The sequence below is a fragment of the Macrotis lagotis genome, chromosome 2, assembly GCF_037893015.1.
Source record: "Macrotis lagotis isolate mMagLag1 chromosome 2, bilby.v1.9.chrom.fasta, whole genome shotgun sequence".
NCBI lineage: Eukaryota > Metazoa > Chordata > Mammalia > Peramelemorphia > Peramelidae > Macrotis > Macrotis lagotis.
The window spans coordinates 182,273,418-182,345,506 of NC_133659.1; positions in this window are offsets into that span (position 1 = coordinate 182,273,418).

Below are 72,089 nucleotides of genomic sequence, written 5' to 3' on the forward strand. Positions count from 1 at the left end.
GTCTCAAATGGAATGCAGGCTTTGCTACAAGGACAAGACCCCTCCAAAAATTTATTTTAGAAATCAAGGAACCCCCATGCCTTCTTCCTGGTTTGGGGGGGGGTGGGCAATGGCTATGTTTTTAGTAGATTATTAATTAGGAAGTTTTGTGGTTAATTAGTTAAGAGAAAAGGGGGAGAAGACTTTTTTTCTGGGATGGGAAATTTAGATTTTGAAGCCATGCCTATGATTTATATTTCTGTTGACTGGTCTTAATTGATTATGTGTGTATATGTGTCTTTAATCAACAATAGGACATTTTTTACATCTGTCCACTGACCTGGAGAGGTGGGAAAATGTGTCTATATTTTGAGATTTTGGTGCTGGCTAGGGTGTCCAACAATCTCACTTTGATAAGTTTGAAACACAAAAGAGTTGTTTTCTGTGTTGAGAGTGTGTTAGTGTCTAAACTCTGAAATAGTAGGTTAAAGTTAAATGTTACTCCTTTTAGTTTGAATTTTGAATTTGATTGCTTTGAACGGTTTTTTTGTTGGCAAAAGAAAAAACTTTTAATCTTTGTTTGTAAGTTGGGGATAAAATGTATTTCAAGGAATTGGGGAATATTGGTTTTGTTAAGTTGTCATTTGTGTATACTATTTTTGAACTTTTGTTTACAATTTATGTGGCATTCATTATGTAATAATTTTGTTTCAAAAACAAGAAGGGGAATATGTTGGGAACCATTGTGTAATGGAGTATTGTGAATTATCTTCACCTGGTGTCCTTGAACACCAGAATCTTACCTGACTAAGTGCCACGTGAGTGGGACTAGATTTAGAGACTGGAAAGGTATCTAGGCACTGTTGTTTTGGTGAATAAATGGTTCACTTGAAGCACTTGGAAATCTTGATGTAGTACTTGTCTCCTTTGTCATCCTTGTCTCCCACCCCTCCAGTGCTTGCCTGGGAAAGATAAGGGAGTCCAGAAGTAGGACTCCACATAAGAGTCCAGGAAAGGGACTCAACAAAGGAGAGATTAGAATATTTGGGGGTACTAGTCAGTAGATAAGGAGAAATTGAAGATAGTGAGAAAAGGGGATTATGGAAGAGGCAATCTAGTGGAGAAGATGGAATAGGATCAGATCACTTGTGAAAATAGGGTTTTATCTTGGCAAGGAAAATGACTACCTCTTAATATGAGACAGAAATAAGTAGGAGAGAATGGAAGAACACATATTAGTGATGTGAGAAAATTAGAAGTGGATCAAAAGAAGCTAACAATCAATGGCTTCCATTTTCCCAATGAAATAATAATGCAAAGTTCTCAGCTGAATAGATAAAGAGAAAGAATTAAAAGGGAATAGTGAGTCAATTAGAAAAGTGTAAAAAGATTGTCTTGCTACAGTGAGGGTCTGATTCAGATTATGGAAGATACATATTTAGGGACTCAGCACAACTTATGATTTTTTTTCCAGTTTTATTCATTAGCATGTGAGTAGGAATCAAGGAAACAGATGGTAATAATAATCTAATAATCTAAAACTGAACCTTAACAAGCCAAGTTCAATGATAAGATTACAAAGTGAGAGTATTTGATTGCAATAATTTAGTTTCTAATGAGACCTTCAGACATCCAGGATTACCTTTATGTCTTTGGAGTAGTAAAAGAGAATAAAAATATCATTAATTAATATTTTTCCTAGGACTTCAAGACTGATAAAGAAATTTAAATACAATTTTAAAAATTATCCTGAGTTAAAAAATGAAATGCAATTGTCCATGTTTTACTAAAAAATTGTTATATGCTTTACAGAAAATTGAGTCCAATTGAAATTAAATAATTTGCCCATGGTCATATGCCTAGCCAGTGGTAGAGCTTGCCTTAGAACTTGGTGTCCCTTCTCAACATTCATTCCTCGTGCTCCTAAAAATATCTCCTTCTTAACACTGTTTTGACTCTTCTTCTTCTTCTTCTTTCTTTTTGTTGCTGAGCTTGATCTTAGTATTTATCATTTCAGCCTAATATCAGTATAACATGGGATCATTCCCTCAGTTGGGCATTCTTACCCTGAATTCCAAGTGACGCAGACACAGCACATTTGTAGAAAGGACTGAGATCCTTTCCCTGTCATATTCTTTCAAGGAGAAATTTGTAAAATAATGTTTCCCAAATCTGTCCCTAAATAAAGTAATGATGAATAACCTAAATTAATCTTCATTATCTCCTTTTGACTATAGATCACTATGACCAAAAAACTAAGCTGTCAGTCTTCCATAGATATGGTCTTTCATTGTAGAAACTATTTATGGGATCTCAAGCAGTGACCAATGTTGCAGAATTATCCTTTCCTCTTCTCCCAACAAAAACTTACATGATCTGTGGACATTTCCACTATATTAATTGATTAATCTAGAAAACTGACTGTTGCTAAGATATAGATGAACTAGTAACAATCCCTCCATTCTCCCAGAGGTCAGAAGGAGGTCAGAAGTTCATTAGTGATTGGGATGGGGATATGGCTCATTGTTTTTAATGGAAACAGTGTTTTTAATAATCTTCCAAATTTAATTATACATAACTTCATACACTTCTCCTTGACAGGGCCAGAGACAACAGAGTATAATGTTAATAAGGACAGAAGGCCTTGGAGTCAAGACACCTGAATTTGAAATCTGGCCTTGATATTTATTATCTATATGAGTCACTTCACTTATGTGGGACTCTAGTCGTCTCATCTATAAAGTTTGAATAATAACTCACTTTCTGGAAAGAGTTATTGTGTAAAATTTTATTACATAAATTTGAGTTATTATTATCAGAAGAGAGTGTGTTGAATTGAGAAAGTTGAGATGCCTTAAAAGGAACATCTTGTTCACTGAAAAGGACTGAGGATTGGTTGGTTTGAAGCATAAAATAAGGAAACTTTCTGATTTCACCAAGAAACTAGGGTATTTTTTGTCATTGTAATTCTCCTCTGCACAGTTGGATTTTTTTTCTTCTTACCTGATATAGCCACTTATACAAGCATCAGAACAATCTTAAAATAGCGTCTTGCCAAATTGGGAGGTCATTAAATAAGTACATGGTATTGCACCTGATCAATAGCCTACTTTAAGATCACATGGTCAGAAAGAACAGTTTAGTTTCCAGGGGATGGAAGCTCTTAGCACTCCATCTGTATCTGCCCAATTGATTGTAAGCATTTCTGGACAATTACAACTTGCCTGAGGAAGAAGCTTCAGGATTATAGAGGTGACTGGCTGCATTTTTCTAGTAGCATGCTGGGATTGAGCTGGAAAACTTCAGGTGGCATTAATAAGATGAAAGTCCCATTGATCTATAAGTTTCCTAGCATCCCATCAAACATAAAATTCACTTTAACCAGAGGGTTTTTTTTCTGAATGGAATTTATGTATACAAAGGGTGGCATTTTAGTTCCCTGGGCAGACTTCCTTCAAAAAAAAAATCTATATGTCTTATAGCTGGATAAAATGACCACAAAGGAGACAGACTAATGCATTTGCAATAGTTGGATAGAGTACTATATTTTACTTTTTAATTGACTTTAGAGAAGGGAAGCCAATTACTCCAAAAATGTTTTAGGAATAAAATACTATGTTATTTCCCTGGCTTGATTCCTTTGTGGAAGAACAAAAGCTGAAAGCAATATTTGAATAATCTGACAGCATTGATATGTTTTATCTGTATTGAACTATTTTGAGTCATTAGAGAAATATTCCTTTATGTTAACTGTAAGGAAATTAAAAGAAGAAACCATAAGCATTTTGTGAATATGCAATAGATTAGGTATCCTCTTTTCCAAAAGATATTAGGTAAGATCTATGTAAATGATAACGTACTTGGGGATATAATGTTAGGAATTTTGGTGGAACACAATAAATCCTCAATCTGGCATTGACTATCTGGTCTCAGTTTAACAAACTAACCCCTCTCTTGCTTTACCTTATACTGTTCACTTTCCTATATTCCATGTTCCATGCCATCCATTTCCAAGATTTGCTTATTTATTATTCAAATGTTTTTGTTGCAAGGAAATGGGGTTAAGTGACTTGTCCAGGCCAGGTATTTATCAAGTATTGGAAGTCATATTTGAATTCATATCCTCATTCCAGGATTGGTGCTCTATCCATTAAGTTGCCTCTACAACACCTAATTGCCCCCCAAATTTTTGGAAGAATTCTTTATATATATATTTTTTTCTTTGGCTTTTCTCCCAATGCCTTGAATTGTATTTATGTATGTAACTCATTCAGTCAACAAGCATTTCTTAAATGCTCATTAATTATTGAGAATTGTGCTAAAAACCAAAGATAAAAAAGGCAAAATTAAATAAAACAAAGCAAAAAGAAGCAAAAAGTTCTTTTTCTTTTTTCTTTTGATAGTATTTTACCATTTGCATGAAAAGATCATTTTCAACATACTTTTTATAAAATTTTGCACTCCAAACATTTTTGCCTCCCCCCTTTCCCTTGCCTTTCCCCAAAATGATAAGCTATCTGATGAACATGCAAAATTTTGTCAAACATATTTCCATACTAGTCATGTTGTAAAAGAAGTATCAGAACAAAAGGGGGGAAAAAGGAGAAAGAAAAAATAACAGACTTCAAAAAGTAAAAAATAGTATGTTTTGCATGTACTCAGATTCCATATGTCTTTCTCTACATGTGAATGCTGTTTTCTATCACAAGCTTTTGATCACTGTATTGCTGAAAAAAAGCTAAATATAACAGAGTTGATTATCATACGTTTATGATATTGTGTACAATGTCCTCCTGGTTCTACTCATTTAACTAAGCAACAGTTCATGTAAATTGTTCTGGATACTTCTGAAATTTACCTGCTAATCAATCCTTTTTTCTTCTTAAATTATATAATATTTCATTTGTTTTCCAAATACTTACCATGGTAGTTACTGCCAAGAATGTTTGTGCAAAGTTTTGAATTTTACAAATTTTTTCGTCTCCCTCCCTTCCCTACTTCTTCTCCACCAACAGTAGGCACTCTGATATAGCATTTTCATTTGCTTCCATGATAAGCATAGATCCAAGTTGAATGTGCTGAGAGGAAAAAACAGACCCAAAAGGAAGAGAGAAAATATTAGAGATAGAAAAATTATGTAATACATATGACACCTTTTGAAAACTGAAGGTAATATATAAAACAAACCCTCATAAATCTGCAACATTTCTGAGTATAACTAGCAAGATACAGTAGAAAGAGCTAGAAAGAGAAATTCCATTCAAAGTAATCTCAGACAATATGAAATACCTGGGAGTCTATCTACCAAAGCAGACTCAAAAAATTTTTTGAAAACAATTACAAAACACTTCTCATGCAAATAAAATCAGATTTAAATAACTGTGCAAACATCAACTGCTCATAGATAGGCCAAACTAATATAATAAAAATGACAATTCTACCAAAACTAAACTACCTGCTTAGTGTCCTACCAATCAAAATTCAAAAAAAATACTTTAATGAGATAGAAAACGTTGTTAGTAAATTCATATGGAGAAATGAAATAAGTCAAGAATTTCCAAATATTCAGTGAATAAAAGTGCAAAAGAAGGTGGCTTAGCCTTGCCAGACCTAAAATTATATTATAAAGCATCAGTCATCAAAACTGTCTGGTATTGGCTAAGAAATAGAGTGACAGATCAATGGAATAGATTAGGTGCAATAGCAGGAAATGATTGTAGTAATCTGCTGTTTGATAAACCCAAAGAGACCAGCTATTGGGATAAAAACTCTCTCTTCAATAAAAACTGTTGGGAAAATTGGAAGTCAGTATGGAAGAAACTTAGATTAGGCCAACACCTCATACCTTATACCAAGATAAGATCAAAATGGAAACAGGATTTAGACATAAAAAAATTATTATCAGAAAACTTGAAGATCAAGGAGTAGTTTACCTGTCAGATCTATGGAAAGAGAATCATTTTATGACCAAGGTAGAGACAGAGAACATCATTGAAAACAAACTAGGGGCAGCTAGGTGGTGCAGTGGCTAGAGCACCAGCCCTGGAGTCAGGAATGCCTGAATTCAAATCTGGCCTCAGACATTTAATAATTACCTAACTGTGTGACCTTGGGGAAACCACTTAATCCCATTTTCCTTGGAAAAAACCTAAACAAAAAAAACAAAAAAAACAAACTAGATAATTTTTATTACATTAAATTAAAAAGCTTTTACACAGATAAAACATCAAGATCCAAAGAAATGTAATAAATTGGGAAACAATTTTTATAGCTAGTATTTCTGACCAAGGACTCATTTCTAAAATATACAGAGAACTGAGTCAAATTTTCAAAAAAAAAAAAGACCATTCCCCAATTGACAAATGGTCTAAGGATATGCAAAGGCAATTTACAGATGAAGAAATTAAAGCAATCCATAGTCATTGCTCTAAATCAATACTTATTAGAGAAATTAAAATTGAAGTATCTCTGAGATACTGCCTCACACCTCTCAGACTCGCTATTATGACCAGAAAGGACAATGATCAATGTGGGAAGGGATGTGGGAAATCTAGGACACTATTACATTGTTGGTGGAGCTGTGAACTCATCCAACCTTTCTGGGCAGCAATTTGAAATTATGCCCAGAGGGCAAGAAAAATGTGCATACTCTTTGATCCAGCAGTACCACTACTGGGTCTATACCTTGAAGAAATTATGAAAAAGGATAAAAACATTACTTGTACAAAAATATTCATAGAGGCCCTGTTTGTAGTGGCAAAGAATTGGAAATTAAGTAAATGTCCTTCAGTTGGGGAATGGCTTAACAAACTGTGGTATATGTATGTCATGGAACACTATTGTTCTATTAGAAACCAGGAGGGATGGGACTTCAGCATGAACTGATGTTGAATGAGATGAGCAAAACCAGGAAAATATTGTATACTCGAACAGCAACATGGGGGTGATGACCAACCTTGATGGACTTTCTCATTCTATCAGTGCAACAATCAAGGACAATTTGGGGGTTTCTGTGATGGAGAATACCATCTGTATCCAGAGAAAGAATCATGAAGTCTGAAAAAAAAGATTATTACCTTTAATATGGGGGGGATTCCTCATTATCTCACTATGTAATTCTACTATCAATTGTACTTTATTTTTCTACCTTAAGGATATGATTTCTCTTTCATCCCATTCACCTTAGATCAATGTATACCATGGAACTATTGTGAAGACTAACAAAAAAGCCTTCTGTGGGGGGGAAAGGGAAGAAATATTAAGGGAAAAATGCTAAAACTCAAAATAAATAAAATAAAAAATTCTAAAAAAAAAGAAAATTGAAATAAATAATCTTTTGTCTTTGTTCAAACTTCACAATTCCTTCTTCAGATAGAGATAGTTTTCTCCATCACAGATCTGCTAAAATTATCCCTAATTATTGAAAGAGCAAGTCCATCAGCGTTGAGTATCATCACATGTTATTGTTAAGGTGTATAATGTGCTTCTAGTTCTGCTCATCTCACTCAGCATCAATTCACGCAATTCTTTGCAGCCTTTTTGGAAATCCCATTCCTCATGATTTCTTACAGAACAGTAGCATTCCATCACATACATATGCCACAGTTTATTCAACCATTTGCCCAATTGCTGGACACCCCCTCATTTTTTGCCCCTATGAATATAGCTGCCTTCAATATTTTTGGGTATGTGGGACTTTTATGCCTTTCTTATGATTTCTTCAGGATATAGACCCAGTAGTGGTACTAGTGGATCAAAAGGTATACACAGTTTTATTACCCTCTGGTTGTAATTCCATATTGCTCTCCAGAAAGTTTGGATCAGTTCACAGCTCCACCAATAATGCATTAATATCCCAGATTTCCCACATCCCCTCCAATAGCGATCATTATCTTTTCTGGTCATTTTGGTCAATCTGAGAGGTGTGAGGTGATGCATTTGTCTAATCAATAATGATTTAGAGCATTTTTCATATGAATATATATAACTTTGATTTCCTCATCTGAGAATTTCCTTTGCATATCCTTTGACCATTTGTCTATTGCAGAATTACTTTTTTTTATAAATTTAACTCAGTTCTCTATATATTTAGAAATGGGTCCTTTGTCAGAAACACTAGTTGTAAATATTATTTCCCAATTTACATTCCTTTTGATCTTGGTTCAGTGACCTTGTTTGTGCAAAAACTTTTAAATTTAATGTAATCAAAAATTATCCAGTTTATTTTTATAATGTTCTCATTCTCCTCTTTGGTCATACACTGCTTCTTTTCTATAGATCTGACAGGGAAATTATTCCTTGTTCTCCTAATTTGCTTATAATATTGTCGTTTATGTCCAAATACTGCATCTATTTTGACCTTATCCTGGCATAGGGTGTGAGATAGTGGTCTAATCCTAATTTCTGCTATACTATCTTCCAGTTTTCCCAGCAGTTTTTATCAAAAACTAGTTATTATCCCAGAAACTGGAGTCTTTGCATTAATCAAACAGTAGATTACCATAATAATTTCCTGATGACTCTTTTGCACCTAATCTATTCCACTTATCCACTACTCTATTTCTTAGCCAGTATGAGCCAGGTTTGATAACTGATGATTTATAATATAATTTTAGCATTTTTTCATAAAATCCTTTGATATTCTTGCCTTTTTGTTCCTCCATATGAATTTATTTACTATTTTTCCTAGACTATTAAAGTAATTTTTTGCAAGTTTGATTGGTAGGGCACTAAATAAATAGTTTAATTTAGGTAGAATTGTCATTTTTATTATATCAACCTGGCCTATCCATGAGCAGTTGATATTTGCCCAGTTATTTAGATATGATTTTATTTATATGAAAATCATTTCATAACTGTTTTCATAGATTTTATGAGACTGCCTTGGCAAGTAGAATTCCAAGTATTTTATGTTGTCTGAAGTTGTTTTAAATAGGGCTTCTCTCTCTCTATCTCTTACTGCTGTCTTTTTAGTAATATACATATATATATATATATATATATATATATATATATGTATAAATGCTGATTTGGGGGTTATTTTATATCCTGTGACTGTGTTAAAGTTGCTAATTGTTTCCAGTACTTTTTTAGATTATTTTTTAGGGTTCTCTAGGTATACTGTCATATCATCTACAAAAGAGTGAGAGTTTTTATTCTTCTTTCCCAATTCTAATTCCTTCAAATTCTTTTTCTTCTCTGATAGCTAAAGCTAACATTTCTAATACAGCATTGAATAATAGTGGCAATAACAGGCATCCTTGTTTCACCCCTGATTTTATTGGAAAGGTTTCTAGTTAATACCTTTTACATATAATGCTTATTGATGGTTTCAGATGGATATTCCTTAACATTTTAAGAAACCATCCACTCTCTAGTGTTTTGAGTAGGAATTGGTGCTGTATTTTGTTAATAGATTTTTCAGCATCTATTGAGATAACTATATGATTTCTGAGAGGTTTGTTATTGATATAGTCAATTATGCTGATAGTTTTCCTAATATTGAACTAATCCTGCATTCCTGGAATAAATACTACTTGATCATAGTGTATTATATTGAATTGAAATGTCTGATAGAATTCTCTTGTGAATCCATCTGGTCCTGGAAATTTTTTCTTAGGGAATTTATTGATGGTTTTCTAAATTTCTTTTTCTGAGATAAGATTTTTTAAGGTATTTACTTTCATCTTTTTATTATCTTGGGCAATTTTTATTTTTTTAAATATTCATCATTTTCATTTAAGTTATCAAATTTATTGGCATATAGTTGATCAAAATACTTCCAAATTATTACTTTAATTTCCTTCTCATTAGTGGTAAAGTTAACTTTTTCATTTTTGATACAAGTAATTTGGTTTTTTCATTCCTTTTTAAAATCATATTAACCAAAGATTTATCTATTTTGTTGGTTTTATTTATTAGTTCAATAGATTTTCTTGCTTTTGATTTTATTAATTTCTCCTTCAATTTGCAGAATTTCAAAATTGGTATTTAATTGAGGACTTTTAATTTGTTCTTTAACATTTTGGCTGCATGCTCAGTTAATTGATATCTTCTTTCTCTATTTTATTCTTATAAACAGTTAGAAACATAATATATCCCCCAAAAACTGCTTTGGCTATATCCCATAAGTTTTGGTATGTTGTCTCTTTATTGCCATTGTCTTGGATGAAATCATTAATTCTTTCTATGATTTCCTGTTTGATCCACTCATCATCCACTTTAAAATTAGGTTATTTAGTTTCCAATTTGTTTTATGCCTGTCTCACATGGCCCTTTATTGTACATGATTTTTATTGTGTCATGATAAGGAAAAGATGCATTCAATATTTGTGCCTTTCTACATTTGATTATGAGGTTTTTAATGCCCTAATACATGGTCAATTTTTGTTTAGGTGCCAGAAAAAAACAGTATATTCACTTCTATACCCATTCAGTTTTCTCCAAAGGTCTATCATGTCCAAGTTTTCTAGCATTCTATTTATCTCCTTAAGTTCCTTCTTGTTTATTTATTGGTTAGATTTATCTAGTCCTGAGAGAGGAAGGTAGAAGTCTTCCACCAGTAGAGTTTTGCTGTCTGTGTTCTCCTATAATTCATTCATTCAGCTTCTCCTCTAAGAAGATGGATGCTATACCATTAGGTGCATACATATTTAGTAATGAAATTACTTCATTATCTATGGTACCTTTTACAAAGATAGATTCCTTCCTTATCTCTTTTAATGAATTCTATTTTGCAGCTTCCTTTTCTGAGATAAGCATTGCTACCCCTGCCTTTTTCACTTGAATTTAAGCATAATATATTCTGCTCCAACTTTTTACTGTCAATCTTTATGTATCTCTCTGCTTCAAATACATTTCTTGTAAGTAGCATATTGTAGGATTCTGATTTTTAAGCTCCTCTGCTGTCCATTTCTCTTTTATGGAGAGTTTATCCCATTCACATTCAAAGTTATAATTACTAACACTTTATTGCCCTCCATGGTATCTTCCCTACATTGGTTTTTCCCCCTTTTTTAAACTTTATCCCTATTTCCCAGTATTTTGCTTCTAAGTACCACCTCCTTCAGTGTGCTTGCCCCCTTCTTGCTAACCCCATTTTCTTTCCCCCTTTCCTTTTACTCCCTCTTCTTTTCCTTCCTTCTGTCAATATCTCCTTTCCTCCCCCCTCATTCCCCTCTTAATAATTGAAAGTAAGATAAGTTTCTTAAAGTAACTGAGTGTGTGTTATGTTAATCCCTCTTTGAGCCAAATCAGATGAGAGTAAGATTCAGGTCATTCTTATCTCCTCTCTTCTTGCCCTCTATTGAAAATGTTCCTTTGCACCTCTTCTTGTGTTGTAATTCACCCCATTCAATTTCCTCCTTCCTCCAATTTTTTTTTTACTATTCCCCCTTTTTAAAGAGATATTATTTTTAAATCATTCCATTAAAGTCATAGACATGTCATGGATGTCCATACCTTCTGGCTAAGTATATTCCCTCTAATAGAGGTACAATTCTCAAGAGTTATGAGAATTTTCCTTCCAGGTCGGAATATAACCATTTTAATGTGTTCGATAACAATTGCTTTTTTTTTCTTTTCCCCTATTTAACTTTTCATGAATCTCTTGAATCACCTGTTTGAAGACCAAATTTTCTGCTTAGCACTCGTCTTTTCATCAGGAAAAGTTGAAAGTCTCCTATTTAGTTAAATATCCATCTCCCCCCCCCCCGAAAGAGAAGGCTCAGTTTTGTTGGATAGTGAATTCTTGACTGTAATCCAAACTCTCTTGTTCTCCAAAATATCATTTTCCAAGCTCTTTAAATCCCTTAATGTTGACACAGCCTGATCCATGTAGTCCTGCCTGTTGCAGGATCTGAATTGTTTCTTTCTGGTCACCTGTAAGATTTTTCTCCTTGTTTTGATAGTCCTGGAGTTCAGCCACAATATTTCTTAGTGTTTTCATTTTGGGATCCTTTTCAGGAGGGGACTGATGTATTCTTTTAATGACTATTTTCTCCTCTGATTCCAGGGTATCAGGGCATTTCTCCTTCGCTGAAGTAAGGAATCCAGGTTTAGGTTTGGGTTTTTTTTGGTTTGTTTGTTTTGGTTTTTTTTTTTGCAAAACAATAGGGTTAGGTGACTTGCCTGAGGTCACAGCTGAGTAGTTATTAATTTTCTGAGACTGGATTTGAACTCAGGTACTCCTGATTCCAGGGCTCTATCTACTCTGCCACCTAGCTGCCCTGTTGTTTTCTTCAAAGTTTTCAGAAAGTCCTGTGATTCTTAAATTCCCTCTCCTGGAACTATTTTCCAGGTCAGTTTTGCCAATGAAGTATTTTACATTTTCTTCTGTTTTTTCATTTTCTTGATTTTACTTAATAGATTCTTGGTGTCTGATGAAGTCATTAGGACTTAGATTGCAATCTTTTTTTGAAGAGAAGAGTTTTCTTCATTTACCTTTTGCACTTCCTTTTCCAATTGGTAAATTCTATTTTTGTACTTGTCCAATTATATTTTCAAAGAATTTGTTTTCTTGTTGTAAGATGTTAATTTTCTCTTGCATTTGTTTCCCAATTTTTCAATTTTATTTTTAAACTTTATGATCTCTTCTAAGAAGTCTTTCTGCACTGGAGACCAATTCATGTTCTCCTCTGAAGCTCCAGTCCTCTCTGAGTAGTATCCTTGTCTCCAAGCTAATATTCAATGGACCCCACTTTATGCTCACTTTTCTTCATTTTGGACCCTTTCCCTAGGGTTTTGTGTTGGAGGAGGGGCTGTTTCACAGCCCTTCAGAGCTGAAATTTGTAGAGGCCTTGATCACTGGGCTTAGGAATTCCAGTGATTCCTCAATGGACTGGCCAGTAAAGAATACCAGAAGCTTTCTCTGAATTGACCTGGATATTGATTAGTGGACCACTCCCTAGGTCTGGGGCAGGGGGCCAGGGAGAAGGGTGGGGAGAGGGGACAGGATCTGGGTTGTCATCATACAAGATGGGCTGGAACCTCAAGTTATAAAGATGAGCAACTAAATAAACAATCAGCACTGGAGTAGAACTATCACCAATCTGGGTCTTGGGGCAAGGTATAAACATCTAAGGGCTGCTACTTGTTTATTCTGGAGAAAAGGGGCGTTCAGTTGTAGATACCAGGACTTAACTGGAAACATGGAACTTTCTACCTGGGTCTTACAGATCATCTGAGCTGAGAGGATAGATGTCTGGCCACTGAGCTGGAGCTAACCTCCATCTGCCAGCACACAGTAAACACTTCTGCTGCTGGTAGACCTCTGACCTTACTACACTGCCCCTGCACTGAGTCTCTGCTCTGTACCTCTGGATCACCCAATCTTGCTGCAGGATGTTCCCCTTGATTCTTCTCTGAGTTCTGTGAATTCAAAATCTTTTAAAAGGCTTAGTTCTGAAGGATAGTCAGGAGAGTTTAAAACTACCAGGCTTCTCTCCACTACCTTGTCTGGAAGTCCCCCACCCCATCATTTATTATAGAATAATAATATTCCAAAACATTCATGTACCACAACTTGTTAAGTCATTCCTAAATGGATGGGCATCAATTTCAAAAAATGAAACAGATAAACCTTTTATTAATTTGATTTTAAAAAAAGAAAACCAAAATACTAATATCAAAAATGAAAAGAGTGAATTCACTCTTTTAATTGAAGATGAAATTAAAGCAATAATTCAGGGATATTTTCTTCAACTGTATGCCAATAAATATGATAATTTACCATATTTCCCAGTGTATAAACACACCATAATTTGGGGACACAAAGTTTTAAAAAAATGTATGAATAAAGAAATTGAACTCAAGTTTTATTCATCATAAAATTCATACAACTCATTATTGTCAAAACTCCCATTCATTAGCTTATCCTCAATGTGTTTGATGAGGAATCACTTTCTTAGGAGAGGTTCTGACTGTTATCCTGCCTTTACAAGCACTCCCTGAGCAAGAGCAAATCTGGTGCATGGACACATGCTTAATCCATTCTGTTTCATGAACCTAAAGCACCAATTGCGTCCCCCCTTTGAAATCAGTCACTTCATTTTCATCATCAATTCTTCTGGCCTCATGCTGAACCATCTTTGTGGACACAGGAATTCCAATGGCCCTTTGCAATCAATCTCTTCAATTTCCTCTCTAAATCACTCCAATTTGTTGACTTGCCTCTCATGGACGTCTTCTACTGTGGCATTTTCCATAGGGTTTCTTCATCCTGTGGTCAGTTATAGATTGTTTTCTCAGTTGGAGGAGGAACAAACTAACATTCACCAGCACAATTTCCAATCACTTTTGCAAACTGAATCACTTTGAACTTGAATTCAACACTGGACAAAAATCTTTTTCTGAGCCATTTCTGGGCAGAACATGACAAAACATAACCTATTATACCAGTAGCAAATGCAAAACAATGAGCACAAAGACAACAAACATGGAGAAGGCAGGATATGCAAGTAAAAAAATAATCTACAATAATGAGTGCAAAACCTAATGTGGAAAAAAGCAGGAAATGCAATTAAAAAAATTTACAACCACTGTATAACATGTTCCCAGTCTCCCAAACAATCCTGGAAATATAAGTCCCTGTTTCCTCCATTCCATATATTTCTATGCGATGGGAAATGAAGATGCAATCATCTGATATAGGGCATATATTTCTACCTTTGCCCTCCTCATGCTACCCTACACTCCTGACAAATGTCACATTTGCATCCCTAGCCAATTTGATAATGTTTGTCCTTCATTCTCAAAGAATACTATCACATTAGGGAGATGGTGACATGACATACAGTTGGATAGGATTTGAGTGAGGCTGATGGGAGTGGGGAGTGGGAGGGAGGTTGCTGTACTGTCTCCAGACTCCCTTTCTCTTCCAGAACTATCCAGTGACCAGATATGAATCTGGATGACTGGCAATCTGGGTTAAGTGACTTGCTCAAGATCACAAAGATACTAAGGATTGTATCTTTGGCTAACCTAGTTAACTGTACATTGTAGATATGTAATATTTGTTGAATTCCCTTATTGTATTCAGAAAATTACATATTAATACCTTCATTACTTTAATATTTAAATGAATTTATAATCTCATTAATGTGAATAATCTCTCCTCTAATTTAGCTCATGGTATTTACTCACCTTTCCCATTGTGTACATCTTGCTTACATACTCCAAAATAAGGTCTTCCCAAAACACTGAAAGGTTAGCTATAAGTCTTTTCATATTTCATGTGTTCCTTTACAATACTCAAGCTATCTATTTTAGGACTCTATCTTCCTACAAATACCAGACAACCCACTTTGCCAATTGTATATTTTCCAAATTCTCAGTTGTCATATGCAAATTTTCATTGGCACTTGCACAGTTCCATTACCATTTTGCATCATTTACAATTTGGATTCTTAAAAGATCACAGTGATCTATGGTCAATATGATCATAACTGAAAGACATATTAGGATTGATCAGATTCAACTTCCTCACTTTACACTGAAAGAAAACTGGGGAAAAGTGAGTTTAAATGACTTGCCCAGGATCATACAGTAAGTGTGTGAGGCAAAGTTTGAATACAGGTCTTTCTGTTCCAAGTTGAGTGCCCTGTTGTGATGATATCCTGCTTCCCATAAAGAAGATTCTTTTTTATCCATAAATTGAAAAGAATAAATTATTTTGCAGAGTAGTCTGGAATTACAACCAAAACATTAAACTGCCTCTACCTTTAGCCCTGGAAATAGCACTACTATTTCTATTTATGAATATGATAAAGGAAAAAGTAAAATAATTTATATGTTCTAAATTATTTATAGCAACTCTCTTTGTGGTAGCATAAAACTAGAAATTGAGAGAATATCGATCAATCAGGGAATGGTTGAACAAGTTGGGTCGTATAATTGTGATGGAATACTATTGTGCTATAAGAAATGAGGAGTTTCTCTATCCCACAGAAAGAGCTGGTGGTTTTCAAAATACAGATTGAAGTATATTTTTCTATTTTCATTATTTTTCTTGAGGTTCCTTTTTGGGGGGGCAGGGGTGGACTCCTATTTTTCTTTCACAACATGCCTGTTAGAGAAATGTATATCAGATTTCTTGCTTTCTCACTGGAGAAGGTGGGGGGTAAGAGAGAAAATTTCATTAAAAATGAAATTTTAAAATATTTTTATATGTAACTGGGGAAGACAAAATAGCAAATAAAAGAATAAAAATAAATAAATAAATAAATGAATAAATGATAAAAATGATAAAAATGAAAAAGAAAAATAAATGATGACCTTGATGATCTTAGAAAAATTGATAATACTTCCAGGGCAGTGCCAAGATAGCAGCATGAAGCTAGCATGCTCCCAGAGCTTTTCCCTACACGATGTTAAATGAAACTTCTACATAGACAAACCTACAGATATCACCAAACAAGAAAAGAAAAAAGAAAAGATCAAAAGAAGTTTTAAACTGTAGACATCATGGAGGATCTTCAGTGAATGTCGTCTCTTTGAAGGAAAAGGGGAAGTAAAGCCAACTAGGTGAGAAAGTGAGAAAGTTGGAAAGACAACAGGAGGCTTTTTTAGCCACAGTGCAATTAGGGTCCCAGCAGCCTCACTACATCAAAGGGTCTAGCAGCTAGATGGCAAGCCAACAAGGAGGGTCCCAACTCCCAAAATGTCTGAACCCTGGGGGCACACTAGGGCAAAAATGAGGAGTGCATTGGTAACAAACCATTGCATTGGCATATGGGCACAAAGGAGGAAGCAAACCTCTGCACAGGTAACTCCTGGGCTGCATAGGCAATATCTTGACTAAAGATAAGTCAGGAATCAGACCCCAGCTCCAGCACAGAAAATGTGGGTCTATAATTTCTATACCCCAGGAGTAGAGCTCAAACAATCAAAATGAGCAAAAAATAAAGCTAAAAGGGTGCTAACCAAGGAAGGCTACTATGCAGCTAGAGATGACAAAAATGCCTGCATGTGACATCTCAAAATCTCAAAGTCTATGAATTGGACTCAAATCCAAAAACCTCAAAGAAGAGTTTAAAAAATAACTTAAAAACCAAAGAAGAGAGGAAGAAAAATGGAAAAAGGACCTGAGAAATATGTAGGAAAATTATAAAAAATTAACCAAAGAAATAAAATCCTTTAAAAGTAAAACTAATAAACTGTGGAAAAAAAGAATGTTACTTTACAAACACTAAAACTGAATAACTGGAAAAGGAATGCACCTGATCTAAAACTCAACTGGAGTTGGAAAGGAAATACAACACAGCAAAAAATCAAATTGACCAAGTGGAAAAGGAAACACGAAAGCTAACTAAGAAAGTAAAACCCTAAAATTTAGAGTTGAACGAATAGAAACTAATGAATCTATGAGACACTAAGATTCCATCAAAGTGAAAAGAATGAAAAAAAACTGAAGAAAATGTAAAATACCTTTTAGTGAAAACTAATAACATGGAAAATAGATCCAAGAGAATAATTTCCAAATTATTGGTCTACCCAAATGCCTAGATCAAATAAAATAGCCTAGAAAATATATCTCAGAAAATTATCAGGGAAAACTAAATCTGCTAGATCGAGAAGACAAAATAGTCATTAAAAGAATGTCGTTAAAAGTCATTAAAAGAAAGTCATTTAAAAAAATCTCTCTGCTCTACATGGGGCAGGACTCTGCTATTTGTCCCATTCAGATCCAGGTTGCAATTTGGGCTTCCACACTAAGGTAGCTGACCAGGGTTCCTCCTCACAACTCCACGGCATAGGGGAGTGCCTGTGGTCATCTACATATCAAAGCACAGGCAAGAAAGCATCAGACCTTAAAGGAATAAAGATTCCAGTGGGATGTCCCCAAAGCCTCCTAAAGCCTTGGAAGTGCAGCAATTTAGTCTTAGGCTGAGGAAATGAGCAAACAAAAGAAAAAGAAGAATATGACCATAGAAAAATTACTTTGTTCCATTGAAAGATTCAAAATGTTGCAAACTCAAAGCTTCTGTATCCAAAGCCTCTAAGAGGAAATAGATAGTCAGAGTGTCTAGGTGGTGCAGTGGATAGAGCACCAGCCTTGGAGTCAGGAGAACCTGAGTTCAAATCTGACCTCAGACACTTAATAATTACCTAGCTGTGTGGCTTTGGGCAAGCCACTTAACCTCACTGCCTTGAAAAATCTAAAAGAAAAGAAACAAACAAACAAACAAATAGTGTGCTCAGGCTATGGATGAGCTCAAAAAAAGGCTTTGAAAAGCAATTAAGGCAGGTGGAGGAAAAAATGGGAGGAGAAATGAGAGTGATGCATATAAATCATGAAAACCAAATCAGCAATTTGATGAAAAAAATACAAAAAATACTGAAGAAAATAATGTTAAAAACCAGTTTAGGCCAAATGGAAAAAGCAAAAAGGAAAAGGAAAAAGGCAAATGAGGAGAAGAATGCCCTAAAAAGCAGATCTGGCCAGCTGGAAAAGGAGATTAAAAAAACTCTCTGAAGAAAATAACTCCTTCAAATGCAGAATAGAACTAAAGGAAGCTGATGATTTTGCAAGAAATCAGGAAGAAATAAAACTTTTCCCAAAAAAGCCAAAAATTAGAAAAAATGTGAAATATCTCATTGGAAAAACAACCAACCTTAAAAACAGATCCAGGAGAAATAATTTTAAAATTATTAGACTATCTAATATCTGAAAGTCATAATCAGGAAAAGAGCCTAGACTTCATTTTTCAAGAAATAATACAGCAAAATTGATCCTAGAAGCAGAGGGTAAAATAGAAATTGAGGGAATTCACTGATCACTCCCTGAAAGAGATCCCCAAAGAAACACTTCCAAGAATATTATAGTTAAATTCCAAAACTCCCAAGTCAAAGAGAAAACACTAAAAGCTGACAGAAACAAACAATTCAACTACTGAGGCTCCATAGTCGGGATTACACAGGATCTGGCAGCATCTACATTAAGGGCTCATAGGGATTGGAATTATGATATTCCAGAAGGCAAACGACCTTTGTTTACAACTGAGGATCAAATACCCAGCAAAACTGTACATCCTCTTTCAGGGGAAAAGATGGACTTTCAATGAAACAGGGGACTATCAAACTTTCCTATTGAAAATCCAGAGCTTAATAGAAGGTTTGATCTTCATGTACAGGACTCTGGTGAGCCATAGAGGGGGTGGATGAGAAGAATTAACTTTGAGGAACTTAATGATATTGAACTGTTTGTATTCCTGCATAGGAAGAAGATATTGATAACTCATATGAACTTTCTAATTTATAAGATGTGTTATAAGGAGGATATGTAGATAGGACAAAGGAAGGACTGGAATATAATGGTATAGCATAGTAAAAAGATGGAGTCAATGGGTGATAAAGGAAAGTACTGGGAGGAAGAAAAAGGAGAGGAAGAAGGGGCTGAGATATTTTACATAAGAGTGAAAATAAAGCTTTTTACATGAAGTGGAATGGGGGAAAGCAAGGGGGAATGAGTAAGACTTCATACTCATCAAAAATGGATCAGAAAGGAAATAGCATACACACTTAACAGCTATAGAAATCTATCTTACCCTAGAGAAAAATGAGACGAAAGGGATGGCATAAGGGGGAATGAGGGGAAGGAAGGGGTGGATAGGTAATATAAGACAGAGGGTACCCAGATGAAAGGAGAAAGAGAGAGAATAGAATAAATGAGAGTGGTAAGGAATAGAGTGGAGGGAAATACACCTTGTAACAGCAACTGTGGGAGAAATATTGAAGCAGCTTCTCTGGTGAACTTATGATAAAGAAGGTAACTCACCCCAGAGACAGAGCCTTTGGAATCTGAACACAGATTGAAGTACATCTTTTTTCTTTCTCTCTCTCTTCTTGAGGTTTCTCATCTTCTTTGGGAGGGGGGGGCAGTGGGGTTTATGTTTACTCTTATAACTAGATTATTGTAATGATATAAAATAAAAAATAAAAATAAATATTGTAAGGTAAAAAAAATACAACCAAGAATTTACTATTCTGCAAAATTCATCATACTTTGTCAGGGGGGAAACTTAGATGTTCAATGACATAAAGAAATTTCAAAATTTCCTAATTAAAAAAACCAGAACTGTTCAGAGAATTCAGTCTTCAAATAAAAACCCATGAGATGCTAAAAAAGATAAATGGAAAGGGGGACAACAAAGCAAAACAAATGTTATTCAAGAACATTAAATTGTATACAACTCTTCAAGAGAAGATAACAACTATGGAAAATTGTGTTTCTCTTAGAATAGCTAAAAGGGTTGAATATAGCTGGAAAAAATTGAATTTAGAGGATATGGATATGGTTCGTTCTAATCCTTCTATTGAAGAAGACTAAAATGACATCACAATGTTTGAGACAAATTGTAGGACATTTGACTGTGGCTGGTGAGACCAATACAAACTCAGAATGCTCTACCACAGGTAGTGCACAAACAGTCCCAGCAAAATTCTGGAGTGTTTACTTTAAACTTCTGTATCTCATGTTCCCCTTGACCTACATTAATTCTGTCTTGCTCATAGAGCTAAGCATTTTCTCTGATGAGGGCATCCTATGCTGGGCAGTCCTGTAACAGGGTCTCCCATTCTTTACAATCAATTTTAAAGTTCTTAAGAGAGATCTTCAGATGGTTCCAGTGCTTAGAGACTCTATACTTAAATGAATCAGAAGTGACCTTACTTTACCAGATGGCACCATGGGGCAGAGGGTGGGGACATTCTTAGAAGGGTTGAACACAGAGAGATTAGGAAGTGAATTTATCTTAATCCATACTTTAGTTAACAAATGTTAAAGTAAAATGGAGCTAAGAAGGAGAGGGAATTTTGGGAGAGTCTGCTTCAGTGGGGGAGGGTACAATTGGTTCATGAAATGAGTTGACTTTGTGTGATGCTTTGGCTCATGATGATTGTGAGTCCTTGGAGGGTACTTGAAAAGGAGATATGAAATAAATTGATTATAATTTGATGTGATTCACAAATCTTGAGAAGTGTATTCCTAGTGAGATGGTAGAGGGGAGGGTACTTATCAATGCTGCTTATTAAGCAAGAAAGCAAGAAATCAAACTTTGATAAAGAGGATATAAGTACAAGACAGAATTGGAACAATGACAGCATAAAAAGAAACAGAAAGCTAGGATTTGCTGTATAAATAACATCAGGTAAAGAGGCACAAAGACCTATTATAGTAGAGGTAAAGAGAGGAGGATGAACACTGAGTAAATGCTGTTCAATAGATTTGGCCCAGAGAGGGAATTAGAAACATTTCCAATTGAGTTTAAAAACCTATCCTGCTCCACTTGTACAAAAATATTCATAGCAACCCTGTTTGTGATGGCAAAGAATTGTAAATTGAGTGAATGTGCATCAGTTGGGAAATGGCTGAACAAATTGTGGTATACGTATGTGATGGAGAACTATTGTTCTATTAGAAACCAGGAGGGATGGCAATTTTGAGAAGCCTGGAAGGATTTGCAAGAACTGATGCTGAGTGAGATGAGCAGAAACAGAAGAACACTGTACACCCTAACAGCAGCATGGGGTTGATGATCAATCTAAATGGACTTGCTCTTTTCATCAGTGCAACAATCAGGGACAATGAAGGTGAAGAATACCATGTTTATCCAAATAAAGAATTGTGGAGTTTAAACAAAGACCAAAGACTATTTCCTTTAATTTTAAAAAAGGTATGTTATTTTGTAATTTTTCTATCTCATAAATTTTATTTTTTCCTTAAGGATATGATTTCTTTGTCAACACATTCAATTTTGATCAATGTATAAGCATGGAAAAAGTGTAAAGACTATCAGACTGCCTTCTGTGGGGATGGGTGCAGGGATGTGAGATTACAGGGAAAATTGTAATATATTCAAAAAACAATTTTTAAAAAAATCTATTCTACTCCATAAGGAAGTGAGGGAAAGGGAAGGTAAAGAAAATAGAACAAGGGACTAATAAAAGGGAAAGTGAAGGTATGTGAAAATAAACTGAAATTTAAAATTTAAAAGAAAAAAAAGGGAAGAAGAACAAAATATTGGTGAGGAAGAAAAAGAGAAAACTTTAATTGAGGGAAGATGGCATAGAGGGAAATACAGAAGTAGTATTAGTATTAACTGTAAATATGAATTCAATGCATTCTCCCATAAAATGGAAGTAGATAGTAGAACAGATTAAAAATCAGAGTCCTACAATATGTTATTTACAAGAAACATATTTGAAGCAAAGAGAGATACACATGGGTTAAAGGTAAATAGGTTGGAATAAAATATAGTTTGCATCAATCAAAATAAAACAAAAACAGCAGTAGTTATCTTCATCCCAGACAAAGGAAAAGCAAAAATAGATCTTGTTAAAAGGGATAAGGAAGGAATCTACATCTTCTTAAAGGGCACCATATGCAATGAAGTTATATCATTATTAAATACACACACACACACACACACACATATATATTTATGTATGTATGTGTATGTATACATATATATGTATGTATACAGTGGTATAGCATCCAAATTCTTAGTGAAACTGGATGAATTAAAAGGAGATGTAAACAACAAAATTATATTTATGGGGGACCTCAACCTGCTTCTCTCAGAACTAGATGAATCTAACCACAAAATAAAAAAGAAGGAAGTTAAAAATGTGAATAAAAATCTCAGAAAACTGAGATATGACAGACCTCTGAAGAAAACTAAATGGGAATAGAAAAGAATAGACATTTTTCTCTGCAGTACATAGCACCTATAACAAAATGGACCATGTTTTAGGGCATAGAAACCTTACAATCAAATGCAGAAAGATAGAAATAATAAATGCATACTTTTCAGATAGTGACAAAAAAGTTACCTATAATAAAGGGTCATGGGAAGATAAACTGAAAATTAATTGGAAACTAAATAATTTAATTTTAAAGGATAAGTGAATGAAAAAAACTAAACAATCAATCATTTCATCCAAGAAAATGGTATCATAGTAAAATTTATAGGATGCAGCCAGAGCAGTTTTTAGGGGAAAATTTTTATTTTAAAATGCTTAAATGAATGAAATGGAAAAAAGAGGAAGCCAATGAATTGGGTATGCAACTAAAAAAGCTAGAAAAAAATTACAGATCCACAAATAATATCAAATTAGAAATTCTGAAAATCAATGGAGAAATTAATAAAATTGAAAGCAAGAAAACCATTTATATAATAAATAAAGGCAAGAGTTGGTTTATGAAAAACAATAAAATGCATAAATCTTGCTTTGATCTGATTAAGAAAAGAATAACAAATTGCCAGAATCAAAAATGAAAAGGATAAACTCATCAACAATGAAGAAGAAATTTAGGAGTTAATTTGAAACTCTCTTGCCTAACTGGGTATGCCAATAAATTTGATAACCTGAGTGAAATGGATAAATATTTACAAAGACAAAACACAGATTAATAAAAGAGGAAATAAAATACTTTAAATAACCTCATTTCAGAAGAAAGAAATTGAAGAAACCATCCATGAACTCCCTAGGAAAAAGTCTCTAGATGGATTTACAAGTGAATTCTACCAAACATTTAAGGAACAATTAATTCCAATTCTACATAAACTATTTTTAAAAATAAAAGGAGAAGGAGTTTTGCCAAATTTCTTTTATGATAGCAATATGATGCTGATATCTAAACCAGGAAGAACCAAAACAAATTAAATTATAGACCAATATCTCTAATGCACATTTATACAAGAATTCATCACTAAAATTTTAGCAAAGAGATTATAGGAAGTTGTTACTAGGTTAATAAACATGATCAAGAAAGATTTATACCAGGTAGACAGGGATAGTTCAATATTAGGAAAAGACTCAATATAATTGAATATATAAATGACAAAGCCATCAAAATCATATCATCTCAATAGATGCTAAAAACGCTTTTCACAAAAATACAGCATTGATTTATATTAAAAAAGCACAAGAGAGTATAGGAATAAATGGAATTTTCCTTAAAATAATGAGTATCTATCTAAAACTATCAGCAAACATTATATGTAATGGGGATAAACTAGGAGTATTTCCAATAAGATCAGGGGTGAAACAAAGATGCTCATTATCACCATTCAACATAGTATTAAAGATGTTAGTTCCACAAATAAGAGAAAAAAAGAAATTAAAGGAATTAGAATAGGCAGTGAGGAAGCAAAACTTTCACTCTTTGCAGGGGATATGATGGTATCCTTAGAGAACTGGAGAAAATCGTCTAAAAAACTATTTGGTATAATTAACAAATTCAGGAAAGTACACAGATATAACATAAACCTACATAAATCATCAGCATTTCTATATATGAACAACAAAGCCCAAGAGCAAGAGATAGAAAGAGAAATTCCATTTAACGTAACTGCAGACGCATTATTTGGGAACATACCTCCCGAAACAAACCCAGAAACATATGAATGCAATTACAAAGCATTTTTTACACAAATAAAGTCAGATATAAATAAGTAGAAAATAAAAATTGTTCATGTTTAGGTTAACTAATATAATAAAAATGAAAATTCTACCCAAATTAAATTATTTACTCAGCACCAAACCAAGCAAACTAACAAATAATTCTTTTACCAAGCTAGGAAAAAATATACAAATTCTTCTGGAGAAACAAAAGGTCAAGAAAATCAAGGGAACTGATGAAAAAAATGTAAAGGAAGGTAGTCATATTTTACCAAATCTAAAACTATACTGTATAGCAGTAGTCATTAAACTGCCTGTTACTGCTTAGAAAACTAGAGTAATGGACCAGTGGATTAAAATGGATTCCAAAAAAGTAATAATAATCAATCATTTGGCATATCCAAAGACATTAGTTTCTGAGATAAGAATTATTTGACGAAAATTGTTGGGAAAATTGGAAAATAGTATGGCAAAAACTATGTGTAGACCCACATTTCACTCTATACCAAAATAAGGTCAAAATGAGTATAGGATTTAGATGAAAAGGGAAATACCATGGATCAATAAATATATCAAGGAAAAACTCTGTCAAATCTATTGAAAGACTGAAATTTATGACAAGAAATAGAGTACACTATAAATTGCAAAATAGCTGATTTTGACTACATTAAATTAAAAAAGTTTTTGTAAATAAAACCAGCATTGGCAAGATTAGAACAAAAACAGAAAGCTGGAAAACAATTTTCACAGTTGGGGTTCTGATAAAGGTCTTATTTCTAAAATATATGGAGAATTGAACCAAATTTACAAGGTTACAGGTAATTCCCCAATTGATAAATGGTCAAAGGATATGAACAGGTAGTTTCCAAACAAAAAAGTTAAACTGTTTATTATCATATGAAAAAAATCTTCCAAATTATTACTGATTAGATAAATACAAATTCAAACAACTATGAGATACCACCTCATACCTATTAGATTGAGTAAGGTGACAAAAAGAGAAAATGATCAATGTTGGAAGGGTTGTAGGAGGATTGGAAAATTAATGCACTGTTGTGATCTAATCCAACCATCATGGAGAGCAATACTGAAGCATGCCCAATGACCAATAAAACTGATCATACCCTTTGACCCAGACATATCAATCCTAGACCTATATGCAGAAGAAATCATTAAAAACATGAAAAGTCCTACATGTTCCAAAATATTCATAGCAGCTCTTTTTTGTTGTGGAAAAGAATAGGAAACTAAGGGGATGCCAATAAATTGCAAAATGACTGAATATGTTGTTGTATATGAATGTTATGGAGTACTATTATTCTATAAGAAATCATGAATGGTCAAACTCTAGAGAAGCATGGAACAAATTACAGGAACTGATGCTGAGCAAAAGGAGCAGAACCAAGAAGACATTGTACAAATTAACATCAACATTATGATTTGATTAACCATGATGGATGCAGCTCCTCTCAGTAATTTAGAGATCCAGGACAACCCTGGGAGACCTGTAATGGTTAATGTTATCCATAAAACTAGACTAATCAAAATAGAAATAAAAACCTACAGCATCTAAATGAACACTACATTCTCTTCTTAAAATTTCTGTTATATTTTTCTTTCCTATTTCATGATTTTCTTTCTTTTTCCTTAGTCCTAGTTCCTCAAACAGAAAATTACTCATCTGTCAATCATCATTTTAAACACAAATGTATATGTGCAATATTCACCAGATTATTCACCCCAAGGGGAGGGGGGAATGGAGGGTGGAAGGAAATTATGTAATTTATAAATATGCATATGCTTGTGGATGAATGTTGAAAACATTTTATAACATGTAATTGTAAAATAAAATATCAAAAAATAAATAAAAATAAAAAACAGATTTGTATGAAATAATGAAGAGTAAAATAAACAAAACCAAGAAACTTATAAATTTGACTTTTGACTTGTATAAATAAATTAATTAATTGAAAAGGCAATATGATGGAAGAATACTACCTGCATCCAGAGAAAGAACTGATGAATACATGTATGGAATAATGATATATCTTCATAGATATGCATATTATATATATATATGTATATATATATATATAAAATATTCAAATATTTGTATTCAATGATAGCCATCTATAAGGCTGGAGAGCAGGGTGAAATTTCTTTTATAACTTTATTGTATATTAAAAAAGAATATTGTTGTACACAATAGATTTACTATTTATGGAAATTCTTGTTTTATTCCATAAATTTAGAATAAAATACAAATTAAAAGGTGATTTATGCATAATAGGTGTATGGTGATTTGTAAAATGAGAAAAAGTGAGAAAGAGAGGAAGGAAGGAGGGAAGGAAGGAAGAGAGGAAGGAAGGAGGGAAGGAAGGAAGGAAGGAAGGAAGGAAGGAAGGAAGGAAGGAAGGAAGGAAGGAAGGAAGGAAGGAAGGAAGGAAGGAAGGAAGGAAGAGTTCCCATCTACAATGCAGAAGGGAGTGTTTTCCTTGCTAATTGCCAACATCAGTGAAGGAAATTCCAAACAATACAAATGGAGATGTTTTGCAATTTATAGTTCTAGATCATTGCCTTCAGTAACAAGGAAATTAGATTACCTGCCCACCTTCACATAAGCAATACACAAGAATGTAACTCTTTGAGTAAAGGAACTGTTTTTACTTCCCTCTTGGTTCTCCTACTTTTTTAACCACTCCTCAGTGTCTTTTGTTGTCTCATATCCCCTAACAGCAATTATTCCATGAAGTTCAATGCTGGACCTATTTCCACTATACTGTTCCTCTTTTTTGTCTTCACCTTCATCTTCTTTCTCATCTTCACTCCTGTCATTATCATCAGTCATCACAATCATCATCATCTACCACTGGTTTAACTTTTCTATACAAATGGCTAGATGTCCAGCTTCCTAGTTTCTTTTCTGAGTTCCCATCCCACATCATCAACTTTGTGCCAACTTTATTACTTTTTGGACGCTTCCAACTAGATGTTCTATGGACATAGCAATTTCAATATATATCAAAAAATAGAATTCTTTCTCTTTCACTCTAAACCATTCCATCTCTCCACCTTACCTATGTCTATCAAGAGTACAACTATTCTTCCAAGTTCTCCTATTCAATTTCCCTTCCACAATATATCCAGTTTCCCTTCAAAATGTTGTTTAATCACCATTTCCTGCCTGAAGACTTTCCTGATCTCCTAATTGCCACTGCTCTCTCACCTTAATTATTCTCCTAACAGGATTGAATTTAAGTACCAAACATTTATTTTGTATTTGTACTGTATTTATTATTTAAATAACAGTATATATGCATACTGTCCTCTCCAAAAGATGTTAAGCTTCTTGAGAGTAGGGATTTTTGTTCCCCTGTGTTGCTATTTTTCCTAGTATATAGCACAGTGCCTGGAACATTGTATGCACTTAATAATCATTTATTGGTTAGTTGATAGTGAAAATTCTCTACTCTATACCTACTGTCAGAAGAATGTAGGTCTTAGGTATTTTATGTATTTTTCAATTAATAATAATCTATTTTCTCTCTTTCCCACTCCTTACACACTGAAAAGAATAAAAGAAAAACAAATTCCTGGTAACAAGTATGCATCGTCCAGGAAAACAGCTTCCCCATTTGCTCATGTTTAAGAAACTTTTGTCTCATTCTGTATCACCTCTTGTCAATACATAGATAGTATGTTTCAACAGTCCTAGAATCATTGGATAGAGTAGACTTCTTATGACTTTCAAAATTGTTTTTAATATGTTGTTGTTGATGTATAAATTTTTTTCAACTGATTCTGCTTTTTTATTTTTCAGTTTATCCCAGTTTATACCAGTCTTCATAACAGTCCATTTTATAAATATATTAAAGAATTTACCTTGGAGTTAGTAGAGAACTGGTTAGAGTCTTAATTCTAACACATATTGGGATGTCATCATGGGCAAGTCATCTAAATTTATCCTTATTTTTCCCCACAAAAAGTCCTCAGCACATTCATTTCCCGTCAGTAGTGGCCAGATAATGCCTCAGAAAATATGAAATCTGGACAAAAGTATAAACAGAATTCTTATTCTCATTAAATTTTACTCATATGGTATAGTTCTCAATGTACTTGCCTTTACAGTTTTAGCAAAGGAGATTTGTTTCAAGTGATGAGCTTGGTCATCATGGTCCCTTTTAGGACAGAGGTATTAAAAAAAAACTGCCCATGAGCCACATGTGACTCACAACACTCCATAGAATGATCTGAATAACATTAAAATTTAATTGCAAAATATCTAATTAAATAAATAAAATATAATAAAATAAAAGATTACATTACATTTTAGTCAATACATTGCTTGCAGGTATAAAAGGTCCCTATTTCCATTTGAGTTTGAATACCACTATTTTAGGGCATTGCTAAACAGCCCAGTGGGTAAGGGAATAATCCAAGCTAGGAAATAAGACAGAGCATGACAGGACAATGTGAACTTCATATATTTAAAGGTCTATTCTTTACCTAACTTTAAAGACATTCAATATTTGCTCAGGTCATTCTTGATAAATTAGGTAAAATCTCACTTTCACAGGAAGCCTGCTCTAAACTTTTTAATTATATTGCCTATGCTCTGTTCATTATTTTCTATTTCTCTGATGTTTGGCTTATTTGTTTGTGTTGATATGTATTCATACATGTATTTACATATGTATGTATGTTTACATGTCATATCCCCATTAGATTGTCAGCTCTTTGAAAGCCAAAACTGTCTTTAGCCTTTCTTTATATCTTCAGCAATGAGTCCAGTTTCCAGCACAGAATGGGTACTTAATAAATGTTTATTGACTGGATGGACCAAATTCATACATGCCTAATTTCTCCATCTACATATCTCACACAGGATCTTTCAGATCAACTAGGCATATAAAACATTGACTCTGAAACTGAAGGATCTGGGCTCAAATCTTGCCTCATACAATGACTACCTATATGAACTTGGGCAAGCTACAATTTCCTGAGATGTCATTTTTTTCATGTTTAAAATGAGAGGATGAATTATATGATCTCTGAAGCCAATCTCTGATCCTTCTATTTATCTACTCTCTAAATCAAAGACATATTCAGAGATTCATTCCAAAACATCAGAGAGGAAAGGAAGAATCATGGTGGATTAGAATCTAAAATGCTTGTTCTAATGTCCCTAGCTAGAGCAGGTTTCTTAACTTTTGGTCAATGGACTTTAAAAAATATGTGCATTTATCAATAACTATTTCAAAATAAGCTTTCTTTGGAATCCTATGTATTTAAAATCATTATCTGAGAAGAGTTCCAAAGGAGTCCAAGGGACAAAAGAAAATAAGAATCTATGTAAGAATTGGTTCTTTCTGAATACATGTACTTGTCTGTGATGTTGTAACTGGACTCCAAAATGAACTCATCATCATGCATTTCACCAGATTTCTTATGTGGTTTGTTCATATTTTTCTTTTTTAATGACATCTCATTTTAAATAGTTGCCTTTGCCAAGGCATACTGGCAAAGAATATAAAATGAAGGGATATTCGTTATTCTTCTTTAAAAGGGAAAAAAAGATATTGTACTCAAATTTGTAAATAACAGAGTCGTTGTGTTTTGCTGGAAACAAAAATATTCAAGCTTTTCTCAGTTGGAGTTTTTTAAAATACATGGGATTTGCAGTAGAGAGGACAGATGGCTATGCTAATGTTGGTAATTGTAGCCAGGAAAAGACCAGTGTTGACCTAAAAAATGCAACTGAAACCCATTAGTTCATGGCTTTTCAGTGACTGTCCAACTACACTCCTAACTATTATGAAATTAAATGATAAGAGCTTAGATTCAGAATCCTTTACTGATAATACTGCACTGCCAGCTAGGAGAAGGAAATGAAGCAACCAAAAGCAACTTTTCATCTAATATATATGTTTCTGATGAGATTATTTGTCTCACACAGGATCTTTCAGGTCAACCAGACATATAAAACCTAACAGAACCTAAAGGCTTTGGGAACCTAAGGGATATGATTGTCACATACAAAATAGGTAGCCATTGCCTTGTCCTATTTTGATAATCACTGCTAGAAGCTGAAAAATAGTTTCCTTTTCAGCCACAAAACTTCAGAGGCTTTAATATATACCTTTTACAAATAAATATGTATAAAATTATAAACATACTATTATATGTATATATTTCTATGTACACACACACACACTGATTCTATATTTATATACATATGTATGCATATATGTTTATGCATTTTGTTTACTTATAAATTCTAATTCATATTTTCTTTTTTATCTTGCTTTGCTTTTATGGTAGTCCATTTTTATGTGTTTTTGAGAATATTTCTAGGATTCAGAAATTCATTTGTATTTCAACTGAGGAGTCTTTTATTGCTTTTTATTATATGAAGCGTAAATGAACACTAAAGAATAATTACTAATCTAAAAAATCTAGTAATAGTAGTAGTAGCATTAGTTTTACTTTATTTCCTGTTACTTTGCTAAAATCATTAATTGACCCAACTTATATTAATTGACCAAAACACTTCATAGATATATAATCCTGAGTAAGTTATTTTACCTCTATTTACCTCAATTTCTTCAACTATAAAATGGAGATAATAATAGTCTCTACCTTCCAAAGATATTTGAGGATCAAATGAGATAATAGTTATAAAGTACTTATCACTTTCTCTGGCATGTTGTAAGTACTACATAATGACTATAATTAGTAATAATAAGAAAATTATTGTTATTGTTTCAATTACTTTTAGTTGAATCTCTAGAGTTCTTAAGTATAGCTAAAAAGTTATAATTTTCCTTCTTTTTTCTACATCTATTCCATTGTTTCATTTTTTTCTTATCTTATACCCATAGATGACACATCTTTACTGTTATCAAATAATTGTAGTGATATGAAGATCTTTACTTTATCCCTAATTTTTTTAGAACGATCTCTTATATTTCTTCATTCTGAATAATATTGGTTTTGGTTTTATATAGATAATATTTAACATATTAAGCAAAGTTTAATACTTATAATTTTAAATATTTTTAACATAAGGTTGTATGATCAAAAGTTTTTCATCTATTGATATAATCATGTAATTTTCAGATTTTGTTATTAATATGGCCTATTACATCTAATTTATTGCAGGTAGGGTCTGTATGAAAGACCTCAAGAGATGCCTTGAAAAAACTATGGGCTCTCTTCCCTCCCTGTTTTAACTTTGAAGAAGACAGAGAAATCATGAGATGTATCAAACAATCACACCTTGTTTTCATCCCTCAAAAAATGAAGAATAAAGTATAGTTCCATTATGATATTTTCTGGTACACATACAAACATATTTATAGTGGCTCTTTTTGTGGTAGCAAAGAATTAGAAACTGAAACCCATCAATTGGGAAATTCCTGAATAAGTTTTAGAATATGAATGCAATGGAATACTATTGTGCTATAAGAAAGGATGTGCAGAAAAACATGGAAAGAATTGCAAGAACTGATGCTGAATAAAAAAGAGCAGAAACAGAACATTGAACATAGTAACAGTAGTACAGTATGAAGATCAGCTATGAATGGCTCAGCTCTGCTCAACAATACAATGATTAAGACAATTCAAAAAGACTCATGAAGGAAAATGCTATCCACATAGAGAGGAAGAAATGAAGGAGTCTGAATGTAGATTGAAGCATACTTTTGTTTTACTTTGTTTCATTTTTCCCTTTCTTCTGCTTCTTCTTCCACACCATGACTAAGGTGAGAAGGTATTTTATGCTATTCCACATCTATAAGTTTTATAAGATTGCTAATTATCTTAGAGAAGAGTGAAAAGGGAGGAAGGGATAAAAATTTGACTTTCAAAATCTTTCAAAAAATGAAAAATTTGAAATTCAAAATCTTTCAAAACTGTCTGGTAATGGATATACAGATTAGTAAAGGTTCAAAAGAAACCACAGTAGATGCCTACAGTGATCTACCATTTGACAAAGACATCAACTTCTGGGATAAGAACTCATTATTTGACAAAAGTTGTTGGGAAAATTGGAAAGTAGTATAGCAAACGCTAGGCATAGACCCACATCTCATACCCTATACCACAATAAGATCAAAATGCATACAGGATTTAGACATAAAAGGTGACATCATAGATAAATTAATAGATCAAGAAATACTCTATCAGATCTATGGAAAGGGGGATAAATTTATGACCAAACAAGAATTAGAGTACATTATAAGCTGCAAAATGACTGATTTTGACTATATTAAATTAAAAAGGGTTTGCACTAATAAAATCAATGCTGCCAAAATTAGAAAAGAAAGAATAAAGCTGGGAAACAATCTTCACAACTAGGAGATCTGATAAAGGTCGCATTTCTAAAATATAATAAGAATTGCATCAAATTTATAAGTTTACAAGTTCCAAATGATAATTGGTCAAAAAGATATGAATAAACAGTTTTCAAATGAAGAAAGTAAAGCTGCATATAATAATGTGAAAAATGTTTCAAATCCTTATTGATTAGAGAAATTAAAATTAAAATAACTATGAGGAATAACCTCACACCTATCAGATTGGCCAAGATGAGAAAAAAGGAAAATGATCAATGTTGGAGAGATTATGGGAGGATTGGGACATGAATGTATTACTAGAGAAACTGTGAACAGATCCAGCCATTCTGAAGAGCAATATGGAACTAAGCCCAGAGAGCAATAAGAAAGTTCATTCACTTTGACCCAACAATTCCAATTCTAGGCCTATATCCATAAGAAATCATAAAAAATGAAAAAAATCTCACATGTTCCAAAATATTCATAACAGCTCTTTTTGTAGTGGTAAAGAATTGGAAATCGAGGGGATGTTCTTCAATTGGTCAGACTCTCAAGAAGCATGGAATGAGTTATATATGGGATCTGATGCTGAACAAAGGGAGTAGAACCAAGAGAACAATATACACATTAGCAACAACATTATGAGATGATCAGTCTTGACAGAAGCAGCTCCTCTAAGCAGTTCAGAGAGCTAGGGCAAACATATTAGACTGGCTATGAGCAATGTTATTCTCCTTCAGAGGAAGAAAACAAAACAAAACAAAAACCAGAAAAACCCTTCAGAATCTGATGATCTTTTTATAAAAAATATATCTTATGTAGTTCTTTTTCTTAATCCTAATTCCTCATACCAAAAGTGACTAATCTGTAAACATTTAACAAAAATATGTATGTACAATGCTAACCCGACTGTTTGCCACTGAGGGGATGTGGAGATGGGGGGGGGAAGGAAATTGTATAATTAAAAGTATGCATGTACATATGAATGGAAAAAAGATGCTACTAAAATTAATATTGAAAATTATCTTTACATGTAATTCTTAAAAAATAAAATATAATTGAAAATATTGACTGGTAAATCTTGTTACTGTAATTTCCATTCCCTCTTCATCTAGATCATAATAATGTTTCATTATTTTTAATTAAAGAGAGCTCCACAGTTATACATGCAAGTTATTTTACTATTGAACCAACACTATATTCTTAGCATAGATTCCAATGTAGTCATAATATACAATTTATTATTTTTCATAGACATTTTGCTACTATCATTTTAATATGTTTGAATTAAGATTCTTTGGAGATGTTAATTTATAAATTCTTTGTTTTATCTAGATTCAGTCTCAAAATATCCTATAAGGAATTTGTGGAATCCCTTGTTTCCCTCTTTAAAAAAGGGGGACAGATAATATTAGAAGTAATCATTCCTCGAATATTTCATAGAATTAACTTGCAAATTCAACTGATGCTGGGAATTTTTTTCCTTCCAAGAATATGTTTGCTTTTTTGACCTTCATATTCTTTAGGATTAACTTAGTCTCCACTACTTTTATCTGTTGTTCTAATATCTTTTTCCATGAAATTATTGAGTTCTATTTGTTCCATTCTAATTTTTAAGATCTCTAAGATTGATAAGATTTACCACCTTTTGTTCTAAATTGATTGTTATCCTTCTAATTCTTTCTTTCACAGCACTTTGTGATTTTATTTTTTAACATTTACTTCGTTTGGTTTTTTGCCTTTATAGATATATGTTTCTCTTCTCTTTTTAGGCTCTGTTTCTAATTATGAAACTAGAATCTTCTTTTGGGTTTACCTCTGGATAGTTTTTCTTCTTTGGTTTCACCATACTCAGCTCCCATTTAGAACTTTATATCAGAACTTGACTTATACCTTCTTTGAAGAGTGTTATCAGTCTTTATTTTATCTTGTCAAAAAACTAGGCTCTTCCCAGGCTCTTGATTCTAGCTTCCAGCTCCCCCCATGTAGTCTGCATTTAGACTACCTGAAGGTTTCAGATCCCATATCATTCTCAGTCAGAACAATGTGGACTTCTACCTTCTTCCTTTATCCCCCATAATTTTCATGAGAACACAGTTGACTTCCCAACAACCACAATAATAACTTACTAGACATTATGCTAAGCACATTATAAGTATTATCTCCTTGGATGCTCACAACAACCCTAAGTAGGTTCTATCATTATCAGCATTTTACAGATGAGGAAACTGAAGTAAACAGAGGTGAAGTGACTTGCCCAGGATAACACAGCTAGGAAGTGTCTGATCCCATATCTGAAGTCAGGTCTTCCTGACTCCAAGTTAAGGAAAAAATTTACTGTTCTACGTAACTGTCCATTTGACCACTGTGCCAAATAACTCTCTAGAGGTCTCCAATAAAATCTCTGATGTATTCCATACCTCCTAAATACTCCCACGAACTACCAATGCCCTATCAGAAATGAACAAGTTTCAGGTATTCCTGAAATGTTCTTGCCAAGAGCACCCATAAGGTTTCAGTTTAGGCTTGTATTAGCTTCACTGGCAGGATCTTTTTTACAATTTGCACAGGCATCTGGCTACCATTTTTTTGTACTCTTGGCAAGATGAAGGCACTTAATGATGTGTCTACTTGGTTTTTTTTATCATTCTTAGATCTAGTTCCATTTTTAGATATTTGCTATAAAGTATTTAAGGAAAAACAGGATTCTTCTATAACTTCTATAACATCACTTCTTCTATAACATCACTATCTTAACTGGAAGTTCCTTAGACGTGGATTTGCATTGTAGCCCCTTTGAACTGCTGACTACCAAGAAGTCATTAGGCTGCTTGAATGAAGTTTCAATCTTGCTCTCCTCAAAAGACTTGGCAGCACTATCATTAGTGGTCAGTTCTAGAAGTAAATTATCAGCAGACCTGAAACTAAGAAAGATATGTGATATTGAAGAAAAACAAGTTATATAATCAACTATCAAACATTATTTCTACTAGATTTTAGCTTTGTAGTCAAAAGTTAGAAAGAACAAGTGGGGGTTTGGTGGGGAGGATGCAGATGGAATGGAACAGAATATATAATAGCTTCTTTGGATTTTTTTTTACATGAGGATGAGAACAGACAGCTATAACAGTTCATAGTGTTTTTTTGGTCTGACCTCAATTTATAGCTGGAATTAATTTGTATATTATGGTTCAGGACATTTTATATATTCTTTTCCTATCATTTTAAATGATAAATTAATTTCAATGCCATTCAGCTCTGACTTAAAAGGAAGAGGTGTAGAGAAATTGATATGTTCAACTCCTTGATACCTTTCCATGAGATTAAAATCATAAAATGGATCAAGTAGCCTTGCATTAAAATTAGAACTAGCTAACTGCTGCAACAACAAAGTTGTCTTATAAATTGGTGACCATGCATAATCCTGTCTATCCTATGAAAGCAATATATCTTTCCCGCTCACTTAACAAAGAAGGAAAAATGTATAAGGCATAATGAGGCAGAGTAAAAACTGGGAATTTGGTGTCTGAGGACCTATGTTCAAATTCTGGCTCTGCAACCTGATTGCTGCTTAGCCCTACACAGGACATTTTAGCTCTCTAGTTTTTTTTCTATAAAACTTTATGGTCTCTAAAATCCTTTCAAACAATAAGTCTTTTGTAATCTATATATTTTTTATTTTCTGGAAAATTTTACAAGAGATATAATGAGTCAAAGGATATTTCTTAGTCCTTGGGAAAGTAGGAAAACAAGAAAGGAAGGAAGAAAGAAGGAAGGAAAATGGCAGAAAGGAAGGAAGAAAAAAGGAGAAAGGGAGGGGAAAAGGAGAGGAGGAGAGGAAAGGAGAAAAGGAGGGAGGAGAAAACAAATATTTAAGCACCTACTATGTGTCAGTGAGCCAAGCAATTGATAAATATTATCCCATTTAATGTTTATAGCAACTCTGGAGGTAAGGGCTCTTACTAGCCTCATTTTATAGTTAAGAAAATTGTTAGATAATTTGACTGTATAGTGTACCAAATTAACACAGTATACATTAGCAGGGTACACATTGAAGGATCTTCATTGGGAAGAATGAGGATTGACTCATCATCAGACACAAGCATGAAATAGGGATGAAATAAGGTATATAAAATGAGAAGTATCTCAGTTTATTTTTACTGGTGCTGCTGCTGCTGCTGTTAGTGATGAGGCAAAGTCTTCAGTTGAAGAGTGGAGAAAGGGCACTTTTTCCCAGCCAGTTATACTTCTTTGGACTAGAGTCCACCATACCTCCAAAAAGTGTCATCATCAGGAAATTAATCATACTGAGAGATTGTATCAGGTTTGTATTCAGATCGGTATCCTCAGTATCCTCTGCCTAGATGACTGAAGGTCTGGAGGGCAGATAAAGAACTCTTCCCAATAACTCCATCTATAGGGGGCTCTCAGGCCATGTATCTCTTCATTTTCCATTGACTACAATCATTTGGACTAGACATGTCCATTTCCCAGAACATGTGTATATACACAGTATGTGTAAATATATCTGCACATATATGTACATGCATGTGCATGTATTGTGTGCATGCTTGCATATTCATGTACTGTATTGTATGTGTATATTAATGAATTATATGTATAAATCTAATCCTATGCACACATGTCTATGTGTGTTTATGTATGTGTGCCAGCACACACATATAATTTGATAAGTAAATACAAATATATAATGCAAACATGTAGCATGTATCTACATGTGCTTTATATATGCATGTATCTGTGTATTCATGTATATTGTGTAAACATGTATGATAGGTAGGTATAAACATGGTAGATATGATGTATATATGCATGTAATATACATATTTTTTTCACTCCATGAGTACAGGGGTGGTCTTTATTTTTCATATTTATCTCTCTGGAACTTAGTACAGCACCAAGTACATAGGAAATAAATCAAGATTGTTTATTGCCTGAATGCTGTATAAAGCCTGAGGAGAGAAGACTTGAAAAAGCTGTTAGAGTGAGAGTGTGAGAGAACAAGATTGCTTTGATGCAGTGAGGGCTCAGTTGAGACTAGCTAAAGTAAAGTGATAATGACACTTTAGTGTGGTTTTATGATTTCCACCAACTCCATTTGATAAAGATGATAAAAAATGGGATGATTGATGTTGGAGCAGCTATGAAAAAACAGATACACTTGGAGTTATAGATTTGTCCAATAATTCTTCATAGCAAATTGGAAATATTCAAAGAAAAATTATGGTCTTTCATCCTTTTAATCCTACTTTGGTCATATAACCCAAAGAAGTCAAAGGAAGGAAAATAGATCCTATACATACATATATGTGTATATATATATATATATATATATATATATATATAGAGAGAGAGAGAGAGAGAGAGAGAGAGACAATGAAAGGATGGCAGACTCTGAGAAACTGAAAAAACAATGACGTTTCAGGTAACAAATAATGAAATAATAGTTAAGAGGTGGAGGACAAATGCGACAGAAGGTTTTATTAATTGTCAAGTGTAGTCACTGAATCAAGTGTTTTTGATTAATTTTTTCTGTAGAAAATTCAATCAGGTGAGAAGAGTCCCCCTCCACCTGAAATGAGTATGATCTAAAGATAAATGCCATTCAAAAGCATATTAAAATAAAGAATACAATAAATGGAGGCAGAATCAAGAATGCTGAAAGAAGCCAAAAACTCATCTGATCACTTGTAAGTTTCCCTCGGAAACCATGTTAATCAAACTTCTAAACAGATTCTGAAGTGACAGAATTCACAAAAAGACAGAGTGGAACATTTTCCAGCTTAATATATCATGGAAGGACTTCAGGAAAAATCTGTCATATTCAGATGCAGCATAGATAGAGGTCTCAATCTAAAGGTCTCAATCCCAACCTGGTTCACCAGTCAAGGCCCCCCAGATTCAGTAAACCAAAAGAGAGTCCTCCCAAGCCCATTATAAAAGGCAAATTGCAGGCCCCAGAACAATACCAACTTTGGCAAAGAGATGGAAGAAAGCTATCACTACAAAAAAAAAAAAAAAATATATATTATATATATATATATATATATATATATATATATATACATATATATATATATATGTATATATATATATATGTATATATATATATATATATATATATATATATATATATATATTATATATATACCAAGTGTGGAGAGATGGTGCAACATTAGGAAAAGCTATCAGAATATTTGACCATATCAATAACAAAATAATCAGAGATCATATGTTTATCTCAATAGATGATGAAAAAGCCTTTGGCAAAATACAGCACCCCTTCCTATTAAAAACACTAGAGGGCATTGGAATAAATGGAATATTCCTTAAAATGATAAGCAACATCAATCTAAAACCATCCGCAAGCATTATCTCCCATGTGGATAAACTAGAAGCATTCCAAGTAAGATCAGGAGTGAATCAAGGATGCCCATTATCCCCACTATTATTCAAAATTGTACAAGAAATGCTAGCTTTAGCAATATGGGGAAAAAAAAGAAACTGAAGGAATTAGAATAGACAATGATGAAAAAAAAACTCTCATTTTTGCAGATGATATTATGGTATACTTAGAGAATCCTAGAATCCTAGAATTAAAACACTGCTTGAAACAATTAACAACTTCAGCAAAGTTGAAAGATATAAAATAATCCTACATAAATCATCAGAATTTCTATATATTATCAGCAAACAGTGAACAGAGAAAGAGAAATTCCATTTAAAGTACCTATGAACAATATAAAATATTTAAAAAGTCTACCTGCCAAGATAAACCAGAAACTATATGAACACAATTACAAAACACTTTTCACAAACAAAGGCAGATATAAACAACTTGAAAAATATCATTTGCTCATGGGTAGGCAGAACTAATATAAGAAAAATGAAAGTTCTAGCTAAATTTATTTAGTTGTTCAGTACCATACCTATGACTAGCAAAAAAAAAAAATATTCCATAGATCTAGGAAAAAATAGTAACAAAATTCACTTGGAGAAACCAAAGTTAAAGAATATCAAGGGAATTAATGAAAAAAAAATACAAAGGATAGTCACTTAGCCAAACCAAATTTAATACTACATTTAAAATGGTTGCCATCAAAACTGTTACTAGCTAAGAAACAGTGTTGGATCAGTGGAATATAGAAGGTATAAAAGAAACAGTGGTGAATAACTAGAGTAATTTAATGTTTGATAAATACAAAGAATCTAGCTTCTGGAATAAGAATTCATTCTTTAGCAAAGACTTCTGGGAAACTGGAAAATAGTATAGCAAAAACTAGGCATAAATCAACATCTTATACTCTAAACCAAGATAAAGTTGAAATGGATGTAGGATTTACATTTAAAAGGTTATATAATAAGCCAATTAGGAGAACAAGAAATAGCCTATAGTCAGATTTATGAATAGGGAGCAATGACCAAAGAGGGGATAGGGAACATTATAAATGAAAAATAAATAGTTTTCACTAGTTTAAATTTAAAAGGTTTTGCACAAAATAAAATCAATGCAACCAAGGCAACCAAGATTAGGTAGAATGCAGATAACTCGGAAGCAAATAGCTAATGTTTCTAATAAAGGTAGCATCTCTAAAATTTATAGAGAAATGAATCTAATTTCAAAGAATACATTTCACTCCATAATTGATAAATAGCCAAAGGATATGAACAGGTAGTTTTCAGGTGAAAAAAATTAAAACTATTCATAGTCATAAGAAAATGCTTTCTCAATATTGATTAGAGAAATGTAAATTAAAATACCTCTGAGGCATCATCTCTCATCTAATAGAGTGCTAAAATGACAAAAAAGGAAAAAGATCAATGTTGGAGGAGATAAGGGGAAACTGGGACACTAATGTACTGTTGAAGATATGAACTGATCCAAGTATTTTGGAGATCCCATCAGTTTGGAATTATGCACTAAGGGCAATGAAACTGTACATACCCTTTGATTAAGCAAAACCATTCCTGGGGGAGGCAGCTAGGTGGCACAGTGGATAGAGCACTGACCCTGGAGTCAGGAGTACCTAAGTTCAAATCCAACCTCAGACAGTTAATAATTACCTAGCTGTGTGGCCTTGGGCAAGCCACTTAACCCTATTGCCTTGCAAAATCTTAAAAAAAAACCCACTACTAGGTCTTTATCCCGAAGAGATCATAAAAAAGAGGGGAAAAACCTATATGTAACAAAAATATTTATGGAAGTTCTTCTTATAGTGTCAAAGAATTGGAGAATGAGGGGATGCCCATCAATTGGGGAAATAACTGAACAAATTATGGCATATGAATGTGATGGAGTACTATTGTTTTGTTAGAAATCACAACTAGGTGGAACTTCAAAAAAGGCTGGAAAGATGTATAAACTGACAGAGTGAAGTGAACAGAATAAAAATAATATTGTACACTTTAACAGTACATTGTTTGATGATCAACTATGATGTGCTTAGTTCTTCTCAGCAGTTCAGTAATCAAAAACAATTGTAAAAAACTTGTGATGAAAAAATGCCAACCCTATCCAGAAAAGAATTATAGAGTCTGAAAGCAGACCAAGGTATGCTATATATACTTTTTAAAACTTGTTTTATGTTTTCTTTTTCCTTTGGCTCATGCTTTTCCCCTTTATTTCTGATTTTTTTTTCTTTCACAACTTGACTCTTATGGAAATATGTTAAACATGATTGTACTTGGATAACCTATATCAGATTAATCACTGTCCTGGGAGGAGGAAAAAGGAAGAGAGGTAGAAAAATGTGGATTTCAAAAGCTTACAAAACATCTTTCAATAAATAATATTAATTGCATTTTTGCATGCAATTAAAAAATAAAATAAATTCAAAAAGAACAAAATGAATCAATAGCAAATATAATGAGCATAACTATTTAATTCTGCATATAAATATGTCCTTTATTTCCCCCCTTTTTAAATCCACACTCTGAATACTGTATACAGAGGTGAAGATTTTAAGTGTCTATCCAAATAGTTAAAAGATAGAACGGACAATAAAAATTTAGTCATGATTTTTTTAAAAATTATATTTGAATGCCTAAGCTAGAGCAACATTTTCGTTTTTTATTAATGTCATTTTATTTTTCTAGTTACATGTTATGAAATCTTTTCAACATTCATCCACATTTATATTTATGTTACACGTGTTTATACTGCCCTCCCTTCCCACCTTCCTTCCCTCAGCAGTGAACAGCCTGGCGAAAGTTGTATATGTATTTTTGAATTTAACATATTCACATATTAGACATTTTGTGTATGTGGAGTTAGGACTAAGGGAAAAGAAAAATAACTATGGGATAGGAAGGAAAGACATGAGAGAATTTTGTTTTAAAGTGAACATAGTATCCATTCAGATTTTGAGGGGTGCTTTTTTGTTTTGCTTTGTTTTGTTTTGTTTTTCTTTGTTTTTCCTCTGAATATGGGTAGTGTTGTTCTTAGCAAGTCTTCCAGGGTTGTCCTAGATCTCTGAACTGCTGAAAGGAGCTGCATCCATCATAGTTGAACAACTCACAATGTTTTTGTCAATGTGGAAAATGTTCTCTTGGATCTGCTCCCTTTGCTCAGCATCAGTTCATGTAATTTTCTAGAGTCAGACCATTCCTGGTTTTTTATAGAACAATAGTACTCCATAACATTCATATATCTGATCAGACATTCCCTAATTGATGGTACCACCTCAATTTTCAATTATTTGCCAATACAAAAAAAAGCTGCTATAAATATTTTTGAACATGTGGGACTTTTCTCATTTTTTTCTAATATTTTGGATATAGGCTTAGTGTTGGTATTTCTGGGTCAAAGGTATGATCAGTTCATTACTCCTTGAGCATAATTCCATGTTGCTCTCAGAATGACTGTCTTAGCTGACAACTCCACCAAAAGTACAGTAATGATCCAATTTTATTACAACCTTTCCAACACTGACCATTTTCCCTTTTTATCATTTTAACCAATCTGATAAATCTGAGGTGATACTTTATAGCTGTTTTATTTGGCATTTCTCTAATCAATAAATATTTGGGGCATTTTTCATATGATTTTATATAGCTTCAATTTCTTCATTCAAAAATTACCTATACCTGTTTACATCCTTTGACAATCTATGAAATGGATAATGACTTGTAACTTTGTGAATTTGATTCAATTCTCTATATATTATTAAAATGAGACTTTATTAGAAACAACACCAGTGAAAATTGTTTTCCAGCTTTCTGTTTTCCTTCTAATCTTGGATGCAATGGTTTTATTAGTGCAAAACATTTTAAATTAATATAGTCAAAATCATTTATTTTAAAATTTATAATGTACTCTATTTCTTGCTTGGTCATAAATTTCTCCATTTTCCATAGATCTGACAGGTAGTATTTATTTATCTACTAATTGGTCTGTGGTATTGCCCTTTATATTCAAATCCTATACCCATTTCAACCTTGGCTTGGTATACAGTGGATCTTTGCCATACTATTTTCCAGTTTTCCCAGTAATTTGTCAAATAATGCCAGAAGTTAAGGTCTTTGGGTTTGACAAACAATAGATAACTAAAATTATTTACTATTGTTTCTTTTGTATCTATTCTAATACAGTGGTCCATTACTCTATCTTTTTAGACAGTACCAGGCAGTTTTGATGACTACCGCTTTATAGTACAGTTTTAGATTTAATATAGCTAGGCCACCTTCCTTTTGCATTTTTTATCAATTCTCTTGGTATTCTTGATATGTTGTTGTTCCATATGAATATTGTTATGATTTTTCTGGCTCAGCAAAATAGTTTTTTGTTGTTTGATTGGTATGAAACTGAATAAGTAACTTAATTTAGGTAGAACTGTCATTTTTATTACATTAGTTAAATATAATTATGAGCAACTGACATTTTCCCAATTGTTTAGATATGTTTATTTGTATGAAAAATACTCTGTAATTGTGTTAGTGTAGTTTCTGGGTTTGTCTTACAAAATATTTGATGTTATCTACAGTAACTTTAGATAGAATTCCTCTTTCTGTCTCACTTGGACTTCCATGTTGAAAGTTCATAATTAAGAAACACTTATGTTTTATGTGACTTTATTTTATATCCTGCTACTTTGCTGAAGTTTAATTCTTTCAATAGTTTTTAGGGTTCTCTAAGTATACTATCATATCATCTGCAGGGTGAAAGTTTTTCTTCCTCATTGCCAATTCTAATTCCAGCAATTTCTTTTTCCTCTCTTATTGCTAAAGCTAACATTTCTAGTACTATATTGAATAGCAGTAGTGATAATAGGCATCCTTGTTTTGCCATGATCTTATTGGAAACTCGTAGTCTATCCCCATTACATATAATGTTTGTTGATGCTTTGAGATAGATGCTGCTTATTATTTTAATAAAAAAATCCATTTATTCTGATACTTTCTAGTATTTTTAATGAGAATGGATGTTGTGGTTTGTCAAAGGCTTTTTTGGCATCTATTGAGGTAATCATTACAAATGATATCTGTTGGGTTTTTTGTTGATATGTTCAATTATACTGAGTGTTTCCCTAATATTTCCCTAATATTCCCTAATATTTCTTGCCTACCTTGAATAAATTCTACCTGATTGTGGTGTATTAACCTAGTAATAACTTTCTATTTTTTAAGATTTTTTGCATCCATATCCATTGGAAAGATTGGCCTATGATTTTCTTTGTCTGTTCTAGTGCTCTTCCTAGTTTAGGTATCAGCACTATATTGGTGTCATAAAAGGAATTTGGCAGAAATCTTTCTCCCTTTTTTAAAATAGTTTATGTAGATTGGAATTAATTGTTCCTTAAATGTTTGATAAAAATTCATTTATAAAGCCATCATGACTTGGAGACTTTTTCTTAGGGAGTTTGCTGATGTTTACTTCAATTTCTTTTTCTGAAATGCGGTTAGGTATTTTACTTTCTTGCTTGTTAATCTGGGCAATTTATATTTTTGCAAATATTCATCCATTTCACTCAGTTTATCAAATTTATCAGCATACATTTGGACAAATGACTTTTCAGTTTCCTCTTCATTGATGGTGAGTTCACCGTTTTCATTTTTGATATTGGTAATTTGGTATTCTTTCTTTTTTAAATCAAATTAGTCAAAGTTTTATCATTTTATTTTTTTCATAAAACTAACTCTTAATTTTATTTATCAGAACAATGGTTTTCTTATTTTCAGTTTTATTAATCTCTCCTTTGATTTTCAAAATTTCAAATTTGCTGTTTAATTGGGAATTTTTAACTTGTAATTTTTCTAGGTTTTTTTTTAATTTCATACCAATTTTATTCCTTTCTCTATTTTATACATATAAGCATTTAGAGATAAAAAAAATTTCCCCTAAAAATGCTTTCCAGAATTTTTATGATCTCTTATTTTGTCATTTTCTTAGATGAAATGGTTGTTTATTTTTATGATTTGGTGTTTGATCTACTCATTTTTTAAAACCAGGTCATTTAGGGGGCAGCTAAATGGCATAATGCATAGAGCACTGGCCCTGGAGTCAGGAGAACCTGAATTCAAATCTGATCTTAGACACATAATAATTACCTAGCTGTGTGACCTTAGGCAAGTCACTTAACCTTATTGTCTTGAAAAAAAAACTAGGTTATTTAATTTTCAATTAATTTTTGGTCACTCTTTCCAAGGCCCTTGGAATGTATTATTGCATCATGATCTGAAAAGTATCCAATCTATTATTTCAATCTTTCTGTTTGACTATATGCTCTGATACATGATAAATTTTTGTATAAGCATCATGTACTTCACAGAAAAAGTTACATTATTTTCTACTATATTCAATTTTCTCCAAAGATCTATCATATCTACCTTTTCTAATATTTTATTCATCTTCTTAACTTCATTCTTCTTTATTTTGAAGTAAGATTTATTTAATTTTGAAAAAGAAAAGTTGAGGTTCCCCAATATTATAGTTTTTCTTTCTATGTCTCCTTGTAACCTGTGCAGTTTCTCCTCTAAGATTTTGGATGCTATAACACTTGGTATTTTTGTTTAATAATGATATAATATCATTGCCTATGGTGCCTTTTAAGAAAATGTAATTTCCTTTCTTATCCCTTTTAATGAGATGCTTTTGCTTTTATTTTGGCTGAAAGCAACATTGCTACCCTGATTTTTTTTTTTACTTCTGCTAAAACATAACGTATTTGTCTTTTACCTTTACCCTATGTTCATCTTTCTATTTCAAATGTATTCCTTGCAAAAAAACCTATTACATGATTCTGCTTTTTATTCCATTCTATCATCTACTTCTGTTTTATGGGAAAGTTCATCTCATCCATATTTACAATTAAGATGACTAATTCTGTATTTCCCTTCATTCTATCTTTCCCCATTTGTACTTTTTCATTTCCTCTTATTCCTCCTCAAAAATGTTTTTCCTCCCTTTCCCCTTTAAATTTGATTTTATATATGTTTTTACTTTCAGTTCTCTTTTATCAGTCACTTCTTCTCCTCACAGTTCCTTCCTACCCTCTCCATCTCCACTTCACTGTAGGATAGGATAGACTTTGAAATCCAGTTGGGAATGTATGTTATTCCCTCTCTGGTCCAAATCTGTTTAGAGTAGGATTTACTCAGTGTTTACCCCCTCACTTCTTTCCCTCTACTATAATAAGTCTTTGTGCCTTTTCTCCTGGTTTTATTTATCCACTAATGTCCAGCTTTCTCCTAATACTGTTCTTTTTCTGTCTTTATTGTTTTAACCCTGTCTTGTACCTACAACCCCTTTATAAAAATATTCTCCTTTTATCTGTCCTGATAGAAGTACCATTCTCAAAGGTTGGTGGATTGATTGAAAAACAGCATTGCCTCATATTCAATGAGTACACTCTTCTCTTCTGTCCCATTAGAAATACACATCTCAAGAGTTATAAAGCACAAAAAGGGAGCAGAGTATTGATGAAGAGAAATAAGAGGAAAAGAAAGAGAAAAATACAAATGAGGAAAGAAAATATGGAAGGAAATTAAGAATTAGTAATCCACTTAACCCCATTTGCCTTGGGAAAAAAAAACCTAAAAAAATTAGGTCTAGCAATTTTGATCTCAAACAAAGCAAAAGCAAAATTAAATCTTATTAAAAGTGACAGTGAAGGAAGCCATCATATTTCAAAGGACCATAGTCAATGAAGTTGATGATTTTTATGTGTGTCCTTTGCCCTGACAAACACATGAATCGTATTTAAGTGAGGGATGTGTTATGCATAGTCACCAGTCTCACTTGGTTCTCCAGAGCCATCTGGGTCCAGTGACCAGATATGAATCAAGATGATTGGAGATGGCACTGGATGTGAGGTAATCAGGCTTACATGACTTGCCCAAGGTCACACAACCAATAAGTGACAAGTTTTTGAGATTGGATTAGAACTCCCATCCTCCAGATTCCAAGGCCAGTGCTCTATCCATTGCAATAGCAATATCTAACTGATGAAGTTATATCATTACTATCTCTCTCTCTCTCTCTTATATATATATATATATATATATATATATATATATATATATATATATATACACACACACACATGGGGTCATCAACCACCCTCTCTCAGAATTAGATAAATATAACCACAAAATAAACAAGGAAGTTAAAAGGGTGAATAAAATATTAGAAAATTTAGATATGACAGACCTCTGGAGAAAACTGAATGGGAATAGAAAAGAATATACCTATTTTCTCTGCAATATATGGCACCTATACCAAAATTGACCATATTCTAGGGCATAAAACCTTACAATCAAATACAGAAAGGCAGAAATAATAAATGCATACTTTTCAGTACATGATGCAATAAAAATTACCTGTAATAAAGAGTAATTGAAAAATAAACCAAAAATTAATTGGAAACTGAATAACCTAATTTTAAAGAATGAGTCGATCTAACCTTGCAATAAATAATCTTTTCATTTGAGAAAATGAAAACAATGGGATATGATATCAAAATGTATGATAGATAGCCAAGCAGTTTTTAGGAGAAATATTATATTTCTAAATTCTTAAATGAATAAAATAAATAAAGAAGAGATCAGTGAATTGGCATGCAGCTAAAAAAACTAGAAAAAGAACAAATTAAAGATCCCCAAATTAATACAAAATTAGGAATTTTAAAATTCAAAGGGGAGATTAATAAAATTGAAACAAGGGGCAGCTAGGTGGCTCACTGAATAGAGCACCAGCCTTGGAGTAAGGAGTACCTGGGTTCAAATCCAAACTCAGACACTTAATAATTACTTAGCCATGTGGCGTTGGGCAAGCCACTTAACCCCATTCATTGCCTTGAAAAATCTAAAAATAAAAAAAATTTAAAAATTAAAATTGAAACAAAAAACAATTAATTAATAAATAAATAAAATTAAGAGTTGCTCTTATGAAAAAAATCAATAAAATAGATAAAACTTTGGTTAATCTGATTTAAAAAAAGAAAGAAAATCAAATTACCAGTATTCAAAAATTAAAAGGGTAAACTTACCACCGATGAGGAGGAAATTAAAGAGATAATTAGAAACTATTTTGCTCAACTGTTTACCAATAAAATTAACAACTGTGGGAAATGGATGAATATTTACAAAAATACAAATTACCAAGATTTACAGAAGATGAAATAAAATACTTAAATAACCTAAATTCAGAAAAATCAATTGAAAAAAACCATCAATAAGCTCCCTAAGAAAAAGTCTCCAGATCCAGATGAATTTACAAGTGAATACTACTAAACATTTAAAGAGGAGGGGCTAGGTGGTGCAGTGGATAGAGCACTGGCTCTGGAGTCAGGAGTACCTGAGTTCAAATCTGGCCTCAGATACTTAAAAATTACCTAGTTGTGTGGCCTTGGGCAATCCACCCCCCCCATTAGCCTTGCAAAAATCTAAAAAAAAAAAAACCTAAAAAAATTTAAGGAATAAATAATTCTAATTCTTCATAACCTATTTTTCAAAATTTGGAGAAGGAATTCTGCCAAATTGATTTTGTGATTATCAATATAGTGCTGATACCTAAATGAGAAAGAATCAAAACAGACAAAATTTTAGAGCAATCTTCCAAAAATATTAAAAAAATTTTAACAGAGAGATTACAGTAAGTTATTGCTAAAATAATACACCATGATCAGGTAGGATTTATCCCAGGAATGGTCCAATATTAGAAAAACACTAAACATAATTGAACACATCAGTATCAAAACCAATAGAAATCATATGATTATCTCAATAGCTACTAAAAAGCCATTAACAAAATTCAATATCCATTCCTATTAAAAAAACTAGAAAACACAGGAATAAATGGAGTTTTCCTTAAAATAATAAACATTATCTATCTAAAAATCATCAACAAACATATGTAATGGGGATAAACTGATAGCATTGTCAGTAAGATCAGAGATGAAACAAGGGTGCCCAATATGGCCATTATTATTCAATTTGAGATTAGAAATGTTAGCTTTAGCAATAAGAGATGAAAAAGAAATTGAAGGACCTACAATTGGCAATGAGGAAATAAAAGTTTCACTCTTTGCAAATGATACGATGGTATACTTAGAGAACCTAAGAAAATCATCTAAAAATTGCTTGAAACAATGAACAACTTCAGCAAAGTAGCAGGATATAAAATAAGTCTACATTGATCATCATCATTTCTATATTTGCACAACAAAGCCAAAGAGAAAGAGCTAGAAAGAGAAATTCCATTTAATATAACTGCAGGCACTACTAAATACTTGGGAATCTATCTCCCAAGACAAAGGCAGAAACTATTTGAATACAATTACAAAACACTTTTCACACAGATACAGACAGATCTAAACAATTGGGAGAAATGTCAATTGCTCATGATTACATTGAAATAGTGTAATAAAAATGACAATTCTTTCTAAATTAAATTCACATTCTGTGCCTACCAATCAAAACATCAAATTACTATTTTACCAAGTTAGAAAAAATGATAACAAAATTCACCTGGTCAAGAATTTTTAGAGAATTGTTGAAAAAGAAATGCAAAGGGAGGTGTCCTTGTTCTATTGGATCTAAAACTATAGTACAAGGCAGTAGACATCAAAACTGTCTGATACTGGTATTGGTTAAGAAATAGAGTTATGGTCCAGTGGATTAGGCTAGTAACAAAAGAAAAAATAGTAAATAACTAAAATTATTGTTTGACAAAGCCAAAGACATAAGCTTCTGGAAAAAGTAATCATTATTTGACAAAAATATTTTCAGAAAACTAGAAAATAATATGCCAAAATTTATTAAGCCAAGTGAGACCCATAGCTCACACCCTAAACCAAAATAAGGTCAAAATGGCTACAGGATTTAGACATCAAGGGTGATATCATAGGCCCATTAACAGATCAAGAGGTTATATGTTTGTCAGATCTATGGAAAGTGAATAATGTAAACCAAACAGGAAAAAGAATACATTATAAATGAATGGTTTTGACTATATTGAATTAAAAATGTTTTACACTTAAAGCCAATACTATGAAGATTAGAAGGAACAGAAAAGTGGGAAACAATTTTTGCAGCTAGGAGTTCAAATAAATGTCTCATTTCTAAAATATATAGAGAATTGAATTTCATCATTGTCCAATTTATAAATGGTCAAAGGATATGAACAGGCAGTTTTCAAATGAAGAAATTGAAGCTATATATAATTATATATAGCTTCAAATTCTCCATTCAACAATAATTTGGAGCTATAATGGATAGCTCCAAATTATTGGCAATTAGAGAATTATGCAAATTGCTTTAATTTTCATATTTGCATATAATATATTACCTCACACCTATCAGATTGATTAAGAGGACCAAAAGGGATGATGATCAATGTTGGCGAAGTTGTGGGAAGATCAGAATATTACCACTCTGTTGGTGGAGTTATGAACTAATCCAATCATTCTGGAGAGCAATGTGGAACTATGCTCGAGGAGAAATAAAACTGATCCCACCCTTTCACTAAGCAATACCCATATTAGGTCTTATATCCAAAGGAAATCATAAAAAAATTGGAAAAGTCTCACATGTTCTAAAATAGTTATAGCAACTCTTTTTGAAGTGACAAAGAGTTGGAAACTGAGGTGATGCCCATCAATTGCAGAATGGCTGAGTAAATTATGGCATATGAATGTTATGGAGTACTATAATTCTATAAGAAACCATGAATGATCAGACTCTAGAGAAGCATGGAATGAATTACAGGAACTGATGCTGAGCAAAGGGAGCAGATCCAAGAGTACATTGTATACATTGACAACAACATTGTGAATTGTTCTGATTTGATGGCTGCAGTTCCTCTCAGCAGTTCAGACATCTAGTACAACACTGAGAGACCTGTTATGGACAATGCTATCCACATCCTGATGAAGAAAAACAAAACATAACAAAACAAAGAAAAAGAAAAAGTTACAGAACCTGAATGAACAATATGTTCACTTTTTTAAATGTCTCTAACTTCTTTAAATTTTTCTTTTTTATATTTCTCTTATTTTCCTTACTAACTCATGGTTTTATGTCTTTTCCCTCATTCCTAATTTCTCAAACAGAAAATGACTAATATGTAAACATGTTAAACACAAATGTCATGTACAATGTTCACTAGACTATTAACCACCTAGAGGATGGTATGGGAAGAGAAGGTGGAAGAAAATTATGTAATTTATAAGTATGCATAAGGATGAATGTTGAAAAATTTCATAATATGTAATTGGAAAAATAAAATAATATCAATTAGAAAAATGTCATAAATAATATCAAATTATAATTGATTTATACTGCCCCCTCTTTTCAATTACCTTCCATAGTCATACAATTCTCATCAGCCAAAGCATCATGCAAAACCAAATCAATTCATGAAGCATTGATATCTCCCCCACCCAAGAAAAGGACTCTCTCTCTCTCTCTCCATTTCAAGTCAGAGTTTCAAGCAAAGCAAAATTATTTCAGGTTCTTTTCATGTCCCATGTCCAGTCCAGTACTCTCTCCCTCCATCACTATAATATTCCAACCATAATCCTACAACCATCCCCAACCAAAGTATTAGGTATACTCTCTCCCTCTGTCTCTTTACCACTCTATTCATAGCACTATAATCCTTTTTAACTGAAGTATGAATTAAGGCAAGATCATTTCCTGTTCTATTTTTGTCCAACCCTTTCTCAGTACTCCCACCCAGGGTCCATTATGTATTACAACCCTCCTTAAATAAAATATCTAGCAAAGTAAGGTCACTTCATGATTTAATTATATAGAGAGAGTCTCTATGTATTCTCCCTCCCTCTATCTCTATAGGAAATACCATCCTCATAATTAACATCACTTCATGTGTCAATTATACTCATATCCTTTAAGTACAGTTCCTTCAACTATATTCACTCTATTAGCTATTCTAAGAGAAATACAATTCTCAAGAGTTTCAAGTGTTATTTTCCCTTGTAGGGATGTATACAGTTTAATGTTCTTGACTAGTGTTTTTTTTTTCCCTTTCCATTTTTCTTTTTATGCCTCTCTTGAGTCTCATATTTGGAGACTGAATTTTCTGTTTAGTTCTGAGTTTTTTATCAGAAAATGTTGGAAGTCCTTTATTTCATTGTAATTCAATCTTTTCCCCTGGCAAAATATGCTGAATTTTGCAGAATAATTAATTCTTGGTTGTAATTCAAGGTCCTTTGCCTTCTGAAATATCATATTCTAGACCTTCCTCTCCTTTAATGTTGAAGCTGATAAATCGTGTGTCATTCTAATTGTGCTTCCTTTGTTTTTAAACTCCTTGAAGTTTTTATTCTGGGGTCTCTTTCTGGAATAATTCTGTTTAGTCTTATAAGAACTATTTTTTCTTCTTGATCTAGTATATTACTTTTCTATGATAATCTACTGAAAGATATTTTCCAGCTTCTTTTTTTTTGATCTATCTTTTTTTGATCTGGTAAGCCAATAGTTCATAAATTATCTCTCCTGGATCTTTTTCCAGGTTACTGGTTTTTTCCTAAAAGGTACTTTACATTTTTTCAATATTTCCAGTCTTTTTACTTTATTTGATGGAATCTTGGTGTCTCAAAAAGAGTCATTAATTTCTATTTGTTCAATTCTGACTTTTAGAGCTTTATTTTCTTCCATTATCTGTTGTGTTTCTTTTTCCAGTTAGTTAATTTTGCTTCTAAACTGTTTTTCATTCCAGTTGGTTAATTTTACTATATGATGAGTTATAATCCCTTTTCAAGTGGTCAGTTTTACTTCTTGATCAATTGCATTACTCTCCAGCTGGCTGATTTTATTTTTTGATGAATTAATTCTTTTTCCATTGGTCATCTTTACTTTTAAAGGAGTTAATTTCTTCAATCAATTTTTCATAATTCTTCTGCATGGCTCTCATTTATTTTCCCCATTTTTCTTCCTTCTCTCTTCTTTGGTTTTTAAAATCTTTTTAAGCTCTTCTATGAGGTTTTGAATTTGAATCTAATTAATACACTCCTTTGAGACTTCCCATGCAAGTAAATTTCACTACTTTCTTCTTCTGATATGACATTTTTATCATCTGAGTAGTAGTTTTCTAGGGTTAGCACTTATTTTTTGTTTTTTCCTCATTTTGATAGTTGAGCTCTGCTCCTGGGTTATGAAAATATAGTCTTGAATTTTTTATTCTGCACCTGTGGCCTCATCCCTGGTTTATTGCTTGCCAAGATGTTGCCTATGTAGCCCAGGTATTACCTATTCAGAGGTTTCTTTCCTCCTTTATGTCCAGGTTGTATCTATGCAGGGGTTTGGGCACAATCTTTTACTCCAGTGTTCCCAAGGCTCAGACTTTGTCTGGAGTTGGCACCCTCCCTGCTAATCTGCTAGCCAGTTGAGCCAAAACCTGGACTGCAGTCAAGCTTCATGGATCTGAACTGAATAGAGAAGCATTTTTCTAAACAGTTGTCTGATCTGTTTAAAGAAATAAGTTCAGATGTAGGTTCCAAAATGTCAATTTTATAGAATATTTAAAGAATATTTGAAGGAGTCTCAAAATATCATATTGTACAGAATGCATCTATGGACAATCCATTTCCCTTAGTGCTTGGGACTATGAACCTCTTGCTCATTGGCAGAAATTATGTGTACTACATTTCCCAGAAGGCAATGTGTGTACCTACTGCATAGGAATGTTACCCAGTATGAATTCTAATTAGATAGGATGCTCTATATGACAAAATGGATAAAAAAAAATGTTTGAAGAGCTTTGCACAGGGTGATAAAACACAGGCATTCAGGCTGGAAGACTGAAATAAATGGTCATCATATTCAGACCCTGTTGATAGGCATAGGTGCTGTACCAAGATGTTGTACTATTTGGTTTAAGAAATCAGAGAACTTACCACTGCTTGCTGACAAGTCAGTATTCACTAGATTGCTTCCCAAGAATTAAAAAAGAAGTGACTAAACTGAGAAGCTTCAGTTTTAGTCTTCTACCATGATGATGTGAGAGTAATCTGAGTCTGTCCCTTTCTTGTTGTATTGGAGTGAAAGAGGAATTCATTGGGGAAAATGACTGAAGGTTTTCTGGAGATTTAGACAATGTTTCCTACTAGATTCAAACTATTAATATTTGTCTTATTATTTTTTCACTTAGTGCCTTTTGCCAAGGAGAAAATAAAAATCTTTTCTGTTCTATACGCAACTAATCCCAATTCCTCCAAGAAGTATTCACTAATTCCCTTCAGGTGAATATAATTTCTTCTCTCCCCCAGACCTCTAGTAGAATTTGTTCTACTTTGCATATTTATATCATTTTTTAACTACAGTGAAATCATAAATTCATTGAGAACAGGGATTGGTCTTATACATATTTTTATTATTCACCATTGCCTTGCACAAATGGAATAAAACATGTTTAATAAATGTTTGCTAAAGGTAAAGAATTATCATTTCAATTCACAATGCAAATACAAGCCTGATTGTAACCCCTATCTCAAAGTTAATTGATATGATACTTTCTTCTTATTTGGGGGATGAAATACCTTTATAAGGTGGAATTGATGAAAAGAGAACTTCAGCCTTCTTTAGTCCTCTTAGGTTTCTTCAAGCCTCAAGTCTTCTTCAAGTGTAGATTTGCTTCAGGCAGTTTGGGCTTCCAGATCTAAAAGGGAAGATGGAGATGCCAACCCCACTTCAGGTTGCTAACGGAAAAAACATTGAGGAACAGCATATGAGGAACAGCAGTCTCTGTCCTGTCTTTATCTCAGCTTGCAACACTTAGAGACTTTGGGGAGTTTCCCTTTGGGTGAGATCTAGAATTCTTTTTCTTTCTTGGTTAAGCTGAGTTATCACATTCCCAAAGGGCAAATCACTTCACTCTGAATTGTCTGATATATTTTCTCCTATGTATACCTTCTCTGCTTTCTGTTTTGCTGTTAATTTGGATATATGGGTCTCTGTTATTTGCTCTGTGTGTTCATTTTGGAATTGATATTTGGTGTGAAAGGACTTTTCTCCCCAAAATGTCAAAGTGATCAATTTGAACCTGATCATATCCCCAGGACTGACAATATTTAAGGGAGAAGATAGAATTCTAGTTTATGTACCCCCTCCCAAAGGGCATAGAGTAGCCTCTGGTCCCAACTTCTTCCCTCTCTCCTGAAAGGAATGAAAGTCTCTTGGAGAAGGTGCTAGAGATGTCTAGTTAGTTCTAACCTCAAGTGATGACCCCATGCTAGAAGTTGGAGGGATGACCCTGACAATGTGTGGGAATCCTCTTACACATGAGTCCCTTTCTTTATATGTCAATCACTCTCTATATAATTAAAATTACCTTAAAAATAACAGTCCAAAAACTAATTCAGATTGCCTACAAGAAGCAATGGAAATTTATATTAAAGTGAGGGGAAAAGGTTTAACTTGACCGTTAACGGCAGGAAAAAAATGGTTCTAGAATACATAGCACTGCAGAGAAGGGCAGTATTGAACTGAATTCCAAAGAGGGGCTTTGGCTATCTTGAGAAAGATATCTTAGTGAAGGAATCAAATAATCCATACTATTTGTTAATCGCCCTCTATTTGTTAGGGGGATACAAGAAGTAGACAATATAAGAAAGAGATAGATGAAGAAAAGAGCTGGGAGAAAGACAAAGGTAAACTTCCTACTTTGCAAAATTATCTAGCACCTGGGGAGCTGAAGTCACCAGTTAAAAAGCACCACCATCGATTTGGACACATGATGTTCATCCTGGGATGCACAAAATGGTTTACCCTAGTCAAAGGGTTAATTCATAATATAGATGGAATAATGCTGCCAGACAACATTGAAGGACAAGTGAGAATCAGGGACAGTCAAATGCAGAACAGTTGTTTTTAAAACTCGATTAAACTGTCAAAACTTATTATGAAAGGGCCACGATGGCAGCAGGAGAAGAGCCTCTCCTAGGAGCTCTCTCCAAAATATTTGAAAAATCTTAAAATTATGCCTCTAAATTTCCAAAAGACAAAACCCACAGAAAGATCCGGTGAGGTAATTCTCCAGTCCAAGGTAACCTGAAAAATAGTTGGAAAACACTGTTCCACAGGGTTAGTGGGCTGCCCCAACAGAGTGAAGAAACCTCAGCCTCCTAGAAACAGCCCCAGGTACCCAGGAGCCCTGGCTCCCAGCAGCAAAAGTAGTTTCCTGACCTGCACCCCAGGGAGCACAAAGCACAAATTGGAAGATCAGCAGGGAGACCTCTGCTAGAGCGTGAACCACAGGCCATTAACACAGTCATAACAGTCAGCACACCCAGATCCAGGAAACAGAAGCACCCAGAGCCGGTAAGCAGGAGCCTCCTGGCAGCTACGCCCTAAGTGCTCAGTCTACCTAAGGCAAGGGAGTGGAGGGAGACTTCTGAAGTCTGTCCTCTGTCCCTGAAACAGGACTCTGGGTCTCTGACCATATTCAGATCCTGATCACAGTCTAGGCCCCCCCATAGAACAGGGACCTCCCCCAACCCCATGGTGGAGGGGTGAGCATGTGGTCATTAACAGACCAGGAGAGCAGTCAAAGCCTCATATACTGAGGTCCCTATGGGGGTGCCCCAATAAAACTCAAAAACTCAGGAAGTACCCCAAAACCAGGCATAAGTTGTGGAAATGAGTAAATGGGGGTAGGGGGAAGGAAATTGACCATTGACAAATACTTTGTCTATGATCCCAAGGAGGATCAAAATACTCAGTCTGAAGATGAGGAAATACAAGCTTCTGTATCTAAATACTCCAAGAAAAATGGAAGTTGGGCTCAGGCTATGACAGACCTCAAAAAAGGTTTTGAAAATCAAGTAAGGGAGATAGAAGCAAAATTGGGAAAAGAAATGAGAGAGATTCAGGAAAAACATGAAAACAAAGTCAACAGCTTAGTCAAGGAGATCCAAAAAAATGCTGAAGAAAATAACCAACATAGGCCAAATGGATAAAAGAGTTCAAAAAACTTACTGAGGAGAAGAATGCTTTAAAAAGCAGAATTGACCAGATGAAAAGGAGATAAGAAAGCTCTCTGAGCAGCCAGAAGAACAAAATGTAAATATCATGGAGCTGCAGTCAGAATCACACAAGACTTAGGAGCAACCACATTAAGAATTTGTAGGGCTTGGAATATAATATCCCAGAAGGCAAATGAGCTTGGAATGCAACAGGGAAAGAACTACCCAGCAAAACTGAATATCCTCTTCAAGGGGAATAGATGGACTTTCACTGAAAAAGGGTGTTATGTTTGCTCTTGAACAGAAATATTTTAGTGCCTTCAGTGGGGGGTGGGGGAAGGGAAGCAAGAATAGGGGCAAATCTGTAAACTCAAAACAAATAAAATCTTTCATCAAAAAAAAAATAAAATAAAATGAAAGGGTCAGGCTAAAAAAAAGCCTTGCTGATTGGTTGCAAGGAAATCAGTACTAGCTAGAAGAGAGGAGAGTAGATCCATTTTCCCTTCCCAGATATGAAAAGCTCCAAAAAAGACTTGTACTGGCATTCTTTTTTTTCATTCCCTGCCATCTGCTTAAGTCTTGTTTTTTTTCCCTACATATGTATATATTTTTAGATATTGTGTCAAATTTCAAGCATACTGCTGACCATCACTAATCAATCATTATCAGTAGAGTTCTAGAAATTTCTTTCTCTCTCTTTCTCTCTCTCATTCTCTTTCTTTCTGTCTCTCTGTCTCTTTCTTTGTCTTTCTCTTTGTGACTGTATCTGTTTCCGTCTCTCCCTCTTTCTCTCCTTGTCTTTCTCTGTCTCTGACTCTCTGTATCTCAGTCTCTTTGTCTCTCTCTCCATCTTTCTGTTTCTGTCTCTGTCTCTCTGTGTCTCTGTCTCTCTCTGTCTCTGTGTGTGTGTCTATCTCTCTCTGTTTCTGCCTCTGTTTCTGTCTGTCTGTCCCTCCCGCCTTCTCCCCCATTTTTCACTTTCCTTTCTTCCTCTTTTCTCCTTATCCCTACACTCCTCCTTACTTTTTGGAAGGGAAAAAGGAAAGTGCATAGAAAGGGGGAAGGGTAGGAGTAGGAAAGAAAAGGATATCCATCTATGCCCCACTGAACAGACTGGTACCAATCAGGTCTTCCTGCTTGCTCATGCCAGCAGAGTTTGTAAAGGTATAATGAAGATTCAAGATTCAAATTAAAACTCAGGGAGAAACAATTTCAGGAAGAGACCAGGCTTCGAGCAGCCTTCAGGCTAAAATGAAGCCTGAATGTAGCACTCATAAATACACAAGCCATCCAAACCTCCTTACTGATTCAGCCCAAATTAAATACACTTACTTTTAAAAGGTTAGCAATTCCAGCTTTTGCTGAAGTGCTCATTCCCCTGCACTTTGTTTTAATATTGCCCTGACAAATGACCCCCACTTGGAGGATTTATTTCCCCTTAGATTTAACTCACCATATAATAATAGCTAAGAAATCATAATACTTCATGGGGAGATTACTGATAACAAGGAGTGTGTGCAGTTGATTCTGTCCAGGCTGGGGAAGGGAGATGCAACCCCCCAGAGCAGGCCTGAGCTTAGATGTAGCCCAGCATCTCTGGTCCTGATGGCACTCTGCTAATCAGCCTTCTGCCTCACAGCACAATGAAGTTATGTATATGCCTCATGACAGGGTAATTATATACCTAGATGCTGCCCACACAGAGCATATTCCACAGCCACCCACCAAGACCTCCAATTTAAAAAAAGAAAAAGGAAAAATCACAAGCTGATGAGGAAGAATTTGTCTTTCCATTCAACTTTTTCCCTTTACAAATCTTGTCCTGACAAACATTAGGAGAGTAACTAAAAAAGAGACAAAGCTGCCTCATTGGCATACAGACTTCCTGGCTCCTGGGGAAGAATAATCTGCTCTATTTTAGTGCCCACTTCTGGAGCCTCCTGACAGTGGTGTCTCCACGGGGTTTCCTTGGAAGCAGCTGGTACTAGTTGTTTGACTTAAATAAGGAGTATCTTCAGTACTTGAGCCATATGCATGTGGGACATGAAATGGTGGGGGGTGGGGGGTGGTGGAAAAAGGTAAGAGCATTCTGTCTAAAGGCAGCCTGGGCTTGAAGCTTATCATCCAGTGCAGACACTAAGACAGCTGAACACCATCCATCCATTTAGGCCACAAATATTTACTGAGAAGTTACTGTGCAGAAACTATCATTTTGGCTCTTGGGGAATACAAAAATGTACCAGACATCCTCCCTACCCTCAAGAGCTATAAGATAGTGTAATAAATATATGGCATGTATACAAATATTTAAGCCATACCTGTGATTTCATATGTTTAATTCCTCTTTGTACCCAAATAACTATAATAAAAGGCAATCTGTATGCAAAGTGTCAATTGAATGTTTAACATAGCATGTAGTAGGAGAAAGATTTTGGGAAAATATTTTGTGACTAAAAGGAGTGCATTCTTTTTCCTGGGAGGGGCTTTCCAGAAATAATAATAATATTCTGGTTGAGCAAGCAGATTGCTAAAAAACTATTGAGCCTCCCATTACTTGAAGTCCAGGACTCAACTTTCTTTCTATGGCAGAGCAATCTTTAACTGACTCAGTAAAATGACACTGAATGTTGGAGATAGGCTTCATACTCTTAGAGGACCTGAAAAACTATAGAAACCAAATCAGAAGAGTGGGGAAGGGGGAGACAGAAATGAGGGATTCCACGTTAGCTGCTAGCATCTGTATCTTTAGTACAATAATATACTCCTTTCCTTTCAGTTGGACTACTCATCTTATTTGACCTCCAACCAAGTAGACTCACTAGGGACTGAGATTCTCCAAATTAAGGCTGATAAATCCTTCAGCAATAGTAAGGATACTTAACTTGAGTCTGAGAACTTATTAGATAGGCAACTAGAGAGGTACCTAGAGAGAAAGCGAGTTAGATAAATAGATAGATAGATAAATAGATAGATAGATAGATAGATAGATAGATAGATAGATAGATAGATAGATAGATAGATGATAGATGATAAAGAGATACAGAGGCACAGAGAGATAAGTGAGAGGTTATAGATAGGCAACCATTTCAACATAATTGGGTTTTTTTGCATTCCTCTTTTATTTTATGAATTTTAGAAAATATTAAAATTTTAGAAAATATTTGGTCATAGACTTGACCAAATGGATCCAAGAGAGCAAGGACATAGCATTGCTTCACTTCATTGGTGACTTGGAAATCACAAGAGTATTCTCCACTATCCAGAACCCACACAAACTTGCCATCATGAAAATACATACAATACTGATGAACTTCTCTGGGTAACCAAATTTTGACATGATTTTCCATAAACTTTCATGACATTATCAAAGATCTTTGTTAGAGCTACAAATTTTGTATACACACCTCTGTGTATACAGAAGAAATTATGTCCATGACAGAGGAAAATGGAAAATAGCTGTACTGCAGTGGAAAAAGCTCTGAATCTAGGCTCTTTCTTTGCTTCAAAATCTATGTGGTAGTTCAAGGACTAGGAAAAAGTGTAGACCCTAGGATCTTGTGACTCTAAAAGGTCCAAAGGATTGCTTATAGCATCCATTCATTCCACAAAATGAGTTTGTAGAATTGATGTTCCAAGGAAAGAAGAGAGTGGAGCATTCCTCCACATCTGATTATTTTAAAAATGTTTCAAGTCAGTTTACCATTAATGTCCTGAGGAGCAAGGAGCAACTTTTGAAAGTGAACATCAGGAAAAAAATTCTAATGGTATCAGAATCCAACAAGCGCTTTTGCTGCACCAATATATGAAGCTGGTAGTACCTATACTATGTAAAAAAATGATATCTTGATATTTATTATTGCTGTATCTTTGATGTAAATATCCCTTTGTAAAAGGCATCCAATGTTATATCATTGAGAGGAACACAATCAGTTGGGATTCAAGTTAATGGCAGAGAGAATGATCACTCATCAATTCTGTGTACCCCAGAACCTTGAGGGACACATATAGCTAACCTAACCCTCTGAGAGGATGCAAGGGAGTTTTTCATTACAGATAGATAGATTGATTGGTGATTGACAGATAGATAGATAGATAGATAGATAGATAGATAGATAGATAGATAGATTGAATTTTTTTGGTTCTTGTCCTTTGATATCAAAGAAAATTAAAATTACATCACTATTTTAAAAAAACAAGCTACAGTGTGTCCAATGGTGACTGATCAGAGTAATATGAAATCGGAATACTCTACCACAGGTTAAATACAAATAGTCCATGGGAACACCTGGGGCAGATTCTCTATATCTGAGCATATCACATTTCTATTTTGCTCATAGAGCACTGAACCTTTTCTGATGAGGGCACACCATGCTGGGCAGTCCTTGATAGTGTATCCCGTGTTGCACAATCAAATCAAAAATTCTTTTTTTTTGGTTTAATTATTTTATAACATTACAATAATCTTGTTGTGAGAGCAAACATAACCCTCCTCTTCCCCAAAAAAGATGAGGAAACTTCAAGAATAGTGAGAGAGGAAAAAAAGTGTACTTCAGTCTATGTTCATATTCCAATACCTCTCTCTCTGGGATGAATTGCCTTCTTTATAATAAGTCCACCAAAGAAGTTGCTTCAATATTTTTCCTACAGTTGCTATTACTAGCTGTGTTTTCCTCCACTCTATTACTTCCCACTTTCATTTATTCTATTCTCTCTCTCTCTCCTTTCACCCTGTCCCTGTTCAAAAGAATGTTGTTTCTGAGTACTGTCTCCCACAATCTTCCCTCTCTTCTATCACCTACTCCCCCTTTATCTCCCTCTGTTTCCCCTTATCCCATACCTTTCCTCTAATTTTTCTCCAAGGTAAGATAGATTTCTATATCCTTTTATGTGTGTATGTTATTTCCTCTCTGAGCCATTTCTGATGACAATGAAGGCTCACTCATTCCCCCTCACCTTTCCCCTCCATCCATTGTAAAAGCTTTTTCTTGACTCTTATGTGAAATATCTTATCCCCTTCTTCCTCTCCTTTCTCTTCCTCCTAGTACTTTCCTTTATCACCCATTGACTCCATCTTCTTACTACAGTATTCAGCTCATTCCTGTACCTTGTCTATATATGCTCCTTCTAATTGCTTTTATAAATGAGAAAGTTCATATTAGTTATCAGAATCTTCTTCCCATGCAGTAATACAAACAATTCAACATCATTAATTTCCTCATAGTTAGTCCTTCTTGTCCAGCCTCTCTGTGGTTCACCTGAGTTCTGTATTTGGAGATAAAACTTTCTTTTCAGCTCTGATTGTTTCAATAGGAAAGTTTGAAAGTCTGCTGTTTCATTGGAAGTCCATCTTTTCCCCTGAAAGTTTTGCCAGGTAGTTGATTCTTGATTGTAAACCAAGATCTTTTGCCTTCTAGAATAACACATTCTCATCCCTATGAGCCCTTAGTGTAGATGTTGCCAGATCCTGTGTAATCCTGACTATAGAGCCATGGTAGTTGAATTGTTTGTTTCTGGCAGCTTTCAGTATTTTCTCTTTGATTTGGGAGTTTTGGAATTTGGCTATACTATTCCTGGAAGTTTTTCTTTTGGGATCTCTTTTAGGAGGGGATCGGTGAATTCCCTCAATTTCTATTTCAATCTCTGCTTCTAGGATCTCAGGACAATTTTGCTGAATTATTTCTTGATAAATGAAGTCTAGGCTCTTTTCCTGGTTGTGACTTTCAGGTAGCCCAATAATTTTTAAATTATCTCTCCTGGATAAACTTTCAAGGTCAGTTGTTTTTTCCAAAAAAAAATTTTCACATTTTCTTCTAATTTGGGGTATTTTTGGAATAGTTTTATTTCTTCCTGATTTCTTGAAAAATTATCAGCTTCCTTTAGTTTCATTCTACATTTAAAGGAGTTATTTTCTTCAGAGAGCTTTTTTTATCTCCTTTTCCAGATGACCAATGCTTTTTAAGGCATTCTTCTCCTCATTTGTCTTTTTTTTGCTTTTTTCATTTGACCTAAACTGGTTTTAAGCATCATATTTTCTTCAGTATTTTTTTATATTTCTTTCACTAAGCAGATGACTTGGTTTTCATGGTTTATCTGCATTGTTCTCATTTCTCCTCCCAAATTTTTCTCTACCTCCCTTGCTTTTCAAAGACTTTTTTTTTGAGTTCATCCATAGCTTGAGTCCATTTTCTATTTCTCTTGGAAGTTTTAGGTACAGAAGCTTTGATTTTTATCATTTTCTGAATCTTCCGTGGAACCAAAGTAATTTTCTATGATTAACTTCTTTTTCTTTTATTTCCTCATTTTCTCAGCCTATGACTGATTTACTGCATGCACTTCCAGGGCTTTGGGGGGGCAATTTTGTATTACCCAATGGGACTTTAATGGCTCCAAGGTCTTATGAGAGGCTCTCCTGCCTGTGCTTTGGTATGTGAATGACCACAGGCCCTCCCCTCTGTCCTGGAGCTGTGAGGGGACTCCCTGTTAAACTATGGTGGTATAGAAAACCAAACTGCAACCTGGATTTGAGCGTGGGCAAACAACTGAGTTCTGCACCAGGGAGAGTAGAGAGAGACCTCTGCAGTCTCCCCCCACCCCATTACTGTCTGTGGGCTGTGCTCTGGAGGTCAGCACAATAGTTCTTTAGGACTTCAATTTAGTACTCTAATACCTCTTCTTTCCTTCATTTTCTTTTGGAGCCTCTCAAAAACTGAACTAGCTCAGCAATGTGTTTCAACCTTATTATCAATGTATTATAAAAGTATACCACCAAGGTAAGTGAACCTATTCACAGCATTCAAAACTTCTGAAATTTGCTGTAACCAATGGTTCCACATATGAATGATGTGGTGACAGATATGGAGTGCCTGTGCTTTCTTGGCACTGATTGCTAAGTCAAAATTTGCACAAGAAGCAAAGAATTCATCTATCCTTTTTGTATCTCAACTTCAGTTAGTGCTCAATTGTCTGTAAACAGAACATCATGTACCAGTACTTCCTTGACTTTGGACTTGGCTTCCAGGCTTTTGAAGTCAAAGAATTTACCATCAGCTACCATGGTATCTGAACTTGATGTTGTGTTCATCCTTAGTGAAGGCATATGATGATATGGCTAAAAATATCATGCTTAAAAGCAATGTTTCACTCCATTGGTGACTGAGAAATTGTGAAAGCATTGTCCACTAGCCAAAATCTGCTCAAGCATGCTATCATGAAATTAATATACAATATTGAAGTACTTCTCCAGAGAACCAAACTTTAACATGACTTTTCATATGTTCTCATGACTGACACTATCAAAGACCTTGGCCATATCAAGGTTGTATACAGAGCTCTGTTCTGCTCCTGGCATTTTTCCTGGAGTTGTCTGGCAGCAAACATCATTTTGACTGTTTCTTGATCCTTTCTGAAACCACACTGACTCTCAGTTCATTGACCCCCTTCTAGGAGAAGGACCAGCCTAGTATGGAGAATATTGTCAGCAATGTCTAAGAGAGAAAAACTCCTGTGATTTTCACAGAACAATCCATTCCCTTTACCTTCATAGAGGTGGAAAATGGAGACATCCTTGAACTCTTGAGGGGATAGCCTCATCATACCATATAACCTTGAAAATTTCAGTCAGCTTTTATATGAGCAATGGATCCCACCATCTTGTAAATTTCAGTTGGAATAGAATCAGCACCAGGTGTTTTGCTACATTAAGGAGTCTAAAGGCATTTACAACTTCTTTTACAGATGGAACTTCAGTTAGGGATGGATTGACTTAAACTTGAGGTAAATGGTCAATGACTTCTGCAGTGATTGGTAACAGTATATTAAGAGCACTATGTAAGTGCTTGGCCCTCTCTCTGAGATCATATCCCTATGATTATTTGGTCTATAAATGTCCTTCAGGGGATCATAAAAGCACTTTGAATTTTTTTGCAATTTTATCTGCCTTCTTATTGAACCAAGAATAATACATTTCTCTATACTTCACATGTATTCTACTTTTGATGAAATTAAATACTGCCTTCTTAGAAATAGATGAACTATCCTTCTGGTAAAACCTGTGAAGTTCTCATTTTTCATTTAGCAGCTTCTGTATTTCCCCATCATTTTTATTAAACTGATCTTGATGTTTGTGAGTGTTCTGAAGCAGATGAACAAATCTCTGAAAGCTGAGTACTCCTTTTCTGCTCCACTCTTGTCAGCTGTGAACTGGCTCAGCTTTTCATCCAAGTAAGTAGAAAACTGTTCTTATGCAAAGAAACACTTCTGGTATTCATTTTTCCTTGGTGCAATTGCTTTGGTTGAATGTGAGTACTTACTTGGAGAGGGTGAGTCTATGATCAGTTCAGCACTTTACACTACAAGATCCCTTGTCATTCTCACATCCTGTGTCTCTTTTTTCTTATAATCACATAGTCTATTATATGCCAATGTTTGCTGCGAGGGTTTATCCAAAAAATATTATTCCATTTAGGTAAACAAAAGACAATGTTCATGATGAGGTCACAATATTCATATATCTTCAGTAATAAGTGAGCACTGCTGTTGATTTTTCCAACTCCATTACCCTCAAGGACTCCCTGCCATATTTGAAAATTTGAGCCTTCTCTAGTATTAAAATCACCCAGATATATAAACTTGTCTGCTTTTGATACATTGAAAATAAGAGTCTCCAGGTCTTCATAAAATTTTTCTTTGACCTCATCAGGATTCATCATGATGAGAACATAGGCACTGATGATGGTGGCATAGTGTTTTCCTGAAAGTAGTAATCACATTGTTATAAAACTGTTCTGTTGGTAAACATTCAAGCTTGTGGATTGGATTAACTCTGATTTCAAAACATACCCCAACTTCATGACATTCCCCTTCACTGCAGTCACTCCAGAAAAATGTATATACAGCTCTGCTTTCAATAATTTGGTCTTCATTTACCAGCTTGGTTTCACTCAGGGCTGCTATTTGGACGTGATACCTGCTGAGTTTTCCTGAAACAAGAGCTGTTCCTCTGAAGTTTTTATTTCTTTTTTTGTGTGTGTTTTGACTGCAGGGTGAGATTCCTTCCTGGCACGGTAATCAGACCAGGGCTGGGTAAACAGATAATTTTCTATCCCCTGCCTCATGCCAGGAGGTGAGCAATGTGATTCTTAAAAGGCTATTCAGATACTCAGAAGGCTGCCAAATCCCACAGTTGTTTCTAATGAGGAGATTTCCTCATGGCCTTCACCACCTGTGTACAGGTTTCTGAATACAGCTCCCAATGTTTCCACACCTGCTTCATCACTTGCCTATTGCCATAGGACAGAGGCATAGGACAGAAATAGGAATGGTAAAATGGTATGAGTGATATCTTTTGATTCATGCATAATTTGACTTTAAGTGAGACAGAGTTGCACAAAGTTGTCAGTGCCACTCTCTCATTCAAAGTCATCATAGTATAGTAGCAAGACAAAGTCAAGACCACTGATGATGACTTGAGATGCAGTAAATGACCTTGGCATCCTTGACGTCTAAACAAGCTTTAAGAGATCCACAATATCTGCTTCAGCTGTCTTCATGGCCACTGGAGCAAATTGTTCTCATCTGCCCATTCCATCAAAAGTCTTCACATGTTTGGGGTAAAACTCCCCCTAACTCATTGACAGATTTGAGTTGCCCTCAGTTACCCTCAATTTAGTTTAGCCCAGCAGCTGAAATGGTTTGCTAGAGTATGGCTGCTGAGCAAGCTACAGCTACTTGGAGCTACAGGTGGAAGTTAAATGGCTCAGTGGATATCAAAGGTGGACAACAGCCTTGAAAAGGGCTTGGCAGCCTGCACACCTGAGATACTTGTCTTCTTTGGACATAGCCTACATCCCAAATACACACATACATAGATAATTTATCAAGTTCATTATTTATGCCAAATAGTATGCCAAATGCCAAGCACACAAATTTAAACAAGATAGAGTCTGTCCTGAAATAGCTTACATATGAATGGAAGAAGAAAATAAATAAAAGAGAATTATAAATGGAGAAGAAAATAAATAAAAGAGAATTATAAATGGAGGAGGAGCATAACATGATTTATGATTACTAAGTTGGAAGTGATGTGGAAGATTGGTTGTAGGAAAGGTTAGGTGAAAGCTCACTCAGGATGGTTTTAGGAGTTGAATTCAAGTTTCCTGTAGAGATAACTAAAGTGGAAGTGGAATAGGTAAAAATTCATGTGAGGAAGAAGAAAGAAGAAATTCCGTGAATAGAGTATGGCATGAGCAGTCAACAGGTTATATTTAAAAGGCAGAAAGAATAATTTGGCTGTCATATAAAATGGTAGCTAAATGTGGAAAACCTTGAATGACATATCAAGAAATTTTAATTTAATTGGTTAGGCAATTTGGAGGTATTTAATTTCATTGTTGTTAGCAAAAGACATGAGTTTTATCTATGCATGAGAAAAACTTTTCTAGTAACTGTATATGGGATGGATTGAAAGAGAAAGAAATATATAGATGAAAAAGAATCTAAAGATGTTATTCATATTATCATAAAATTTAAAGCCACAAAGGACTTTGGAGATCTAATTCCTTCATTCAAAGAAAAGGCAAGTAAGTCCAGAGAGGAAAAGTAACTTGTTCAGGGTTCAAGTGGTAGTAAATACCAGAGAAAGAGTCCAAACTTTTATTCCCTGTCTCCAAATTCAGTGATCGCTTCACCCTATCAGTAACTTGGGGAAGTCCAGGTCAATGGTAATGAAAGTCTACACTACAGTGGTGGCATCACGAACAGAGAGAAGGGAATAGATGAGAGGTACATTATAGAGATGTAATCAACTGGAATAATGATATCCGGAATATGAAGGATGAGGGGAAAAGAATATATAAATTTCAAATATGGGCAACTTTGTGAATAAAAATACAAGAGGAGGAAGATTTTTGTTTTTGTTTAGTTTGTTTTGTTTTGTTAAAAAAAAAACTTGCTATAAGAAGAGAGACATTTTTGTGTCAAAAAGCCAGGGTAAATTTATCTAGCTCTTATAGAAAGTTTATGGGATATTATAAAACAATCTATTTTATAATCTTGGAATCTAAATATCTTATTAACATTACTAATTCACTTTTACATAGTCTAATATTTGTACTTCTTTCCTCACAACAGTCCTATGGCACTAGAAGTTTACAAATGAGAAATGGGTTTTTTTAGAAAAATTGTATTTATTTTGAATTTTACAATTTTTTCCCCTAATCTTGCTTCCCTCCACCCCCCCACAGAAGGCAGAGTCTGTTAGTTGTTACATTGTTTCCATTGTATGCATTGATCTCAGCTGAATGTGATGAGAGAGAAATCATATCCTTAAAGAAGAAAAGTAAAGTATAAGAGATAGCAAAATTAAATAATAAGACAACTTTTTATAAAAAAAGTTAAAGGTAATAAATAGTCTTTGGTCTTTGCTCAAACTCCACAATTCTTTCTCTGAATACAGATGATATTCTCCATCACAGAAACCCCAAAATTATGCCTGATTGCTGCACTGATGAAATGAGCAAGTCCATTAAGTTTGATCATCACCCCCCATGTTGCTGTTGGAGTGTACAGTGTTCTTCTGGTTCTGCTCATCTCACTCAGCATCAGTTCATGCAAATCCTTCCAGGCTTCCCTAAATTCCCATCCCTCCTGGTTTCAACCAGAACAATAGTGTTCCATCATGTACATTTACCACAGTTTGTTAAGCCATTCCCCAACTGAAGGACATTCACTTAATTTCCAATTCTTTCCCACCACAAACAGGGCCTCTGGGAATATTTTTGTACAAGTGATGTTATTACCCTTTTTCACAATCTCTTCAGGCTATAGACCCATTAGTAGTATTGCTGGATCAAAGGATATGCACAATTTTGTTGTCCTTTGGGTTAATTCCAAATAGCCCTGCAGAAAGGTTGGATGAGTTCACAGCTCACCAACAATGTATTAGTGTCCCAGATTTCCCACATCCCTTCCAACATTGATCACTGTCCTTTCTGGTCATATTGACCAGTCTGAGAAATGTGAGCTGGTACCTCAGAGATGCTTTAATTTGTATTTCTCTAATAAATAGTGACTTAGAGCAATTTTTCATATGACTATGGAGCACTTTCATTTCCTCATCTGTAAATTGACTTTGCATATCCTTTGACCATTTGTCATTTATGGAATGACTTATTTTTTAAAAAAAATTCAACTCAGTTCACTTTATATTTTAGAAATTAGTCCTTTCTCCAAAATATTAGTTGTAAAAATTGTTTCCATATTTACTACATTTCTTTTTATCTTGGCTACAGTGGTTTTGTCTATGCAAAAGCTTATTAATTAAATGGAAAAAAATTGTCTAGTTTGTTTTTAATGATGTTCTCCATCTCTTCTTTGGTCATAAACTGCTTCCCTTTCCATAGATCTGACAGGTAAACTATTCCTTGATCACTTAGTTTGCTTATAATATTGCTTATAATATTTGCTTTTAATGTTTTATGTCTAAATCCTGTATCCATTTTGATATTATCTTGGTGTGAGGTGTTGGTCTAATCCAAGTTTCTTCCATTCTAACTTCTAATTTTCCCAACGGTTTTTATTGAAGAGAGAGTTTTTATCCCAATAGCTGGACTCTTTCGATTTATCAAACTGCAGATTACTAAAATTATTTCCTGCTATTGCACCTAGGTTATTCCATTGATCTACCACTCTATTTCTTAGCCAATTCCAGATAGGTTTGATGACTGATGCTTTATGATATAATTTTAGATCCGGTAAGGCTAAGTCCCCTTCTTTTGAACTTTTTTTCATTAAGTTCCTGGAAATTCTTGACTTTTTATTTCTCCATATGAATTTGCTTACATTTTTTCTAACTCATTAAAGTAATTTTTTTGGAATTTTGATTGGTAGGGCACTAAATAAGTAGTTTGATTTTGGTGGAATTGTCATTTTTATTATATTAGCTCAGCCTATCCATAAGTAGTTGATATTTTCCCAGTTATTTAAATCTGATTTTATTTGTGTGAGAAGTGTTTTGTAATTGTTTTCAAAAAGTTTCTGAGTCTGCCTTGGCAGGTAGACTCCCAAGTATTTCATATTGCATGGAATTTCTCTTTCTAGCTCTTTCTGCTGCATCCTGTTAGTCATATATAGAAATGTTGAGGATTTATGAGGGTTTATTTTATATCCTGTGACTTCACTAAAGTTGATAATTATTTCTAGTAGTTTTTTTAGTTGATTTTTTAGGATTCTCTAGGTATACTATCATGTCATCTGCAAAGAGTGAGAATTTTGTCTCTTCCTTCCCAATTCTTTTTTTTTTAGTTTTTTGCAACACAAATGGGGTTAAGTGGCTTGCCCAAGGCCACACAGCTAGGTAATTATAAAATGCCTGAGGCCGGATTTGAATTCAGGTACTCCTGAATCCAGGACCAGTGCTCTATCCTCTGCCCCACCCAGCCGCCCCTTCCTTCCCAATTCTAATTCCTTCTTTTTCTTCTCTTATTGCTGAAGCTAACATTTCTAATACAGTATTGAATAGTAGTAGTAATAATGGACATCCTTGTTTCACCCCTGATCTTATTGGGAATGCCTCTATCCTATCCCCATTGCATATAATCCTTGTTGATGGTTTCAGATAGATACTGCTTATTATTCTTAAGGAACAATTCATTTATTCCTAAGCTCACTAATGCTTTTAGTAGGAATAGGTGCTGTATTTTGTCAAAGGCTTTTTCAGCATCTATTGATATAATCCTATGTTTTCTGATAGGTTTGTTATTGATAAAATTAATTATACTAACAGTTTTTCTAATATTGAACCAATCCTACATTCCTGGGATAAATCCTACTTGGTCATAATGTATTATCCTAGTGATAACCAAATTGTTAGTATCATAAATAAAAAAGGTGAACTCACCAAAAATGAGGAGGAAATAAAGGAATAATTCAGAATTGTTGTGCCCAACTCTATGCCAATAAATTTGATAATCTATGTTAAATGGATGAATATTTACAAAAATATAAGTTGCCCAGGTTAAATGAAGAGGAAATTAAATATCTGAATAACCCTATCTCAGAAAAAAAAAAATTCAACAAGCCATTATTGAACTTCCTAAGAAAAACTCTCCAGGGCCAGATGGATTTACAAGTGAATTCTATCAAACATTTAAGGAACAATTGGTTGCAATTCTATATAAACTCTTTAGAAAAATAGGTGAAGACAGAACTCTTCCTAACTTTCTATGACACCAATATGGTGCTGATATCTAAACCAGGAAGAGTTAAAAGATGGAAAGAAAATTATAGACTTATCTCCCTGATGAATGTAGGTGAGAAAATCTTAAATAAAATCTTAGCAAAACGATTACAACAATTGAGAAATGTTAAGCTCTCATTTGCCCACTATCACACAGCCAACAGATAAATATCAAAGTTGGGGTCCAGTTTTTAACAAAATGCCTTGCATATAGTTGGCACTTAATAAATGTTTATTCACTAGTTGTTCACATCTGGATCTTCTAATTTCGAGTCTAGTATTCTACCATTTTTACTCTGGATGTATTTTAATTTTCCTTAAAAATGTTTTCATAGACAAAAAAAAGATGGTTACCAGTCAACTGATTTCATAATATAACTCAGTGGAAGGAGAAAATCATCAGACTAGGAATCAGGAGACACTAAGTTTGCTTTTGTTTTGTTTTTAAGGTTTTTGCAAGGTAGTGGGGTTAAGTGGCTTGCCTAAGGTCAGACAGCAAGGTAATTATTAAATGTTTGAGATCATATTTGAACTCAGGTCCTCCTGACTCCAGGGCCAGCACTTTATCCACTGCACCACCTAGCTACCCCTAGGAGACACTAAGTTTGAATCTCACCTAGTGACACTTCCTAATTGGAACACCTCTGACATATAAATTTAGCCTTTCTGTACTTCAGTTTCCACATCTGTAATATA